At 42.5% G+C, this 72089-nt stretch overlaps 2 protein-coding genes across 2 annotated transcripts; both read left to right on the top strand.

The window, feature by feature from the left end:
- The first annotated feature begins 26414 nt into the window (after nt 1-26414).
- LOC115120522 (alpha-protein kinase 3-like) lies at nt 26415-44150 on the top strand. The gene is given in 20 exon segments (XM_029649473.2): nt 26415-26696; nt 26987-27262; nt 30195-30233; nt 30716-30837; nt 30999-31116; nt 31271-32166; nt 32169-32903; nt 32906-33163; nt 33166-33368; nt 37058-38879; nt 38882-39358; nt 39856-40003; nt 40229-40356; nt 41139-41174; nt 41409-41686; nt 41870-41958; nt 42076-42293; nt 42394-42442; nt 42610-42798; nt 43305-44150. Coding segments are annotated over 19 exon segments (6066 nt in total). The 5' UTR covers nt 26415-26696; nt 26987-27125; the 3' UTR covers nt 43429-44150.
- A 17903-nt stretch (nt 44151-62053) lies between these two features.
- On the top strand, nt 62054-68835 carry LOC115113789 (signal peptidase complex catalytic subunit SEC11A-like). The gene is made up of 6 exons (XM_029641780.2): nt 62054-62236; nt 62836-62945; nt 63140-63289; nt 63579-63698; nt 68119-68176; nt 68405-68835. The coding sequence occupies exons 1-6, from the start codon at nt 62186-62188 to the stop codon at nt 68453-68455; spliced, it is 540 nt and encodes a 179-aa protein (XP_029497640.1). The 5' UTR covers nt 62054-62185; the 3' UTR covers nt 68456-68835.
- Nucleotides 68836-72089: the final 3254 nt, after the last annotated feature.

The raw sequence follows: 72089 nt of genomic DNA, 5'->3' as shown, positions 1-72089 counted from the left end.
GGCCCTTCTTTGGACACTGTGTAACAACCCTCCAGGCAAGCTTCGATGCCATACAACTCTCCTTCCGTGGCCTCCAATTGCTCTTAAATACAAGTAAAACTAAATGCACGCTCTTCAACCGATCGCTGCCTGCACCTGCCCGCCTGTCTAACATCACTACTCTGGACGGCTCTGACTTAGAATACGTGGACAACTACAAATACCTAGGTGTCTGGTTAGACTGTAAACTCTCCTTCCAGACCCACATCAAACATCTCCAATCCAAAGTTAAATCTAGAATTGGCTTCCTATTTCGCAGCAAAGCATCCTTCACTCATGCTGCCAAACATACCCTTGTAAAACTGACCATCCTACCAATCCTCGACTTCGGCGATGTCATTTACAAAATAGCCTCCAATACACTACTCAAAAAATTGGATGTAGTCTATCACAGTATACTACCCACCATTGCGACCTGTACGCTCTCGTTGGCTGGCCCTCGCTTCATACTCGTCGCCAAACCCACTGGCTCCATGTCATCTACAAGACCCTGCTAGGTAAAGTCCCCCCTTATCTCAGCTCGCTGATCACCATAGCAGCACCCACCTGTAGCACGCGCTCCAGCAGGTATATCTCTCTAGTCACCCCCAAAACCAATTCTTTCTTTGGCCGCCTCTCCTTCCAGTTCTCTGCTGCCAATGACTGGAACTAACTACAAAAATCTCTGAAACTGGAAAAACTTATCTCCCTCACTAGCTTTAAGCACCAGCTGTCAGAGCAGCTCACAGATTACTGCACCTGTACATAGCTCACCTATAATTTAGCCCAAACAACTACCTCTTTCCCTACTGTATTTATTTATTTTGTTCCTTTGCACCCCATTATTGTTATTTATAATTTGCACATTCTTCCACTGCAAATCTACCATTCCAGTGTTTTACTTGCTATATTGTATTTACTTTGCCACCATGGCCCATTTATTGCCTTTACCTCCCTTATCTCACCTCATTTGCTCACATCGTATATAGACTCTACTGTATTATTGACTGTATGTTTGTTTTACTCCATGTGTAACTCTGTGTCGTTGTATCTGTCGAACTGCTTTGCTTTATCTTGGCCAGGTCGCAGTTGCAAATGAGAACTTGTTCTCAACTAGCCTACCTGGTTAAATAAAGGTGAAATAAAAAATAAAAAATAGTGATTTTAATGAATGGAGCGGCAGTTTTTTTCCTATGAGTGCAGAGCGTTTTTTATCGGAGCTGTGGGAAAGGATGATGAGCCCTGGATGCTCCATGAGCAATGAGGGGGATTACCAACCGCTCAACTCCGCTCACAGGCTCTGGGCTGCGCCTCAAATGGCACCATATTCCCTTTATAGTGCACTACCATAGGGTTCTGGTTAAAAGTTATACACTATATAGGGAATATGGTGCCTCTATCATATTCAGAAAACTTGTTTAGGTTCCCCAATGCATAGACAAGCAGCTAGCCTGCACAACGAAAGCATCTTCTCCTCCAGCTATAAACCCATCTTGAGAGGCTGTACTGATGTATTCTCTAGAGGTGCACTGCTACACACGGTGGATTAACACTTGTGGAATTCTGTCTGGTTTGATCTGTCTCTTCAATGCCTTGATCACATGGTGTAGGTTTATAGTCAGTGGTTGCTCTTTCTTCATACAAAAAACTATGACTCAGGCAGTCATCTCTTTGGATTATGGGAAATTCTGACAAAATAACTGATTTAGAAACAGCAGGAAATGCTAATTTGTAGTGTATTCAAGGTTAAAAATGGAATCTAAAGTTTGTAATTTCCACTTAAAATGTCAGACTTAATGAAAAATGTATCAACTCCTACAAAAAATCTCCATTCATTCTAATCCACATAATAATTCACATGTCCTGTTGCTGCAGGATTATTTTCCGGCTGTAGCAAACTGGCTCAAATGAAGATCCTACATCTGTCTAGGTAGATGATCTGTCCAGACAAATCAATGAAGAGCTGCCTAGCTATTGCTCATTGCCAAATGAAGACGAGAAGGGACAGATGAAAGTGATAATGTCTGAAGGAGGGAGAGAGACAGAGAGAAGAAATTCATAACACCATTCGGCCACATTCATTTCGCAGTTTCCCAGTTTCGCAAACAGACTTCGCATTGGTTCTGTAATCCAGGAGACGAAACAGACTTCATAATCTCCTGCTTGATTCCCAGTATGACAAAGGCTGAGAATTACTTTTCAGCAATAACATTTAAAACGGGTTAATGTAATGTGCAGGGAGCAGGATACACACGAGGCGGTGCATAAAAGCTGGGATATTGGATCATTAAACTGTTTTGATTACACTGATAGACCTCCGCTCAACTCAGCATGCACTCCTCAGCCAGATTCATTACTACTGCTCAGTTCAGTTTGCTTTGGTTCACGTGTGAACGTTTTGGCTTGGCACGACTCACCACCTATGTGTGGTGTGTATGTGTGTGTGTGTGTGTGTGTGTGTGTGTGTGTGTGTGTGTGTGTGTGTGTGTGTGTGTGTGTGTGTGTGTGTGTGTGTGTGTGTGTGTGTGTGTGTGTGTGTGTGTGTGCATGAATCTGTGCTTGAGTGTGTGTACTCTACTCTGAGTCAGCTCATTAGGCCTCTATGGCACACAGTGTTAGTAATGGATTAGTACAATGGGCAAGTGTCAGTGATGAGAATGGCTAGGAACAGTACAGGGACAAACACAGGCCATCTGTTTGGTCCTGGCCAGGCCTGAGACACCGCAATCATAGAGGGAGGCCAGGTCTTCTGGGTCACTGCTCCACAGTGGTCTGAGGAGAGGAGAGACAGGAACTACTGCACCCATAGCAGCACACAGCACAGAGACAGTCCACGCTGGATGTGCTCGGCGCAAACGCGAACCCCATAGGGAATGGCCTGCAGAGACGTATTAGATATATACACACATCTATACAGAGATACCGCACGGTATGTACACACAATCAGCTTCCTCTTCTCCACACCAGCTACACTACTGCCTGCGCTTTAGTCATACAGTGATACAGTGCATGTTCTGCTGCATCATGTACAGTCAGTGATAGTTTATTAGGTACAACCATCTAGTACCGGATCGGACCCCCAGCCTGTCTTCCGGAGTGGACTTCGAAAGGTGTTGGAAACATTCCACAGGGATGTTGGTCCATGCTGACCCGATGGCATCACGCAGTTGCTGCAGATTAGAATGTGGTACATTCATGCATGCATTTATGCATCTATGTTTAGTAAGTGACTGAGTGTGTCGGGAAACAGCCTTTTCCATCTCATGCCAAAGATGCTCTACTGGGTTTGGTCAGCAACAATGTTCAATCGGTTCTCAATTGGTATCAAGGGACCCAACGTGTGCCAGGAAAACATTCCCCACACCAGTACACCATCGCCACCAGCCTGTACTGTTGACACCAGGCAGGATGGGTCCAAATCCTGACTGCCATCAGCATGACGCAACAGGACACGGATTCGTCAGGACCAGGCAATGTTTTCCACTCCTCAGTTGTCCAGTGTTGGTAATGGCCTGCCCTCTGGAGCCACTTCTTCTTGTTTGTACCTGTTAGGAGTGGAACCCAGTGTGGTCGTCTGCTGCAATAACCATCCATGACAAGGATTGACGAATTGTGGATTTTGAGATGTCGTTCTGCACACCACTGTTGTACTGCGCCGTTATTTGTCTGTTTGTGGCACGCCTGTTAGCTTGCACGATTCTTGCCATTCTCCTTCGACCTCTCTCATAAATGAGCTGTTTTCTCCCACATGGCGGCCGCTGACTGGATGTTTTATGTTTGTTCCACCATTCTTGGTAAACCCTAGACACTGTTGTGAGTAAAATGCCCCAGGAGGGCGGCCCTTTCAGAGATACTGGATCCGGCCCGCCTGGCACCGACGATCATACCACACGAAAAGTCACTTAGTCACTTGTTTTGCCCATTCTAACTTTCAATCAAACAGTAATTGAATGCCTCAATGCCTATCTGCCTGCGTTATATAGCTAGCCAAGGCCATGTGAACGTGTACCTAATAAACTGGCCCGTAACTATATATCTCCGCCTTATCTCAGTTCACTGGTCACGATGGCAACACCCATCCGTAGCACACGCTCCAGCAGGTGTATCTCACTGATCATCCCTAAAGCCAACACCTCATTTGGCCGCCTTTCGTTCCAGTACTCTGCTGCCTGTGACTGGAACGAACTGCAAAAATCGCTGAAGTTGGAGACTTTTATCTCCCTCACCAACTTCAAACATCAGCTATCCGAGCAGCTAACCGATCGCTGCAGCTGTACATAGTCTATTGGTAAATAGCCCACCCATTTTCACCTACCTCATTCCCATACTGTTTTTATACTGTTTTTTTATTTTTTTTATTTATTTACTTTTCTGCTCTTTTGCACACCAATATCTCTACCTGTACATGACCATCTGATCATTTATCACTCCAGTGTTAATCTGCAAAATTGTATTATTCGCCTACCTCCTCATGCCTTTTGCACACATTGTATATAGACTGCCCATTTTTTTTCTACTGTACTATTGACTTGTTAATTGTTTATTCCATGTGTAACTCTGTGTCGTTGTATGTGTCGAACTGCTCTTCACTGCTCTGACATGTATATACTGTACAGTACAGAGCCTTCACTGCTGCGTCATGTATATACTGTACAGTACAGAGCCTTCACTGCTCTGACATGTATATACTGTACAGTACAGATCCTTCACTGCTGTGTCATGTATATACTGTACAGTACAGAGCCTTTACTGCTGTGTACAGTACAGAGCCTTTACTGCTGTGTCATGTATATATGTACAGAGCCTTTACTGCTGTGCTCGCAGAGCATGTGTATATACTGTATAGTACAGAGCCTTCACTGCTGTGTCATGTATATACTGTACAGTACAGAGCCTTTACTGCTGTGTCATGTATATACTGTACAGTACAGAGCCTTCACTGCTGCGTCATGTATATACTGTACAGAGCCTTCACTGCTGTGCCATGTATATACTGTACAGTACAGAGCCTTCACTGCTGTGCCATGTATATACTGTACAGTACAGAGCCTTCACTGCTGTGTCATGTATATACTGTACAGTACAGAGCCTTCACTGCTGCGTCATGTATATACTGTACAGAGCCTTCACTGCTGTGCCATGTATATACTGTACAGTACAGAGCCTTCACTGCTGTGTCATGTATATACTGTACAGAGCCTTCACTGCTGCGTCATGTATATACTGTACAGTACAGAGCCTTTACTGCTGTGTCATGTATATACTGTACAGTACAGAGCCTTCACTGCTGTGTCATGTATATACTGTACAGTACAGAGCCTTCACTGCTGTGTCATGTATATACTGTACAGTACAGAGCCTTTACTGCTGTGCCATGTATATACTGTACAGTACAGAGCCTTCACTGCTGTGTCATGTATATACTGTACAGAGCCTTCACTGCTGCATCATGTATATACTGTACAGTACAGAGCCTTTACTGCTGTGTCATGTATATACTGTACAGAGCCTTCACTGCTGTGTCATGTATATACTGTACAGTACAGAGCCTTCACTGCTGCATCATGTATATACTGTACAGTACAGAGCCTTTACTGCTGTGTCATGTATATACTGTACAGTACAGAGCCTTCACTGCTGCATCATGTATATACTGTACAGTACAGAGCCTTTACTGCTGTGTCATGTATATACTGTACAGAGCCTTCACTGCTGCGTCATGTATATACTGTACAGTACAGAGCCTTCACTGCTGCTGCATCATGTATATATGTCATGTATATACTGTACAGTACAGAGCCTTCAGCTGTGTCATGTATATACCTTCACTGCTGTGTCATGTATATACTGTACAGTACAGAGCCTTTACTGCTGTGTCATGTATATACTGTACAGTACAGAGCCTTTACTGCTGTGTCATGTATATACTGTACAGTACAGAGCCTTCACTGCTGTGTCATCATGTCATGTATATACTATATACTGTACAGTACAGAGCCTTCACTGCTGTGTCATGTATATACTGTACAGTACAGAGCCTTCACTGCTGTGTCATGTATATACTGTACAGTACAGAGCCTTCACTGCTGTGTCATGTATATACTGTACAGTACAGAGCCTTCACTGCTGTGTCATGTATATACTGTACAGTACAGAGCCTTCACTGCTGTGTCATGTATATACTGTACAGAGCCTTCACTGCTGTGTCATGTATATACTGTACAGTACAGAGCCTTCACTGCTGTGTCATGTATATACTGTACAGTACAGAGCCTTCACTGCTGCATCATGTATATACTGTACAGTACAGAGCCTTCACTGCTGTGTCATGTATATACTGTACAGTACAGAGCCTTCACTGCTGTGTCATGTATATACTGTACAGTACAGAGCCTTCACTGCTGTGTCATGTATATACTGTACAGTACAGAGCCTTCACTGCTGTGTCATGTATATACTGTACAGTACAGAGCCTTTACTGCTGTGTCATGTATATACTGTACAGTACAGAGCCTTCACTGCTGTGTCATGTATATACTGTACAGTACAGAGCCTTCACTGCTGCATCATGTATATACTGTACAGTACAGAGCCTTTACTGCTGTGTCATGTATATACTGTACAGAGCCTTCACTGCTGTGTCATGTATATACTGTACAGTACAGAGCCTTCACTGCTGCATCATGTATATACTGTACAGTACAGAGCCTTTACTGCTGTGTCATGTATATACTGTACAGTACAGAGCCTTCACTGCTGTGTCATGTATATACTGTACAGTACAGAGCCTTCACTGCTGCATCATGTATATACTGTACAGTACAGAGCCTTTACTGCTGTGTCATGTATATACTGTACAGTACAGAGCCTTCACTGCTGTGTCATGTATATACTGTACAGTACAGAGCCTTCACTGCTGTGTCATGTATATACTGTACAGAGCCTTCACTGCTGTGTCATGTATATACTGTACAGTACAGAGCCTTTACTGCTGTGTCATGTATATACTGTACAGTACAGAGCCTATGTATATACTGTACAGAGCCTTCACTGCTGTGTCATGTATATACTGTACAGTACAGAGCCTTCACTGCTGTGTCATGTATATACTGTACAGTACAGAGCCTTTACTGCTGTGTCATGTATATACTGTACAGAGCCTTTACTGCTGTATGTATATACTGTACAGAGCCTTTACTGCTGTGTCATGTATATACTGTATGTATATACTGTACAGTACAGATCCTTCACTGCTGCATCATGTATATACTGTACAGTACAGAGCCTTCACTGCTGCGTCATGTATATACTGTACAGTACAGAGCCTTCACTGCTGCGTCATGTATATACTGTACTGTACAGAGCCTTCACTGCTGCCTTCACTGTGCATGTATATACTGTACAGTACAGAGCCTTCACTGCTGTGTCATGTATATACTGTACAGTACAGAGCCTTCACTGCTGTGTCATGTATATACTGTACAGAGCCTTCACTGCTGTGCCATGTATCATGTATATACTGTACAGTAGAGCCTACTGTGTGTCAGTACAGAGCCTTCACTGCTGCATCATGTATATACTGTACAGTACAGAGCCTTCACTGCTGCTGTCATGTATATACTGTACAGAGCCTTCACTGCTGCATCATGTATATACTGTACAGTAGAGCCTTCACTGCTGCATCATGTATATACTGTACAGTACAGAGCCTTCACTGCTGTGTCATGTATATACTGTACAGAGCCTTCACTGCTGCATCATGTATATACTGTACAGTAGAGCCTTCACTGCTGTGTCATGTATATACTGTACAGAGCCTTCACTGCTGTGTCATGTATATACTGTACAGTACAGAGCCTTCACTGCTGCATCATGTATATACTGTACAGTACAGAGCCTTCACTGCTGCGTCATGTATATACTGTACAGAGCCTTTACTGCTGTGTCATGTATATACTGTACAGTACAGAGCCTTCACTGCTGTGTCATGTATATACTGTACAGAGCCTTCACTGCTGCATCATGTATATACTGTACAGTACAGAGCCTTCACTGCTGACATGTATATACTGTACAGTACAGAGCTGTCATGTATATACTGCTGTCATGTATATACTGTACAGAGAGCCTTCACTGCTGCATCATGTATATACTGTACAGAGCCTTCACTGCTGTGTCATGTATATACTGTACAGTACAGAGCCTTCACTGCATGTATATACTGTCATGTATATATATACTGTACAGAGCCTTCACTGCTGTGCATGTATATACTGTACAGTACAGAGCCTTCACTGCTGCATCATGTATATGTACAGTATACTGTACAGAGCCTTCACTGCTGCATCATGTATATACTGTACAGTACAGAGCCTTCACTGCTGTGCCATGTATATACTGTACAGAGCCTTCACTGCTGTGCCATGTATATACTGTACAGTACAGAGCCTTCACTGCTGCGTCATGTATATACTGTAGGCTATACTGTACAGTGGTGTCAGGTTCTCTCTGGGCTGCTGTCTCATCAATCTAGAGAGAGAACCGCAGTGCTGAAGGGAGAGAGGAGAGAGAAAGAAAGAGAGAAAGGGGTGAGAGAGAGAGCGAGAGAGCGAGGGGAACAAAGAATGGATTCTGTGGAGCTCAGAGGTTCAGATACCAGCTAGGAACCTAAAGGAAGGAGACTGGAGCAGAAGAAGGAGGGTAAAGATCTCTAGGGTGACATGGGTAAAAATATGACACTGCTACCTGGGAATAAATACCTGGGAAACAATATGAAATTCTTAACAATATGATGCACCACCCAAACGTTACAGCTCCCAGGCTAAAGACTCGTCTGAGTGGACTCAGTGGACACTTCCATGCACCTCTATTGGGATTGTTTTGTCTTTCTATTTTCTCTTTGCCTCTGTATTTCCCGACACTCAGTCACTCACTGAATCCTGTTGAACTTGATTGTGTTACAAGATCTGCCACTCAGGTAGATTACAAGCTTAAAGGCATTAGAAATGTCAGATCAAGAGTTGCAGACTGTAGCTAAGTAAGTACTGAATCCCAAAGAGGTAGCAAACCACAAAGCACTATGGGAAGAAATTTTGGTCAGAAAAGACTAGGTAGAAGGAAAGGAGTAGGAGTAAGATACAGTACTATTATAACTGGGTGGTTCGAGCCCTGAATGGCTGAAAGCCGTGGTATATCAGACCATATACCATGGGTATGACAAAACATGTATTTTCTCTGCTCTAATTAAGTTGGTAACCAGTTTATAATAGCAATAAGTCACCTTGGGGGTTTGTGATATATGGCCAATGTACCACGGCTAAGGGCTGTGTCCTAGCACTCCACATTGCGTTGTGCATAAGAACAGTCCTTAGCCGTGGTATATTGGACATATACCACACCCTCTCGTGCCTTATTGCTTAATTATACTATGCCAAGATATTACATTTGACTTATCTTGTTTACATTATTCTCTATCTTTCTTGAAGGAAGTTATGAATTTAAAGTAATTCATGATAAATCCCTCAGTATCTCTTAATTTCTCTGGACAGATTGGGGCATCCTAATACTTTTTTATTTTTTATTTCACCTTTATTTAACCAGGTAGGCTAGTTGAGAACAAGTTCTCATTTGCAACTGCGACCTGGCCAAGATAAAGCATAGCAGTGTGAACAGACAACACAGAGTTACACATGGAGTAAACAATTAACAAGTCAATAATACAGTAGAAAAAAGGAGAGTCTATATACATTGTGTGCAAAAGGCATGAGGAGGTAGGCGAATAATTACAATTTTGCAGATTAACACTGGAGTGATAAATGATCAGATGGTCATGTACAGGTAGAGATATTGGTGTGCAATACTGCTCCATATAGGATGAATATGTACACTGAGAGAATATACTCTATACTGAGAGTGACTCCAGCGGGAATCTTCATTGCTCCTGTGCTGACTGTGGATCCTACAGGCACTGCTGCAGAGTCCTGAGCTATCCCAGTGACATCATCATGCTGCAGAGTCCTGAGCTATCCCAGTGACATCATCATGCTGCAGAGTCCTGAGCTATCCCAGTGACATCATCATCCTGCTGAGCTATCCCAGTGACATCATCATGCTGCAGAGTCCTGAGCTATCCCAGTGACATCATCATGCTGCAGAGTCCTGAGCTATCCCAGTGACATCATCATGCTGCAGAGTCCTGAGCTATCCCAGTGACATCATCATGCTGCAGAGTCCTGAGCTATCCCAGTGACATCATCATGCTGCAGAGTCCTGAGCCATTTACATTTACCATTTAAGTCATTTAGTGACATCCCAGTGACATCATCATGCAGAGAGTCCTGAGCTATCCCAGTGACATCATCATGCTGCAGAGTCCTGAGCTATCCCAGTGACATCATCATGCTGCAGAGTCCTGAGCTATCCCAGTGACATCATCATGCTGCAGAGTCCTGAGCTATCCCAGTGACATCATCACTGGGTGAGGAGAGAGGGAGCATGCAGCGGTTGCAAAGTGAGCTTCCTGCCTGCACCACAATGAAATGAAAAATCCCTACTAGCAGCAACATGTCTGTTGCTATCGTGGTGTGTGCGTGTGCATATGCGCACATGTCTGTGTGTGCGTCTGTGTGTGTTTGTGTATAAACAGCCCCAAAAACATGTGTGCTGTGATGCCTGCAATCGTAGCAGTCTGAGGTAGAGGTGAAACGCTCCATGAAATATTCACTCCTGGCACACATTTGTATTATTTATTGTCGTGGGTCGGCACAGCAACAGTAGAGCCGCTTGAACCCTAAACAGACAGTCAGAGACAGGTTGTGGCACGCTGTGGCATGACTGCCTCACTGCTGACGGAAGCAGCCTGTCAGTCCCCTCTGCAGGCAGACACGCTGTGGCTCGAATGTCTGTCTGACAGCGACTAGGTTCATATTCACTAAGCTACAGAGAAAGGTGTTTATCTATCAAGGTTTGTAAGCAACAGAACTGTGCTTATGTTCCAGTAAGGCTGAGCATTCTACTTTAGAACCAGTAATGTGTGCTCTGGTATGTTCCTGATATTTAATAGGACATGGCATGGTATTAATGTGTATTGTCTGGTAATGACTTAGTATAATTCAAAACAACTAGTAACTAATTAATGACCCAAATACATGCATAGGCTATTAGTGTGTAACTGCAATTCTACCATGGACGTAAATACCATATCAAAATATTTCTGTGCTTCTTATCCGACACTCTACAGGTCACCTGGGACTGGTGTGGTTAAAGATCCACTTCTGGTGCTGCTGGCTAAATATGGAGGTGTAAGGTTTCATGCAACGCCTGCCTGAAGTTGGCACTCAACCAGAGTTGTTTTGTTCTTCCAAACTGCTATGGAGTATACCGTATCTTACCAGCTGTACAGCACTGCCTCCAGGAATGGGTTAGGGCACAGCAGCTCACATGCATGCAGCTTAACCAAGTATTAGAGAGATGCATGTTGGGTTTATCAGTTGTCATGGTGAGTAGTTAGTCAAAGTAAAGGAGAAAACTCACCAGACCAATTGTCGGTCTGCACAATACAGGGCTGCTCCTCCACCGTTCGCTTGCTGTCAGAGCGGTGGGATATAGGGACCACCCACTGTTGGCGACTGACCATAATGACCATCATTTTCACCCGTTTCTACATGTAGAATCGCTTTGCACTTGGTTTGCAAATTACATCCACCACTCTGTTCAGAGGTGGTAAGTAGTCTCGCCGGGAGACGCTCGACAATCCTACCGGTCTGTCCACGTCGTAGTAGTAAAAAACAGCACCATTTCAAGCTGTCAGTGACTAGGATGCAAATGATTAAATTCTGAAATTTGTCATCAGAGATTTTTTAAACATTACTGGAAGAGCAGCAATCAAAGGGACAAGCTAAAGCAGTCAGTGTCTGCATCCTAAATGGCACCCTATTCCTGTGAAGTGCACTGCTTTTGACCATTGCCCCATAGAGCCCTGATCAAAAGTAGGGCACTAAATAGGAATAGGATGACATTTGGGATGTATCCAGTGACATCATTAGAATCATGGTTATTACTGTCATGACCGCAAATCATCCTAATCTGAGAGAGCACCAAAGCCTTGGAGGATTTATCTCACTATTCCTCTACATTATGGATTAACCATGTTGTTGCAGGGTGCCTTCGAATCAAAGTGACATGCGTTGTGTAGATTCAGCTCTGTGGCGTCAGGACTGGTTCAAATAGTATTTGTGAGCGTTTGCTTGAGTCTGTTTGCCTTTACTGTATGATTCCATTAGTTCTACTGCAGCAGGCTTATTCAACTAAGCACAGCTGAAGTATTTGAAAGACAACAAATACTATTTGAACTCAGGCCTGGTGGCGTAGAGTAAGCCTGTAGCTAGAGGGACTGATAAGCAGAGCTGTGGCTGTCTAAATCACATCTTCCTGCTATTCTAGGTTCTATTAAACCTGAGCCAGCAGTTAGAAATACATATAAATAGGGGAACAGCAGTCCCAGTCTCAGGATTATAATGGGGTGAAATGATCCCACTTGGAACCCTCTCTCTCTCCTGTAATGTTCACTCTAGGTGGAATTTCAGTTTCAGGATTTATTTGGTATTGCATCTAGGAGAGATTATTTTGACTGGGAATGATTGGGGATTAACCCACATGCAGTTTTAAGAAGTTATTTTGGTAATAACATGTTCATGTACAGTAACAAATGCACATATGACAGTCCAACTTTAACCAAAGTACAATTAATAAAGGCTTTATATAGTATACTTCATAAGCACAACATAAATGCTTCACAAATGCCTCCAATACCCTACTCAACAAATTGGATGCAGTCTATCACAGTGCAATCCGTTTTGTCACCAAAGCCCCATATACTACCCACCATTGCGACCTGTACGCTCTCGTTGGCTGGCCCTCGCTTCATACTCGTCGCCAAACCCACTGGCTCCATGTCATCTACAAGACCCTGCTAGGTAAAGTCCCCCCTTATCTCAGCTCGCTGGTCACCATAGCATCTCCCACCTGTAGCACACGCTCCAGCAGGTATATCTCTCTAGTCACCCCCAAAACCAATTCTTTCTTTGGCCGCCTCTCCTTCCAGTTCTCTGCTGCCAATGACTGGAACGAACTACAAAAATCTCTTAAATTGGAAACACTTATCTCCCTCACTAGCTTTAAGCACCAACTGTCAGAGCATCTTACAGATTACTGCACCTGTACATAGCCCACCTATAATTTAGCCCAAACAACTACCTCTTTCCCAACTGTATTTAATTAATTTATTTATTTTGCTCCTTTGCACCCCATTATTTTTATTTCTACTTTGCACATTCTTCCATTGCAAAACTACCATTCCAGTGTTTTACTTGCTATATTGTATTTACTTTGCCACCATGGCCTTTTTTGCCTTTACCTCCCTTCTCACCTAATTTGCTCACAATGTATATAGACTTGTTTTTTTACTGTATTATTGACTGTATGTTTGTTTTACTCCATGTGTAACTCTGTGTCGTTGTATGTGTCGAACTGCTTTGCTTTATCTTGGCCAGGTCGCAATTGTAAATGAGAACTTGTTCTCAACTTGCCTACCTGGTTAAATAAAGGTGAAATAAATAAAATAAATAAATAAATAAAGCATGATATACGCTTATAGATTATTTGTGAAGCATTTTTTGCAGTGCAGTGGTATAGGCATGAGAAGAAGAGAAGAAAGAAAAGCGAACTTGACATCTACAATAGGCTTTTCTATCTGAATGTAGGCTCCAAAAACAAAAACAAAGCTGCCAAGCCCTTTCCTGCAGTCTATGACCAAAAGCACCCTCTTTGGCCTCATGGGTGAAATGTTATTCATATTTTTCCTAATTTAATCAGATTTAAAGATTATTTTTTTAAAACCTGACTGAAATCCAGTGTTTCTATGTCAAACTGTTATGTTATATTTCAATCTCCTGTAATGTATATAAAGTGTAATATTGGGATGCAAATTCAAAATGTAATACATTTCAACTCTATATCGGACATGGTACAGGTGTCTTGTTTTTTTAAGCCCATAACCATGTGTGTGAAGTGTATACTTTTGTATCAAAGTAGATGTGTTTAAGACTTACCTAGAATCACTCTGTGTGAGCCTGATTTAGCCCACTGCAGTAAAAGTTGAACAAACCCCAACATTACCAGGCAACACGCCAGGCAGTAAACAACATAACTTAACAACGCCCACTTAGACGAAAGCAGCGGAAGTCTACTTCAATCATGCATTTACAAGACAAAATCACAACTCCATCCAAGTCCTGCATTAGACTTCCAGGGAACGGTGGTGATTTCATTAGTGCACCACAGAATGCAGCATCTTGACTGAGGCCTGTAGACTGTGGATGTCCCAAATGGCACGCTACTTTTGACCAGACTCCTATGCACCCTGGTCCAATATAGTGCACTACATAGGGTGCCATTTGGGACACCACCACTGACTCTGTGCCAGTGCCTCAGTCACCCATACTGATGAGGAGGAGAGGACTTCTCTGCTCTTCTGGATCAATAACGTTCTATGAAAGACAGAGACATATTTCATTCAAGCTCCTGTCTAAAGTCATTAATAAATGTACTTGTTTCTGTTTTAAACTTGTATGAATTCCAGGTGAATTGAAGAGGGTAAAAGTAAGGAATACCAATGTGCCATTAAGACTAGAAGGGCTTTGGGGAAAATACAGTACACTTCAAGACTTGGCTAGGAGTGATTCCAGTTTCCTTCAGGGTGAGGAAGACCAAACACCATCAGAAGTTAAAATGCTCATCTTGCCACAAAGTCAGTGCATTTCAAAATCTTGAGTTCCATCCTTTTTTTAAAATATTTATTTAATTACTCCAGTGGGCTAAATCAGGGGCACACAGAGTGTTTCTTGGTAGTATAAAACAAATCTACTTTGAAACACACATGGGGTTATAGGCTTACAAAAAAGAAGATACCTGTACCATTTCAGATCATTTTGAGTTTGCATCCCAATGTTACACATTATATACATCACAGAAGAACTATAACAAAACCGTTTGACATATAAAACAGGATTTTAAGATTTTTTTTAACAATGTTGATTAATGAAATTATGACAAATATGAATAACATTCCACCCATGAGGCCACTAGATGGCACTTTGGCCATTTGACTGTAATCAGTATCATAAAGGGTTTGAATATGTCCTGTTCCAAACCACCCTGTAACAATAGAGAGCAGAAGATCCAGAGATGCATTCAGATGCATTCAGAATAGAACCAGAGAGCACATTATAAGCTGAGTACGGCTGTGAGCAGTGCAGCCCTAAAGCGTTGAGGTACACAGACTAATAATGCCCAAATGCAGTATATACACTCTCTCACATGTTCTCTTCCAATGCACCTGTCTGTCTGTCTGTCTGTCTGTCTGTCTGTCTGTCTGTCTGTCTGTCTGTCTGTCTGTCTGTCTATCTATCTATCTATCCATCTATCTATCCATCTACCTCCCCTTCCCTCTCTCTGTGAGAGAATTGCAGATCAGCAACAACGGTCTGAGAGTGATTCAAATGTGACTTGTGACAAGCTTTAAAATGTGTGTCCTGGAGATGTGTCTTATGTTTCAATGCAAGGGCCTGATCAGGCATGGATCAGCAAAAGGAAGGCCAGGGTCATTACAATACTCAGAAAGTCAGAGGTTCTGATACAAAGAACGAAAAAAATGGTCATGTTGATTGATTGCAGATTGATTGCAGATGGCTGATTGATTGACTGACCTCTTCTTATACTCTAGATTCTCTGATAAGGTATCAGCATTTGTTTACAGACTTTACATGGTTGGTGTTAAATCCTACCATTTCCTTTCAATTCAGTGTTTCAGTCACATTGGAAAGTAGGCTATAGTTTTCCTTTGTTGTCAGATCCCAGAAATGTTGTGGATGGTGAAGGTCTCTACATATTGTCATTACTAATATGATGGTGAGGAGAACTGTCACATCTCTATGCGTCCAGGTTAGGAGACACACTCACAAACTGTTATTGATGCTGATTATCACTCTTTACCTAGGCCAAGGCCAGTCTAAAACCCAGACAAACATAGAAAATATGAAAAGTGTCATAGATCAATAGATGATCCATAGATGATCAATATTGTAAGATGAACGATTCAGGACAGTTGCAGTGCACTGAAGCCATGCTTCCAAAATTCAGCCAGCAGAATGGCATTAAATACCCGATGAGATACATTAGATCGTTACACATTTAATACGCAATGCAGATTACGGTTTTCTATATTTTCATCAAGCTGTCATGTGATGCGCACAAGTAGCAGATACTCAGACGAAAGAGACATGACCCACAGTGGGGCAACCAACGGTGACAGCAACGGCATCAATATAATAGGTTCCCTGCTTGCTAAACAGGAACTGACCTGGATCGTGCAGGTGTACTCCGAGTCATCCAGCAGCCTCACCGTACAGTTGTATTCTCGTTCCAGATTCCTGATGCTGCCACTCATGAAACGGCTCAGCATCTTCTTGCTCTGTGTCTGTGTATGGGACCACAAAAAACTGCACACAGCATAGATGTAATGTCACATCAACAACGTCCCTCCTCTTTGGTCCAACACCTGGATAGCAGCAATGTCAACCTACAGCGGTGGTTGAGCATCGTATTTCCGGTAGCCCAGATGTGATATCGCACTGAATGCTCAACGGCTGGGCAACCAAAGAACGTATACTGTATCACTCAATGTGATCAAATGTTAGCCTGCTACTGAGGTCCAGTTAAACTGTTATCATAACTCCACACTCTTCATTGCTCTCTTCAGTCAAATGCTGCTGGGCGGGCCACGGACTAGTCTCTGAATGACGTGTCTGCGCGACAGTCAAAAGCCGAGGAAATTGGCTACATTTCTGTGTGTTAACCACAGGTTGGTTCTCCGCGGGAGCAATGTGACGAATAGTCATTTCGAATCTCCCACGTTTCCATCAGAATACAGGGCCATGCCCATCAGCTGAAATAATGCCAGTCAGCCTACACCACCAAGGATACGAATAGCCAGCAAGGACTGCTCGACCTGTTTCGATGAGCTGCTCAGTTCAAGAGCTGTTTACATTGTATTTCAAATCGCACCGTATGCAAATGAGTGCATGACGCGCTCGAGGAGAGCCGCTGGAAAGGAGGTTGGCGAGCGAGAGGTGTTAATCGTAGACTGTTTCATAATACAGAGAATGCAATAGTCATATGTTTCTAGATTCAACCTTTGAAATATCATAGGGAATATGCAATGTCCATAATTGCCAACAGTAACCACTGAGGTAAGGTAAAACAATGATCATGTAACTTATTATAGCCTAATGTACCTATAATTGATCTCATCCGGGGAGTCTATAATTTATTGCATAGACTAGGCCTACTATTATGATTGTCTGGTTATGCAATAGGCTGTTGGCTCCCTCAGGTGGTGTGTAATTTCTAGTGCAGTCTGCTCTTGGTAGTCTTGAGCAGGTGGGCCACTAGACCACTAGGAGAAGCCGCTGGAAATGGTTGGCATAACAGTATGTACCTGCCCTACCTGCTTTACCTGCCCTACCTACTTTACCTGCTTTACCTGCCCTACCTACTTTACCGTTATCTCAGTGTGCGCTTATAATAAGTAGAGGGGTGGATGGGATCGCACATTTTTTTAATCGATTGATTATTGGGATTAAGACAGAATAGGCTATCAACACATGTGGAATGCATGTAGCTGTAGGAGATGAATATATTAGGCTAAACAACAGCCCTGTGAGTATCGGAAAGCTGTCAATTATATCACATCAATTAGGCTTATCATTAATGAAAGACTCATGTTTCAACCAAGTTTTGTTTAACCCGTAAGAGTCTAAACCTTGTCTATGTTCTACTAAGCTATATGGAATTGTTTTAAGAAGGTGATACCAAGGATCATTTTGCTATTTGGTTTTGAATTTTAAGACCCATTGAAGTATAAAAAAAATATATATACACAAATTATTTGATGAAACATTTTATTTGGCCTTACTGCTATTAGCCCATACAAACGCAATGAATAATAGATTCACGACATGGAGGGGGGTTTACTAAGCTATATGGAATTGTTTTAAGAAGGTCATACCATGGATCATTTTGCTATTTGATTTTTAATATTAAGACCCCTTGAAGTATAAAAAAATATATATAAAAAAATGTGTAGAGGGTAAGCTAATCCTAGGTCTTTGCTAAGGCTAACTTCTGGAATGGGCCTATGGTGCTGTTATTCTGATACTGAATGTGTTCAACATTACATGAGTGGGCAAATACTTTTTAACAACAGGAAGTAAACACATTTACCAATCATCATTCATGGACATGACAGCATGGTAGTAACACCTGTCTGTGATGGCATGTGGCAGTGGATTGGTTCATGGCACTGCAGAATGGGTGTGGTCACAAGCATAAATGTGACCCTGAGTGAGGAGGGGTGTCTGGGTGTTGTTCAGCTGTCCTTCCACGGGGTCACGTCTTCTTCCTGTTTCTCCTTCTGTCCTTGGGAGTCAACACTGGGTGTGAATAACCAAGAGATGATGTCATAGATTCAGCAGCCCAGGACAGTCTTACAAATCCAAGCCCAGTTTCCACAGTGACCAGACCCCAGGCTGTCAAACACCAAAACAACCCTACCGGCTGGCTGGGGGGTAAGGAGCGAGAACAGGACTTGGCATCATGCTACCTGAGAGGGGTACACAGCACTCCAATATAGCCTATATATAGTGCACTACATTTGACCAGAGGTCAGAAGTGGTGCATTACATAGGGAATAGAGTACTATTTAGGACATACCACAGTTCAGCCAGCCAATCACTCTGGCACAAGACGTCATGTCAACACCTAGCCGCTCCAATTAACTTGGATCTTAACCCTCATGAGTCCAATCGAAACGGAACACCATGTTCCAATGTTCCATAGTTCCGATACCCTAAATGTGATATGTTGTATTTTAATCTTAGCCAATATGTATCCCGGTGGAAGCCATTTGAAGCTGGACGCACTACTGTATATCTTACATAGCTTTGTGATCTCAATCACACACACAATGTTTATGAAAGCAGTCTGAAAAGTCAGTGGAGTTTAATGTTCTGCTTTCACCAAACAGTAATACACTGTTGGCCCACCTGGGTGCATGTGAAGATGTCTATAGGAGTGATAACACAGAAGTTTCATAGTAGTGGCCACACGCAGTCTACTTCCTGCTCGTTTGCTAGGGGACCACTAGAGGGAAGTAGTGAAGTGTTCAGTACTGCTTAAACTCAGGCACCTGGGTGCATGTGAAGATGTCTATAGGAGTGATAACACAGAAGTTTCATAGTAGTGGCCACACACAGTCTACTTCCTGTTCGTTTGCTAGGGGACCACTAGAGGGAAGTAGTGAAGTGTTCAGTACTGCAAACTCAGGCACCTGGGTGCATGTGAAGATGTCTCAGGCATAGTAGTGGCAGGTCTAAGGGGACCACTAGAGGGAAGTAGTGAAGTGTTCAGTACTGCTTAAACTCAGGCACCTGGGTATTTGTACTCTGCAGACAAGAGCACCTGTTTGAATTGAAATTATTAAATTGCTAAACTGTACAGAGAAGTGTATTTTTATCCAATGAGATATTGACTTGAGTGACTTTACACATGTCTAGCACTGAGGCATATTGTAGTAGGCCTACATCTGAAGGGGCTCTGGTTGTGTTTAGCTGCTGTTGAAACTGCTGAGGCCTAGAAACGACATAGATGTATTCATTTGATCATAATTAGGGGATCAGTTATCCTGTATCCTGTATAGCTGACAGGCAGATAAGCATTACAACTTCTCCCATTTATAAATACTGTAGAAATCAACATGTTGTCTCATATCAGAACCAACATGATATCTTGTATCACAGCTGTAGAGTAAATCAAGTTACCTGGTTCTACATGACCTTGTAACAGAGTGGGAGGGAGCTGAGTGAAAAGGTCAGGGCCATGAGGCGTTAAAGGTCACTATTTACGATGTCAATGAAGTGGATTATGACCCCACCGGCCATGGTGGAATCAAGATGAAGTTACAGTGGCTCAGCCCCTTATCTACTACCACACCAGAACTATATCCCAACAAGGTGCCATAAAGCAGTCCTCCTTCCTCTTTAACAGCCACTCACCTGCTTTTTGGTTTCACTTATAGCAGCACAGTTTACTCATTATTTTGGGCAAGCACATGGCTCTATGCTGTCTTGCATTGAATGAAGAAGGCTTGTATAACCATTTTACACTCATTCAGAATTGGATATTAGCATTGTAGAGTGTGTAAATTAATATAGAAACATTTCTTTTGAAGGTGCTGTCCAAAATTAGCAAGAGATTGCCTTGTAAAAGGGTCAAAATGGGATGAACTCCAGAAAATGTTAATAAAAATATGTCAGTTTAATCAACAGAAACAGAAGCCAGTGAACCTACATTTCGTCTGTTTTGTATAACTATTTTGCCATGGGATTATGTTTTTGTAAAGGCAGTGCCTCTGGTGTTCCTCAACATCATTCACAGACATCTAGACATCTGTCCAACAAGGCTACAGGACATTAGAAACTGCTATAGATAGCCGGTATGACGCTACACAATACAAAACATGCTTTTCAAACCCACCATCTGATCCAGACCATGAGGTCAACACAAATAATAACGTAACGTCTGAGAATCAGGTTTCCTCATTTATGCAATGGGATAATGATCATAAATCAGCTGTAAATTCAATTACAATAATGTGCTCTTCTATTTCCATAATCAGTAGGCAAAACATATGGTGTAACAAAAGCTACTATCAGGTATGAAGGTAAAACCCAGATGCAGACAACGTCAAATGAACAATTGTTTAATAATCCAACAGGGGCAGGCAATAGACAGGTCAAGGCAGGCAGGGGTCAGATAACCAGAGGTGGAGCAACGGTACCGGACGGCAGGCAGCAGTCAATACTCCAGAGGTGGGGCAAAGGTACAGGTCGGCAGGCAGGCTCAGGCGGGCAGGCAGACTCAGAGACAGGACAGGCAAGGCAAGGCAAGGCAAGGCAAGGCAAGGCAAGGCAAGGCAAGGCAAGGCAAGGCAAGGCAAGGCAAGGCAAGGCAAGGCAAGGCAAGGCAAGGCAAGGCAAGGGTCAAAACCAGGAGGGCACGAAAAAGAGAGACTGGAAAAAGCAGGCGCTGAGCCACAAAACCACTGGTTGACTTGACAAACTGGCAACAGACAAACAGAGAACATCGGTATAAATACACAGGTAATAATGGGAAGATGGGTGACACCTGGAGGGGGGTGGAGACAATCACAAAGACAGGTGAAACAGATCCGGGTGTGACAGCTACTTTAGACGTCAACTATACCAAAGATGTATCCAAGGCAGCCTCTGTGAGGTCAAAGAGGATATCAACCACATTTGACATAATCTGAGACCCTTGTACAATCTGTCATTCTCTCTTTCCACACATCTTGTAGAAAATCCCTTCCATTACGTCATAGGCCATTTGTTTCAGGGTCATGTGACATGGCCTTGTGGTCTATTGGTCTATGTAGTGGTCTGTGTTGTGCTTTGATCCCAGCAGCATAGCAGCATACACACCCCTCTAAGAATGTACAGCCAGGCAGAGGCTAACCGAGGGCCTCCCTCTTTGTCCCTACCATGGCTTCTGATTGAGGGCTCTGAGCCAGCTGCTGCTGTGTGTGTGTGTTTGTGCGTGTGCGTGTGTGTCCAGTCCAGTTCATGTACGTCCGTCATCACAGTGTGGTTGGTGGTGGTGGGAGCCAGCAAAAGAGTGGAATAATTCAGCTTGATAATAAGCAGAGACACACTGCATCAGCTTTCCATGTAAAAGACTTACTGAGACATCAACTTGCTATGTAAAAGACAGGGCCTGGAACTTACTGAGACATCAACCAGCTATGTAAAAGACAGGGCCTGGAACTTACTGAGACATCAAATCAAATCAAAATCAAATCAAATTTATTTATATAGCCCTTCGTACATCAGCTGATATCTCAAAGTGCTGTACAGAAACCCAGCCTAAAACCCCAAACAGCAAGCAATGCAGGTGTAAAAGCACGGTGGCTAGGAAAAACTCCCTAGAAAGGCCAAAACCTAGGAAGAAACCTAGAGAGGAACCAGGCTATGTGGGGTGGCCAGTCCTCTTCTGGCTGTGCCGGGTAGAGATTATAACAGAACATGGCCAAGATGTTCAAATGTTCATAATTGACCAGCATGGTCGAATAATAATAAGGCAGAACAGTTGAAACTGGAGCAGCAGCACAGTCAGGTGGAAGTTGAAACTGGAGCAGCAGCATGGCCAGGTGGACTGGGGACAGCAAGGAGTCATCATGTCAGGTAGTCCTGGGACATGGTCCTAGGGCTCAGGTCAGTTGAAACTGGAGCAGCAGCATGGCCAGGTGGACTGGGGACAGCAAGGAGTCATCATGTCAGGTAGTCCTGGGGCATGGTCCTAGGGCTCAGGTCCTCCGAGAGAGAGAAAGAAAGAGAGAAGGAGAGAATTAGAGAACGCACACTTAGATTCACACAGGACACCGAATAGGACAGGAGAAGTACTCCAGATATAACAAACTGACCCTAGCCCCCCGACACATAAACTACTGCAGCATGAATACTGGAGGCTGAAACAGGAGGGGTCAGGAGACACTGTGGCCCCATCCGAGGACACCCCCGGACAGGGCCAAACAGGAAGGATATAACCCCACCCACTTTGCCAAAGCACATTCCCCACACCACTAGAGGGATATCTTCAACCACCAAGTTACCATCCTGAGACAAGGCTGAGTATAGCCCACAAAGATCTCTGCCACGACACAACCCAAGGGGGGGCGCCAACCCAGACAGGATGACCACAACAGTGAATCAACCCACTCAGGTGACGCACCCCCTCCAGGGACGGCATGAGAGAGCCCCAGTAAGCCAGTGACTCAGCCCCTGTAATAGGGTTAGAGGCAGAGAATCCCAGTGGAAAGAGGGGAACCGGCCAGGCAGAGACAGCAAGGGCGGTTCGTTGCTCCAGAGCCTTTCCGTTCACCTTCCCACTCCTGGGCCAGACTACACTCAATCATATGACCCACTGAAGAGATGAGTCTTCAGTAAAGACTTAAAGGTTGAGACCGAGTTTGCGTCTCTGACATGGGTAGGCAGACCGTTCCATAAAAATGGAGCTCTATAGGAGAAAGCCCTGCCTCCAGCTGTTTGCTTAGAAATTCTAGGGACAATTAGGAGGCCTGCGTCTTGTGACCGTAGCGTACGTGTAGGTATGTACGGCAGGACCAAATCAGAGAGATAGGTAGGAGCAAGCCCATGTAATGCTTGGTAGGTTAGCAGTAAAACCTTGAAATCAGCCCTTGCTTTGACAGGAAGCCAGTGTAGAGAGGCTAGCACTGGAGTAATATGATCAAATTTTTTGGTTCTAGTCAGGATTCTAGCAGCCGCATTTAGCACTAACTGAAGTTTATTTAGTGCTTTATCCGGGTAGCCGGAAAGTAGAGCATTGCAGTAGTCTAACCTAGAAGTGACAAAAGCATGGATTAATTTTTCTGCATCATTTTTGGACAGAAAGTTTCTGATTTTTGCAATGTTACGTAGATGGAAAAAAGCTGTCCTTGAAATGGTCTTGATATGTTCTTCAAAAGAGAGATCAGGGTCCAGAGTAACGCCGAGGTCCTTCACAGTTTTATTTGAGACGACTGTACAACCATTAAGATTAATTGTCAGATTCAACAGAAGATCTCTTTATTTCTTGGGACCTAGAACAAGCATCTCTGTTTTGTCCGAGTTTAATAGTAGAAAGTTTGCAGCCATCCACTTCCTTATGTCTGAAACACATGCTTCTAGCGAGGGCAATTTTGGGGCTTCACCATGTTTCATTGAAATGTACAGCTGTGTGTCATCCGCATAGCAGTGAAAGTTAACATTATGTTTTCGAATAACATCCCCAAGAGGTAAAATATATAGTGAAAACAATAGTGGTCCTAAAACGGAACCTTGAGGAACACCGAAATTTACAGTTGATTTGTCAGAGGACAAACCATTCACAGAGACAAACTGATATCTTTCCGACAGATAAGATCTAAACCAGGCCAGAACATGTCCGTGTAGACCAATTTGGGTTTCCAATCTCTCCAAAAGAATGTGGTGATCGATGGTATCAAAAGCAGCACTAAGGTCTAGGAGCACGAGGACAGATGCAGAGCCTCGGTCCGATGCCATTAAAATGTAATTTACCACCTTCACAAGTGCCGTCTCAGTGCTATGATGGGGTCTAAAACCAGACTGAAGCATTTCGTATACATTGTTTGTCTTCAGGAAGGCAGTGAGTTGCTGCGCAACAGCCTTCTCTAAAATCTTTGAGAGGAATGGAAGATTCGATATAGGCCGATAGTTTTTTATATTTTCTGGGTCAAGGTTTGGCTTTTTCAAGAGAGGCTTTATTACTGCCACTTTTAGTGAGTTTGGTACACATCCGGTGGATAGAGAGCCGTTTATTATGTTCCACATAGGAGGGCCAAGCACAGGAAGCAGCTCTTTCAGTAGTTTAGTTGGAATAGGGTCCAGTATGCAGCTTGAAGGTTTAGAGGCCATGATTATTTTCATCATTGTGTCAAGAGATATAGTACTAAAACACTTGAGTGACTCTCTTGATCCTAGGTCCTGGCAGAGTTGTGCAGACTCAGGACAACTGAGGTTTGGAGGAATACGCAGGTTTAAAGAGGAGTCCGTAATTTGCTTTCTAATGATCAAAGAAGTTCATGAATTTATCACTGCTAAAGTGAAAGTCATCCTCTCTTGGGGAATGCTGCTTTTTAGTTAGCTTTGCGACAGTATCAAAAAGGAATTTCGGATTGTTCTTATTTTCCTCAATTAAGTTAGAAAAATAGGATGATCGAGCAGCAGTAAGGGCTCTTCGGTACTGTACGGTACCGTCTTTCCAAGCTAGTCGGAAGACTTCCAGTTTGGTGTGGCGCCATTTCCGTTCCAATTTTCTGGAAGCTTGCTTCAGAGCTCGGATATTTTCTGTGTACCAGGGAGCTAGTTTCTTATGAGAAATGTTTTTAGTTTTTAGGGGTGCAACTGCATCTAGGGTATTGCGCAAGGTTAAATTGAGATCCTCAGTTAGGTGGTTAACTGATTTTTGTCCTATGGCGTCCTTGGGTAGACAGAGGGAATCTGGAAGGACATCAAGGAATCTTTGTGTTGTCTGTGAATTTATAGCACGACTTTTGATGTTCCTTGGTTGGGGTCTGAGCAGATTATTTGTTGCAATTGCAAACGTAATAAAATGGTGGTCCGATAGTCCAGGATTATGAGGAAAAACATTAAGATCCACAACATTTATTCCATGGGACAAAACTAGGTCCAGCGTATGACTGTGACAGTGAGTGGGTCCAGAGACATGTTGGACAAAACCCACTGAGTTGATGATGGCTCCGAAAGCCTTTTGGAGTGGGTCTGTGGACTTTTCCATGTGAATATTAAACTCACCAAAGATTAGAATATTATCTGCTTTGACTACAAGGTCCGATAGGAATTCAGGGAACTCAGTGAGAAACGCTGTATATGGCCCAGGAGGCCTGTAAACAGTAGCTATAAAAAGTGATTGACATCAACCTGCTATGTAAAAGACAGGGCCTGGAACTTACTGAGACACGGCAATGGAAATGTTTAAAAGTTTAATTTAAAATAGCAGCGCAGGAGGAACGTATGCATGTGTAATCTGTGTAATCTGTAATCTGATGACAGGGTGGTCGAACAGTGTCATCACAGCTTAACCAAACAGCAGCCCAACAGATGATGAAACTGACATCCACAACTTGCACGGCAATTCTGTGAAAAACTCACTGAGAACAGCACTTGTTTACATGTTATATCACGAGCATAAAAATATCACAGAGAAGTAACCATAGCAAAATGTTCTATTGCATTTAGACTCACATTTGTCCCAGTATATTTGTCATATGCAGGATCAACAAGCTTGTTGCTGTGGAAGGTCAGTCATTGTAACCAAACACTTTTATGTTTGGAAAGTGGGAGCGATGGGACTGGATGCCTGAATTTACAGCTCTTTTAAATGGACTTTTAAGGCTGGTGTCATCATTCTGATTGACAGGGTCATATGATACTTTAGCACCACGGGCTGTATCAAACACTAAGCATGCACGCTGTTTAAGAGAAGAAAAAGTGCAGTCACACATTGGGCCACATGACAGACCCTCTGCTGTTTTAGAGCGCACGTTTTCCATTGGTAACCAAGTCACACCTCGTGGTGGCCTAACTTGCTTAACCCAAGTTGTAACATTTGGAGGACAACCAACTCTTAGATGGCCTTGTGGCTTCTGACTAAGCATTGTTCCCTATGGATTTATCTCCTCCACAATGCTGGAACAGATATCATCAAAACTCTTTTCTACGGATTCTTTCCCAAAGGCAGTTTTCCTTGTGGTTGTGGGGTATTGTACTTAAAATGGTTCGAAGGCTAGTTTTGGAAAATGTGATGTGCTCTTGTGCCTATTTGTAGGCCTGTTATAAATAGGTTTGGCAGGGTACGCATGCTCATGTTTGATTGGAAATTGCACAGTGCCTTGAGCCGGAGAGAGTGGTGGATCCTTATACAAAGAGACAAAAGGAAAGCTATGAATGGTGAGTTTACCTCAGAGATCTGATGGAAGATAGCTTGTCGATGAATGATTATATAATGGATGTGTTACCAACTGAACATAACAACATTACTTTGAACAAACATCTCTGTTGCTGATATCAGTCTCTATAGTATAAGGCATTACACTACAATTGATGAAGACAATAGAAGTGTTTGCTTTTTTTTTAAACATGTTTTCAAGCTCATAAATATTTACCAAAAAAGGGCATAATCTTGATTTTGTATCTTGTTATTAAAAATAACTTTAGTGTTATTTTTATCTCTCTTTCAGCTGCTATCTCCCAGATTTAGAGCCACAGAAGAAAACCTAATTTGTTTTGGTGGATGTACATCATCATCTGTTGCTTGTTTCTCTGAGGAAGTTTCTCCTGGGGATTTAAGTTTGAAAGAGAAACGTTATTTGTTGGAGAATGAGTTCCAGGAGGCAGATGACCCGCTCCTACTCTGCGGGGGACGGGAGGTCCAGCTCCCACAATGGAGATGATGTCATAGGGAGTAGCAGAGCCAGCAGCCGCAGCTACCTCTCTGATGTCAGGCCTGAAAACAGGTAGACAACCCCTCAGCTCAACACAGGAAATATTACTGTACCTCAACAAGCAACAAGAAAGTTAGAATATGTTTATTACCACATCCCTCTCCTTTGAAGTGAAGTTTAACCATTGATTCGGCATCATTGCATTATGAGGTCTTAATAATAAAACAATAATCATTTAATTTATAATGCCCTTTCAAATTAAAATGATTGGATGGCTTGGATTGAAATGATTTCTCAGTGTGTTAGTTAGTTATAGATAGCGGTGTTAGCTATATTTACATAACATTTACATTTGAGTCATTTAGCAGACACACTCATCCAGAGCCAGTTATAATGCATTCATCTTAAGGCAACTGGATGAGTCAACCACATATCAAAGGCATTGTTGGTTTCCATGGTGTCGTTTACTGCATTTAGGACTGTTTGAATGGCCAGCTGATAGGCAACACTCACTACCGGCTCATAAAAAGCTATGACCATGAAGGTCAGCTCTCAGCTCTTTATAAATAAACTGCATCTCACTGCATGAGCCTGTGTAAAGGCAAACCGTCTTCCAAAATGCATCCTACAAATATAAAAAAGGTTTATGAAAATCCAATCTTCCTACTACTGGGTATGTCTACTTATGGCCAAGTGTGTGCTGCAAAACTATCAAGTCAAGTGAAAACATGTATTCTTAATTATAATAAAATAAAATATTAATGGTACAGATAGTATCGTCATGTAATACTTGCTGACGTCACTTAGTGTTTTTCCACTGTCAGTGGTTTGATTTTGTTTCACTGTAGACACTAGGCAATAGTCAGTCAAAATACAATCTCAAATAAACCCTGGCCTTAGCAGCAGCCGATCTTAATGATCTGGCCGAGAGACTGAAATAGAAGACAACACCAGACAGAGTGACTAGACCTACACTTAAACACTCTGTTTGTGGCCATGATTACAGGCATGACATAGCCACCAATTAAGATGTTGCACTCTATGGTGTATGGAGTGATATTAGTTCCAACAGAAATGGAATCTGAATTCAATCATTTTCAATTCAAAATACATTTCTGAATAGAAATGCAGTTTTTGTTGGTATTAATGTCACTCAATAATGAGCCTGCAATACCTGCATTCTGTATTGAAAGCATTATATTTATATAGAGTCATGTACAGTTGAAGTCAGAAGTTTTACATACACCTTAGCCAAATACATTTAAACTCAGTTTTTCACAATTCCTGACATTTAATCCTAGTAAAAATTCCATGTCTTAGGTCAGTTAGGATCACCACTTTACTTTAAGAATGTGAAATGTCAGAATAATAATAGAGAGAAGGATTTATTTCAGCTTTTATTTTTTTCATCACATTCCCAGTGGGTCAGAAATGTACATACACTCAATTAGTATTTGGTAACGTTGCCTTTAAATTTTTTAACTTGGGTCAAATGTTTCGGGTAGCCTTCCACAAGCTTCCCACAATAAGTTGGGTGATTTTTGGCCCATTCCTCCTGACAGAGCTGGTGTAACTGAGTCAGGTTTGTTGGCCTCCTTGCTTGCACACACTTTTTCAGTTCTGCCCACAAACTGTCTATAGGATTGAGGTTAGGGCTTTGAGATGGCCACTCCAACACCTTGACTTTGTTGTCCTTAAACCCATTTTGCCACAACTTTGGAAGTATGCTTGGGGTCATTGTCCATTTGGAAGACACATTTGCGACCAAGCTTTAACTTCCTGACTGATGACGTGAGATGTTGTTTCAATATATCCACATCATTTCCGCCTTCATGATGCCATCTATTTTGTGAAGTGCACCATTTTTCCTCCAAACATAACGATGGTCATTATGACCAAACAGTTCTATTTTTCTTTTATCAGACCAGAGCACATTTCTCCAAAAAGTACGATCTTTGTCCCCATGTGCAGTTGCAAACGGTAGTCTTTTTTATGGCAGTTTTGGAGCAGCGGCTTCTTCCTTGCTGAGTGGCCTTTCAGGTTATGTTGATATAGGACTCGTTTTACTGTGGATATAGATACTTTTGTACCTATTTCCTCCAGCATCTTCACAAGGTCCTTTGCTGTTGTTTTTCAATTGATTTGCACTTTTCGCACCAAAGTACATGAATCTCTTGGAGACAGAATGTGTCTCCTTTCTGAGCAGTATGACAGCTGCGTGGTCCCATGGTGTTTATACTTGCGTACTATTGTTTGTACAGATGAACGTGGTACCTTCAGGCGTTTGGAAATTGCTCCCAAGGATGAACCAGACTTGTGGAGGTCTACAATTTTTTTTCTGAGGTCTTGGCTGATTTCTTTAGATTTTCCCATGATGTCAAGCAAAGAGGCACTGAGTTTGAAGGTAGACCTTGAAATACATCCACAGGTACACCTCAATTGACTAAAATGATGTCAATTAGCCTATCAGAAGCTTCTAAAGCCATGACATAATTTTCTGGAATTCTCCAAGCTGTTTAAAGGCACAGTCAACCTAGTGTGTATAAACTTCTGACCCACTGGAATTGTGATACAGTGAATTAGAGATGAAATAATCTGTCTGTAAACAATTGTTGGAAAAATTACTTGTGCCATGCACAAAGTAGATGTCCTAACCGACTTGCCAAAACTATAGTTTGTTAGCAAGATATTTGTGGAGTGGTTGAAAAATTAGTTTCAATGACTCCAACCTAAGTGTATGTAAACTTCCGACTTCAACTGTATGTCTCATTACTGTAAAATTAATTTCATATGGACTAAAAGATGGGATTTTGATGTGAATTTGATAACCAATTTCATAACCAATTAAATGTAATAACCAATTAAGGGCATTTGATAACCAATTAAAAGCATGACAATTGTTGATAGTTTATGTAAGAACACTTCTTATTCCATCTTCATTCATGCCAGAACACCTGTACATTGTGCCTGATAAACTGCTTCTATTTGCATCCTCTCTGCATAGCTACTCCAGTCACAGCTATTCTCAGTACAGGCCAACAAGGTACTGTCATGTATTTGTTTCATGAAATTTATTTAAACTAACACCAGCACTTGCAATCTTTAGCTTTCCTTTAGCCTGGCTTATGTTGTCTCACCGTCATGACATTGAGGATGAAAGATGGAACCATGTGTGCTTGGTGAAGTATGTTGGCTGATATTTGATTATAGTGATATTGGATTGCACCAGATATTGCATCACAAACTACATAACACCCATTTTGACCTCTGCAATTCTTATGGAAAGCAAGACAATCCATGGAAATCAAATCACTAGGATATGGAATCACATTATCTTACAGTATGTATGTTTAAATGTGTTGATAAAAATGTCTTTATATGTTTTATAAACTATGCATTTTATATTCCATATATTTTGGCTGTCTTCCATTGCCTGCATAGAAAATTACATATTTTGAAAATAGCTTTGGCCCAGGTTGGAGACATTTGTTTCCATTTGAAAATGTAACTAAGTGTGTTATGCAGGAGCACACTACATTGTGTTATGGCACATTTAACGGAGGAGACCCAGCCATCCTTTGAGACGACATTAAAGTCAAGAGCCGTATCTGAAACCTGTAGCATCAAGTTCACCTGTGAGGTGTCAGGTAAACTCTTCTCTGGTGTGTGAATGGGCGCAATACGTTGTTTGTAATAGCCTACATACTTTGTTGTTGTACTTGCTAACCACTATTATCTATCTGAAGATTTTACAGTAAGTGTGAAATGTAGTCTCTATAACTGTTTCTCTGTTTCAATTTGACTCCAGGTCACCCCGCTCCAGAAGTGACATGGTATAAAGATAATTTGCAATTGGACAGATACTGTGGACTACCTAAATACAACATTTCCCACAATGGACAAAACCATTCACTGCACATTTACAAGTATGTATCAAGATCATAATTGTCATTTGTATTGAAGATGTTAAACATTATCATATTGATGTCAGTTTGGTTTGTATTGATGCACACAAATATTATTTAAAAAATTGTGCAGCAACTGTATAATACAAGTATCTATGATTTGTTTTCTTTACAGTTGCACTATGGAGGATGCAGCCATCTACCAGGCGTCAGCCAGGAACAACAAAGGCATTGTGTCCTGCTCTGGAGTCCTTGAGGTGGGGACGATGAGCGAATACAAGATCCACCAGCAGTACTTCGCCAAGATCAAACTGAAGGCCGAAAACACACGCAGAGAGCTGGAGGAGCCCAAGCCGTGGGACAAGGAGAACCACGGGTCTCCTGGTAGTCGGCAGGAAACACTGAGGACCATCAGTCCAGATCGGTCCCAGAGGAAGCGACGGTCCCCCATGGACCCCAGCCTCAGTGCCAGCTTTATGGAGGATGAAGTGGTTGAGGAGAGCACTCAGGCTCATGCTGGGGAGGCAGAGGCCAGGCTACAGGACACACCTGTGGTGGGGGAAGAAAAACGGGAATCTAACAGGTCCAATGTCAATGGACAGGCAGCCATTACAGAAAATAGCAGCAACAAAGGCCGGACGTATGTTTACGATTCAGTGCAGAAGTCTTTTGCTCCACACACACCAAAAGCATTACTGGCCAAGAAGAAGATAAAGATCTCCAATGGAGAGGATAGTGGGATGACGGCTGATAGCCAAGCAGGGAAGAAGCCTGAGGAGAGAGGGATGAGTGAAGAAAGAGAGGTCAGTGTGACACCCTGTCTGGTTGAGTCCTCACCCTCACTGGGGTCATCAGAAGAGGCCCTGGAAGTGGAGAGTGCTGTTGAAACTTCAGCCTCAAAGACAGAGAATTTAAAATACATTAATCAGTCTGAGAGAGCCCCACTGAACAACACTGTGTCAGTAATGGAAGAAGTGAAGGTCCAAGTGAAGGAGAAAGTACCTGTACAAACCCCACCACACAATGGAGAGCCTAGCATCCTGTCTCCTTCTACTGGGCTCCTCTCTACAGGGAAACCATCTCAGGGAATAAGAGTCAGAATGCTGCAGTGGCTCAGGTGACCCAAAATGTTGTAAATAACAATATTATGGGGAGTCAGAGTACAGTTCCTCCTGTCACCTCAAGTCCTTCAGCTAAACTAAAACCACAACCAAGTCCTTCAGCTAAACTAAAACCACAACCAAGTCCTTCAGCTAAACTAAAACCACAACCAAGTCCTTCAGCTAAACTAAAACCACAACCAAGTCCTTCAGCTAAACTAAAACCACAACCAAGTCCTTCAGCTAAACTAAAACCACAACCAAGTCCTCCTTCAGCGAAATCACAATCACAACCACATCAACCAAGTCCTCCTTCTGTGACGTCACAACCACAACCAAGCCCTTCAGCAAAACCACAGCCACAACCAAATCTTCCTTCTGCAAAACTACAACCACACCCATGTCAATCAAACCCTTCAGTAAAATCACAACTAGGCCCTCATTACCACCACAACCAGATCCTCCTTCTGGGAAACTACAACCACACCAATTCAAGTCCTTCAGTAAAACTACAACCAGGTCCCTCAGTAACACCACAACCACAACCAGATCCTCCTTCTGCGAAACTACAACTACAACCACAACTACAAATACGTCAACCAAGTCCTTCAGAGAAACTCCAAGCAAGTCCTTATGCGAAACCACAACCACAATCACAACAGAGTCCTTCTGCGAAACTACAACCACAACCACTTCAAACAAGTCCTTCCCGAATTTACAACCACAACCAAGTTCCTCTGTCACACCACAACCACAAGCAAGTCCTTCAGTAACAACTCCACAGGTTTTGAGCAACACACCAGAGAACATTAAAACCCATCAAAGCAACGTAACAGACATGGAGGTAGACGATAAGCCTTCTGTCCTGGAACACCTAAACAGCACCACTACTCCACTAAAAGGTCAAACTGAATGCCCGGGGAAGGATTCAGCATCAGTGCTTGAGGTGCTAAACTCAGATAATTATTCCATCATGGAACTGGAACTGCAGTTGAAGTTGCTGGGGAATCAGTGAAGTCAGTACTAACATCACCCTGTAAGAGCAGCGAGGCTGTCTCTGCCTTGCCTCATCGTCTGTGTGAAGAGTCAGGAGATCAGCTGTCTGTGGAGGAAACAAGCACGTGCCTAAAGAATGTGTCTTTGTCTCGACTGCCTGCGCAGCTGGTTGGGGAGGTGAGTGTCTCTGCCCTGTCCCTATGAGCTCATGAAGCGCCTAACGTTTCCAAAACACACCAGCCAGATCAGATCAGTAACACAAGCATCCACAGGGCTATTATTAGACTTTACAAGTATGCCCCTCTCTGTGTGACAAGACGTATGTGTAATGATGCATGTGCTGGCACGGACAGCAGGTATATTACCACTGCTACATATCGAATGGCTGAAAACATGAGTATAGAAATCACAGAGTACCTCAAGACTTCTGTTGTGCGTATGATTTGTGCAATAAGGATTTTGGGAGGTCAACAATCTTAGCTTGTGTGACAGTGTGGGACTGTGAATGGTCTTGGTGGTGGAAAACACATAGCATGAGAGTGAAAAGCACAATGGAACAGATGGTACAGCAATGATGCCTTAAAAGGTTTTGGATTTGTCCAGACATAGAGGCAGAGAGCATGATGGGTAATATTTTTGCTATCCTTGAGAGTTGAGCTGCACTGTTATCCTCGTCTTTTAGTTACACTGTTGGTCGCAGCCATGCCAAACAGAGAGGAAGATGATGTTGTTTTCTGTCTCTCATCCAAAAGGTGTAAATCATTTTAGGCATTGATTATTTTTCTCTCTAAAGAAGACATTTATGATTTCCTACTATTTGGGCTTTTTGAAACACTGCATTTTCTACTGAAGGTATGGAAACAAAGTACTGTGAAAATACTGCTGAGACAGACTTCTGTCCACCTGTTCCATCAAGCAAACCTTTGAATGATCCAAATGACATTGTCTCCCCATGTCTGTATGTGCTAAACCTACAAATATTCAATGTTCCATGTCTGTCTGTGCTTAGTCCACTGTCATACTGTGAACACTGTGTGAGAGAGAGAGACAGGTTATAAAGCACTTTCTTGTTTCAATGAAACCAAAGTAGGCCTACAATAGATTTTTGTACAATGTGAACCTAAGAGCATACACTCCCTTCTGTACTTGTCATTGTAAATGTTCATGTACTCCCCATTTCAATATAATTTGTCAGTTGATTCTTCAAAGGGAATGCATTTTTATTTCACACAACACCATATTTTAGTTCTGTGATATTGAAATCAAAGTAGAAGCAATGTGAATGGTCCTTTCAGTAACTCTGGACTTATCTCATTCACTGATGGAGTGACACATAAGTCACACCGGAGCCAATCCCTCTGGTGCTAATTTCAGCTGACCAATTAGATCTGGTGCTTATTTCAAATGAGTTAGATATCTCTTACTGTTATGTTTATCTAAGACTAAAGGAACATGAGCTCAGACCAGGAGTTAATCTCACAACAGATCCACATTCACTCTGGTCGAAACATTAGACTACCTCGTCCTGTATTGTGGGACTGCACTGTGTTTGTGAGGGTATTGTTCATCTCTTTGGCTCATCAAAGGACATATTAAGTGAAGTAATAATCATCTCATAATCAAATGAGTGCAGTTTAACAGCACTACCCCACCAGTAGACAGTATTCAAATCTTTCTATCTGATGGGTTGAACCTGTGTGAATTATAGTGACTACAAGCCATAGCTGTCAAGTCAAGAACAGTTTGTGAGATAGTAACAGAGTTATAACTGGAAAACAGAATTGCTTCATCCATTGACCAGGTTCCAATTAGTAAATATGTCTGAGCACTCAGCACTTAACACGAGAGCGAGCTCAAAATTGAAAACAAGATTCATTCGTTAGATACATTACATGACCAAAAATATGTGGACACCTGCTATGGAGTTGGTCCACCCTTTGCTGCTATAACAGCCTCCACTCTTCTGGGAAGGCTTTCCATTAGATGTTGGAATATTGCTGCGGGGACTTGCGTCCATTAATCTACAAGAGCATTAGTGTAATCAGGCACCTGTCTTGGGCGATGAGGGCTGGCTCGCTGTCGGCGTTCCAATTCATCCCAAATGTGTTCGATTGGGTTGAGGTCAGGGCTCTGTGCAGTCCAGTCATGTTCTTCCACACTGATCTCTACAAACCATTTCTGTATGGACCTCGCTTTGTGCATGGGGTATTGTCATGCTGAAACAGGAAGAGGCCTTCCCAAAACTGTTGCCACAAAGTTGGAAGCACAGAATCTAGAATGTCAATCTATGCTGTAGCGTTAAGATTTCCATTCACTGGAACTAAGGGGCCTAGCCCAAACCATGAAAAACAGCCCCAGACCATTATTCCTCCTCCACCAAACTTTAGAGTTGGCACTAAGCATTCAGACAGGTAGCATTCTCCTGGCATCCGCCACACCTAGATTTGTCCGTCGGACTGACAGATGGTGAAGCATGATTCATGATTTCAGAGAACGCGTTTCCACTGCTCCAGTGTCCAATGGCAGCGAGCTTTACACCACTCCAGCCAACGCTTGGCATTGCGCATGGTGATCTTAGGCTTGTGTGTGGCTACTCGGCCATGGAAACCCATTTCAGAAAGTTCCCGACGAACAGTTATTGTGCTGAGCTTGCTTCCAGAGATAGTTTGGAATTCGGTCGTGAGTGTTGCAACAGAGGACAGACCATTTTTACGCGCTACATGCTTCAGCACTCGGGGGTCCCGTTCTGTGAGCTTGTGTGGCCTACCACTTCAAGGCTGAGCCGTTGTTGCTTCTAGACGTTTCCACTTCACAGTAACAGCACTTACAGTTGACCTGGGCATCTCTATCAGGGCACAAATTTGACGAACTGACTTGTTGAAAATGTGGCATCCTATGACGGTTCCATGTTGAAAGTCATTGAGCTCTTCAGTAAGGTCACTCTACTGCCAATGTTTGTCTATAGAGATCACATGGCGGTGTGCTCAAATGTATACACCTGTCAGCTACGGGTGTGGCTAAAAATAGAACACAAAGAGGACAGAGGAACTCCACTCATTTGAAGGTGTTTTGTCCAGTTGAGGACTTGTGAGGTGTCTGTTTCTCAAACTAGACACTCTAATGTACTTGTCCTCTTGCTCAGTTGTTCAAATGTTTTCTATTCTGGTTAGTGCCAGTTTGCTTGTTCTGTGAAGGAAGTAGTCACAGCGTTGGAATGCTGGTCTTCTAGGCAGAACAAGAAAGACTTAGAAAAAAAGTCTTTCTCAGACTGGCCAATAAAAATAAAAGATTAAGATGGGCAAATAATTGCAAAAGGAATGGACAATTAGACACTATAAACTTGGATTAGCTAACTCTGCCATTGGAACACAGGAGTGATGGTTGTTGATAATGGGCTCTGTATGAATACTTTTAAATACATTCTGACATCACTGTTTGCACATTGTGGATGTGGACTGGTGTTTTGGAGAAAAGGTCAAGTAGTCTTTAAACACATCTGCAGTTCATAAGATAATGCTTTTATTTTTTTATTTTTTTATTATTTTTTAGCCCTTTTTCTACCCATTGTGGATGTGGAATGTATTTCAGTTTGTCGGAGAAAAGGTCAAGCCTTTGTTGTTATTTTCAGTCTTTAACACTTACAGCAGAGTCTCTTTGGTGACTTGTTCATAAGATAACACTTTTAAGTTTTTGATGTGTATATAACAATGATGTGTGTTTATGTGTCATGGATATGACTGCAGCAAAGTATTTACAGAATGCAATACAGCACCCTTAAGCACTGCGCCACCAGGGAGGTGCAGTGTTTTTTTTATGTGATTATAACAATGAATGTAAATCTGTCTCTGCTTTTATTGTGCCTCAAGGTTACACAGAACCACAGACAGACAGAGAGAGAGTGGAAGGGAACACCTGTCGGGCAAGAACCTGTAATACTAACCATCCGGAGAAAGCTGGACGGACAATCACCTTCGCCACGACAACGTTCTCCATCGTCATCGGACAGAGAAGTCACAGCAAATGCCAACAAACGATCTCCTACTTTGCACAATCCTCCGAGCCAATCGGCCTCTGACAAAATGATGCAGGGCACACAGGATCATTCCAGGGGATCAAATGAGAGCCATACATTACCTTTTACAGAGCCACTAAAGTCACCCCTGGAAAGCCCGGGTGTTGGTGAGAAAACCTTGGGGTGTAGTGTTTCCTCAGTAGGCCAGCAAGGCCAAGTTGAGATAGCTATAAAAACCGTTGGTGAGACAGAAATACAAGTTGACGTTAAAGTACAGGGTAATAATTTGGCTGAGTTACATGCACAGGGAGGCAGTTATGAGAGAAGAGTTGACATGGAAACTGTTTATAAAGTTAGCAAAGTTCAGGAAGGTGAAATTGCACCTGAAAAGAAAACCGTTGAAAGTATAGCAGTGGCTGTATGGGATGAGAAGAGTATACCTGTGTTGAAGATGGCAGAATGCCAAGATCTTTCTCTAAATCCCCGCTTTCAGCCTATTATTCCAGACACATCACAGACGGCTGACACAACAACAAGTGTCCCAAACACAAACATCTCAGAGCAACAAGCAAAAGCCCCAACACCTGTAGCCAAAGTCATGTCTATTGCCGAGATTCTAAGGTCACAAATGGAGAAAAGTGCCCCTACAGAAGTAAGTCCAGTGTCACCCATTTCAGATGCACCCATTTCAGTGGCACTTATTTCAGTAGCTACCATTTCAATGCCCCTTATACAAAGTCTAAACACAGACCAACAACCTAAATGTCCCCCATCAACTGACATACAGGATGTGAGAATGCAAAGTCCAGAGTTGAGGATGGATGAGAGAGAGTACAGGCAGGAACCTGAGAAAGACACTTGTAAGAAGGAAACCAATATGTCTGTCAGTTCTATTTCAGCTTCAAATGTAGAATATAGATTTAATACCTCTGAACCAGAACGAGTTGAGACACCCATAGTTACTCCTGTGACTGAAGCCTCACCTAAAGCTTTTGTTATTCCTCCTATCTCTATTGTAGACATGGACGGCACTTTAGAGAACAGTAATCCTCCTGTATGTATAGTAATGGACATTGAAAGTGTCATGGATACAGAGCGGGAGCATCTTTTGGATCACAATGCTGATATTAGTCTGGCTGCGAATAAGGATGGTCAAAAAGAGTCTTCTCTTGTTACTCCTGAGCAGAAGTCCTTGGACATCACAGTTCCTCCTCCATCCATCTCATCTGTTACCTTCCCTGCAGAGAAACAACAAACACTAGAAAATACAGTCAAAGGGATGGATTCTTCACACTCACTGCCTCCAGTGTTCAGCAGTCGACATGGCAGAGACAAAACGTGTGCTTCTCCCCTTTCGGAGCGTTCCACAGAATCTAGCTCACTTCCTAGTGCCACTGAGAACCAGCGTTTTTCTACAAAAAATACAGCATTTACAAACAACATTGCAACCCCAACATTGCAACCTGTCAGTGAAAAACAGAGAGACTCTTCACCAGATACTGATATGATTTTAGATCGGAGTGAAGCATGCGAACCTGATGTTCCTCAGCCTGGTCCTCAGACTGTACGAAGGTTTGATACCAACGGTTCCCCAAGTAGTGAGACACAAGGGTCAGTACCTGTTCCCACCATTCCGTTGGGTGGCAAAAGCTCTCCATCCAAGGTGGTGAAAGTTGAGGATATTCAAAGCCAGACTCTTCAACATCTGTCTCAGTCACTGAAAGCAGTACTGGCCTGCTGAAGGGATCAGACAGTGTGTCCCCCATGCCCTCAGCCACACCAAAGGAGCTGGCCTCCGGTGCTAGACGCAAAATCTTAATCTCGAAACCCAAAGGAGAGGACCCTGGAGCTGTTGCTTCACAGATTGACACCCAGAGCCCCCAGAGAGAGGAGGTCCTCAGGATGAGCTCCAGGCTATGCCCAGAGTCCTCCTCTCCCATGTCCCCTGGGCTGTCCCGCAGGTCGCCCCTGCTGCAGCCCCCCAATGGCCAGCGCACCCCTCCAACAGAGAGACGCTCCCCACTGCTCAGTAGGAGGAAGCTGGCTCCAACTCCAGAGACCCTCAAACAGAGCCAGGAACCTGCCCTGGAGACAACCGCCACTACCAAGACTGAGGAGAAACCAGCTGAAAAGGACAAGCATAACCCATTCAAAGGTAAACTCCTTTCAAGATATATCAGCTTAGTGTAAAAAAAAAGTTTAAAAAAGGGTGAATGATGTTGGTATACTTTTAGAGAGTAGCTAGTCTTATTCAACTAAATTAACCATTGGAGTCAGTGTAGTTTCTTTGGCTAAGCTTCAGGAGGGAGTGCTATCAAGAGCCTTCATGCTTCCTCTGTTTGCTTTGACACTGTCACGAGATGGATCGTCAGTTATAGATATAGGATTAATAGAACTGGCTTACAACCTCTAAACCTGGCAATTTGACTGTGATAAGGTGGTCATTCTATTTCTATGAGGCCAGCTACTTGCCAGGTGGGATTACATGGAGGCTTAACTGAAATAGTATCCATATTACTTAAAGTTAGGAAGCTGAAACATAAGAAAGTGTTTATCTTTACCTAGTTGTGCCTGTCTGTCGGGAGTCCCTCTCTTACTGGCACTAATCTCTCTCTCTCCCCTCCTCTCTTTATCTCCCCCCTCTCTCTCCAGCTCCTCAGGTCATCAGGAAGATTAGAGGAGAGCCCTTCTCAGATGCGGCAGGACATCTGAAGCTGTGGTGCCAGTTCTTCAACGTTCTTAGTGACTCCACAATTAAGTGGATCAGGGATGAGGTGGAGATCGCTGAGGTTAAAAGAAGGTGAGTCCTCCATGCAGGCTGCCTTGACGTGAAATTCTGTAGCCAAAATGTGGAAAATATTGTTTATAAAAGGGAGTCAACAATAAAATAATCACGACAGTTTTCCTGATGGCAACAATGTAAAGGTGTTGTAGAGACACCGTGTGACTGACAAATTCTAGTTAGAGCTTTCTGAAACTCTGTTTATTTTGCTGTGCTGTCCATCCCTGATGGTGTGTTTCCCAGTGCAGGAGATGAGACTCAGGTAGCGTTGGCTATTGTCCAGACGTCCAGCAGAGACTGTGGAGTTTATGGCTGCACCATCACTAATGAATACGGGACAGACACAACAGACTTCCTACTGAGTGTTGACAGTATGTACACTAGTGTCTCAGTTCAATCTCTGAAGTTGTTTCAACACGTAATCTCCTATATCTTTATATCTCTTATCTCTCATTCTGTCGACTAGAATCTATTTTTTTGCAGTACTCTCTGGTGTATTTTATCTCCTATATCTTTATATCTCTTATCTCTCATTCTGTCGACTAGAATCTATTTTTTTCAGTACTCTCTGGCGTGTTTTATCTCCTATATCTTTCAAGTTTTATTTGTCACATGCACAAGTACAGTGAAATGCTAAACTTGCAAGCCCTTCCCAACAGTGCAGTATTCAATGTCAAAATAGTATAACAAAAAAACTGGAGAAATAAGAAATAAGAGAGGAAACAAAATAAATAGAAGAATGTAAGTTATATACAGGGTCAATGCCAGTACCACATTTACAATGTGCAGGAATACTGGAGTAGTTAAGGTTGATATGTACATGTAGGCAGGGATCAGGAGGAAGTGACTGGTAGCAGGATTAATAATAATAGTAAACAATATGGCAGCCGTATAAGTGGAGGGTGGGTATGTGTGTGGTGGTGAGTGTGTGTATCTGAGTGTGTGTGGGTGTTAGTGTGGGTGTGTGAGTGTGTGTATATGAGTGTGTGTGTGGGTGTTAGTGTGGGTGTGTGAGTGTGAGTGTGCAAGAAAGTCAGTGTAGGCGTGATAGGTGGATATACATAAACTGGGCTGAAAAGTGACTGGTAACAGGAATATATAAATACTTAGCATCTTGCAAGCTCTTATTCTTTCTACTCTGTCTTTTTTGCAGTACTCTCTGGCATGTTTCTGCGTGAGGATCAAGAAGGTAAGATTACATTTGTCTATTATTTGTTAGGATGTAATTGGTGTTCAGTACTGTCCGGTCACACCCCATCATTTGCCTTGTGAGGCACCTGATCCCCAAGCTTACATGAATGGTTCGCGCCGTTCAACTAGCCATTCATGGAAGCTTGCAGGATCAGGTGGCTCACGATGCAGCCTCATAATACCACTTCCAGTGCATTATATTTGATGATGTTACTATCTTTCCTCTCTACAGTGGGAGAGGAGATAGAGATGAGTCCACTACTGTTCACCAAGGGCCTGGCTGACTCTGGCGTCTGGGGAAGTAAGTTCTTTGGGCGTATCATGATGGAGGAGGCCCATATAGGAGAGGGCTGCTCCCACAAGGCCTGCAGAGTGAAGGTCATCTATGGGCTGGAGCCAGTGTTTGAGTCTGGGACCACATGTTACATCAAGGTGAAGAGCCCCATCGCCTACTACGGAGTCAAGGAGGAGAGCAACCTGGTCGAGAGAAACCTGGCAATCACCCAACAGGTGAAGGGTTTTACTTCTTTAACATAAAGTAAATGTTTAATGAAAATCAATGGAAATTGGGCCAATGTAATGATATTATTGATGTTATGAAAGGAATCAAAAAATCATTTAGTCAAAGCTCTGATCCCTAACCCAATTAAAGTTTTTCTGTCTGATCATGAATGCAATCTTCTTTCCATAAAGGAATGTAGACTTCAGAACATCGCTCGTGAATACTGCAAGATCTTTGCTGCGGAATGTAGGGTGATAGGAACCTTTGGAGAAGTGCTGGAGTGAGATCATCAAAATGATACAAACTTGCACATAAAAACAATGTTTTTTCATATTATTTCACTACTTTGTTTAGCCTTCTGTCATACCACAGTGTGTGTATGTTCTTGGTTACACAGAGTGATCCCAGTCCACCATATGTATCGGCCTGCCAACACCATTCCCCATGCCACGGTGGAGTCTGACCTGAAGGGGGTCTATCTGAGGTACTGTCTGATGGACGCTACGGGCCGGCTGGTCATGAGAACTGGCTCAGAGGCGGCACTGAAGTGTTGTACTCTGCAGCACTGGATTCTCCAGTGGACCAATGGAAACCTGCTGCTCACTCGGATGGAAGGTACAGTGTCCATAGTCTCGGATGACTAACTCTAGCAGGACAATGCTTTGGCTGAATAACAGAACAGGTCAAATGAACTGTAATTGTGATTGTGCTGCAGGTGTTGACTTCAAGATCACAAACGTTGGAATTTCCATCAAATCGAAAGGGTTGGTAGGCCTATAATTTATTCTGAAACATTGTGTTCTAGAGATATTCATGACTACATAGACCATTTACAATTACAATACTGTAATAACAAACTCTGGCACGAAGCTCTGTCAACAAACTGTTCCTTTACTCATCTGTAACATTGAATCTGTTGTTATTATTCCAGGTACCAAAGTCTCACGATCACAGAAAATCCCAATGTGTTTGAGCAGTTTGTCTCTCAGCACCAGTGTAACTACTACTGCGGCCTCCTCAGCCTGAGGTCCCTGAAGACACAGGACTCCCTGCAGACCCCAGCCAAACCCAAGTGCTCCAGGAGCCCCCTGCTCCACCGTAAGATGGGCGGCTCCTCCAGGTATGAACCACTGCCATTGTGCCCTTCAGCAAGGCACTTAAAGGACAACTATTATTTGGTATTTGTTTCATTAGTCTTTTGTTGATATAGTCCCAAAATGTTTTGCATGTCAGCAATCAGGTTTTCAAGATATGTAACGTTCAAAATTGAGAAATCTGGCCCGAATAATGCATTTTACATCATATGATGCAAACGCAGCATCAGAGGATGCAAAATGCATCATTCAGGCAAGATTTCTGTATTTTGAAAGTTACATATCTTGAAAACTTGATTGCTGACATGTAAAACATTTTGGGACTATATCAACAATGGACTAATGAACCAAATACCAAAAGATAGTTTTAGGATGGAGTTTTCCTTTAACCCCCAAATCCTCTCCATCCAAGGGCGCTGACCCTGTGGCGGACCCTGTAACCTCTCAACGTGTGTCTAGGGGTGTTATTAAAAGGGTAGAAGTCGAAGTTTGTGCTAGCCAAATTGATTAATAAAGTACCTATTTTATTCAGTCCCCAGCCCTCCAGGAAGGCCACAGGAAGCCCCCGGTTGATCAGAAAGCCAGCACAGCCAGAGGACAGCAAAGCCACCGCCAAGCACAAGGCCGTTGATGTTCCCAATGTTGTCCGAAGATAGAATGGGCCGTAGAAAGCAAGCAACTGCTTTTCTCAATAAAGAGAATAAATGCTGAACCAGATATGGAATTACTGCCAGACTTGTCTTCCCACCTATAGAGCTTTCGGGGAGCTGGGAGCCGGTCTGGGATGAAAGGCTGGTGACCCCTCCTCCAAGCCGTGACAGACAGACAGACAGACAGACAGACAGACAGACAGACAGACAGACAGACAGACAGACAGACAGACAGACAGACAGACGAGATCAGATCAGATCGAGAAAGAGAAGGCCAGGTGAAGGAAGAACTTGAATTTGAAATGAATGACACACTAGTATGTCCTTCAAATTATTAAATTACACATTAATTTCACTAATGAATACATTCTTAATTTATTGAGTAGATCACATAAAATTTTAGGCTAAAGCTTTCACATTATACAGGGATTCCTATTGCATATTAGTAATAATTTGGAGTAGTAATTCACAGTAGTAATTCACAAGGTTAGCACGCCAGCTCGATTCAGGTCCCAACAACATGAACATCTAGGGGAAATAAATTTAAAGGGCCTGTTATAGAGTTCAAGATTATCTTCAATGGTGCACAGTGCTCAGGATAATAGTTATGTTAAGAAAACTATGCCCTAAGAATGTAGCGTATATTGTTTTCCATGACACTGTGAATAAAAACGTGGTTCTTTTTATACTGTAAATGTGCCTACGTTTTCATGTTGTATGACATTCATGTAGAAAATGCTCACTGGATGCAATGGCTGTAAATTAAAATGAAATATATTGAAATTAAGCCTCTTATTGACCAAGGTGTGTTTTTCTCAATGAAACAGAGTGCTACCCTGGAAACCATTTGACATGTAATGTATCTCAGTCGTAAATAATGACGTGGGCTAGCCGCTATGTCACTTGCTGTAATCTGACATATAAGTATCTGACATTACAGATGTAGGATCGTAATTTGGGTCACCCTGTTGCAGGAAAACTGTACCACTTGGGTAATGATTTACCTTGATGACATATCCATAATCTATAAGCATTTCATGAACGTGTTATAACAGATCCCAACCACATTATTAAAGGTTAATTCAATATATCCATAGCCTATCTATAACTTAAGTAATGTCATGCTATACAAGAGCTCATATTTAGGTTTCTTAATAGATCCTCATTACAATGACAGTATAGGCCCATGACTTACCTTCTGCTTCTTCTTCTCACTTGGCTCAATGGTACATGAAGATCCCCAAAGGCTTGAATCATAAAGGTACATTTTACGGATCAAATTGTGTAGTTGAGGGTAAAGGTGTACCGGTTCACCAAACCCATGGTTCGATTATATTGGAGTTTTGGGGTTCAGTTTCGGGACAGCGGAAAAAATAGATAGAAACAGTTTTAATTTGTGTTTATTTGGGAAAATACGCAAAATTTAAAGCACCCTATTTGTGGCCAAAGTCCAGTTTCTGTGACGTCATTCACAATGTTTCTGGTATTGTCTGTGACAAGGATTGTTAGGTTGGGCCTCAAGTAGAGGTCTAAAAAGTTGGACACGATCCGAAATTAGACTTGGGGCTTTCCCACCCGGTGTAATATGCACAAATAAATGTTTCAATTCAGAGACCCACTCCGAATGGACCTGAGGACATGGTTGGATCCGAGTGAGGGAAGTAGCAGAAAAATATATTTGAAAGCTACTTTAAACAGGGCTGATTAAGTGCAAAGGAGAGCAGGCGGAGGAGGGGCCTTGCAGTGTGTGTACTTTGAGTGAGTGAAACAGGAGCAAGGAGGGAGGGAGAGGCAGAAACCAACCTAGGTTATTTATCTTCCAATATGATTATGTAGTACCTGTCTTGACTGCATCAATACGAGAGAAGCTAGTTAGCTAAGATAGCTAACTACCCCTTACAAAAATGAATTTGTTGCTGCAAACTTCCCACAAGTTTGTGGCAAATTTGCTGCAAACTAAATAGTGTGCAACAAAATGTTGCCAGACGTTTGTAAACGTTTGCCACTAGTGGTGAATCTGCAGCAAACATTTGGCAACAATAATATTCACTATCACTAGTGGCAAACAGTTGATGACCAATCAAAGGGATTAGAAACAGCTGTTGGAAATTGGAAACCAAGTTAGCTAGCTAGCTACAGTACCTACCAACATTGTCTGGTGAGTGTCTAACTTATTAATTCAACTTTAAAATGGTATTAGCTAAATTATGCCTAGTTAAATGTCATGTTTTATCAGATAGAGTGAAACATTTGTTGATACCAGTTTCATTCTGTCTGCGCCACGCCACTGACGTTAGCTATCATATTTGTGCACAATTCATGTGATTGGTAGCTAACTAATCATTTGGTTTTTTTTAGGTGTCGTTTAATAACAATATGCATGTCAACACAGTGCATTCGGAAAGTATTCAGACCCCTTCACTTTTTCCACATTTTGATATGTTCCAGCCTTATTCTGATTAAATAAATAAAAATACTAATTACTCTACACACAATACCCGATAATGACAAAGTGAAAACAGGTTTTTAGAATTCTTTTCAAATGTATTAAAAATAAAAAACAGAAATACCTTATTTACATAAATATTCAGACCCTTTGCTATGAGACTTGGAATTGAGCTCAGGTGCATCCTGTTTCCTTTGATCATCCTTGAGATGTTTCTACAACTTGATTGGAGTCCACCTGTGGTAAATTCAATTGATTGGACATGATTTGGAAAGGGACACACCTGTCTATATAATGTCCCACAGTTGACAGTGCAAAAACAAAGCCATGAGGTTGAAGGAATTGTCCGTAGAGCTCAGTGAAGATTGTGTCGAGGCACAGATCTGGGGAGGGGTATAGATAGCTAAGTCCGGCTGGCCAGATAGCTAGGCCTGAGATATCAGAGGGCAAAATTACATAGCGTTCTGTCATCACCATGTAATAATATACAGCACCACCGGAGCTATGGATAGTAAGGCTACATTAGAGCTGCACGCCACTGATAATAACCTATTTCATTCTTAATCATTCTAATATTTCAGATCAAAAGAGCAAACATATAATTGCTGTAAGACATTCACTTGAAGAAACATCAAATTGAGGGAAATACTGCAATTTCAGTCAAAGGGGAATATAATTCCCTTGTTCATGGATTGGATATGTCTGACAAAGAGTAGTACAATATGTAATGTATGACAGACACTGTACTACTAACTCATTTAGAAACCAATGGGTTTATAGATTCAAATAGTCAGTGCACAGCTGCTGATGTAGCTGTGAATTATGCCAGAAACCACATATGTACCCAGGACCTCAAATTAACAGCACCTCAAGTGTCCCTATTCTGTACACTAGATGTCAGCATAGCACAAACAGAGACAATTTACTAAAGTAAAACAAAAATTGAGTGGTAGTTACTTTTCTTATATTACTAAAGCACTTAAATATTGTTTTGTATAGTTTCTATAGATCAGCAGTGTTTGGGAAGAAATTGCCCAAGTTCATCAATGTTATTATTCATGATTCCCTGTGGTTTTATGAGAAAGAGAGCGAGAGAAAGACAGATGAGCGATGGCTGCACATGCAGGTGTGAAACCTCAATGTGAGACTTGTTGCGGAGCTCGGGCTGAGTGTACTACTCCCCCCCCCCCCCCCCCCCAATCCTTGCTTGGCGACTTATTGTATACGCACACTTGTGATGTCATAATTCCGTCAGTCAGTGAGAGAGAGGGTCAGGAGCTGTCAGCGTCAGTGCAGTCTCAACGTAGTGATGACAGACAAATCAGTATGATGGTGGTGGATGGCAGCGGAGATTTCAACTGGAGAGAAATCATTACTCACAGCGACAGCCTTTATTTGGGTTTAATCTGTGACAGGATCTAGAGGGGAATTTAGACAGCACAACATAAATAAATAAGGAGGAAGTGTTATTAGAGGTTCAGATCAGATACCCACCAACAGGAACAAGAGTGTTTGTGTTTCTGAATAGACCGAGGGCTCTATCAATGTCGACCACCAACATTTGAGATTCTCAAAGCACGTGTCAAATTGATTCCACGGAGGGCCGAGTGTTCGTTTTTTTTTGCTCCACCCTTGTACTTGATTTATGAATTAAGGTCACTAATTATTAGGAACTCCCTCACCTAGTTGTCTAGGTCTTAACTGACCATCTTACCGATCCTCGAGTATGGCGATGTCATTTACAAAATAGCCTCCAACACCCTACTCAACAAATTGGATGCAGTCTATCACAGTGCCATCCATTTTGTCACCAAAGCCCCATATACTACCCACCACTGCGACCTGTACGCTCTTGTTGGCTGGCCCTCGCTTCAAACTCTTCACCAAACCCACTGGCTCCAGGTCATCTACAAGACCCTGCTAGGTAAAGTCCCGCCTTATCTCTGCTCGCCGGTCACCATAGCTGCACCCACCCGTAGCACGCGTTCCAGCAGGTATATCTCACTTGTCACCCCCAAAGCCAATTCCTCCTTTGGCCGCCTCTCCTTCCAGTTCTCTGCTGCCAATGACTGGAACGAACTACAAAAATCTCAAACTGGAAACACTTATCTCCCTCACTAGCTTTAAGCACCAGCTGTCAGAGCAGCTCACAGATCACTGCACCTGTACATAGCCAATCTATAAATAGCCCAAAACAACTACCTCTTCCCCTACTGTATTTATTTATTTATTTTGCTCCTTTGCACCCCAGTATTTCTACTTTGCACACTCATCTACTGTCAAATCTACCATTCCAGTGTTGTAATTGCTATATTGTATTTACTTTGCCAACATGGCCTGTTTATTGCCTTTACCTCCCTTATCTCACATTATTTGCTCACATTGTATATAGACTTATTTTTCTACTGTATTATTGACTGTATGTTTGTTTTACTCCATGTGTAACTCTGTGTTGTTATATGTGTCGAACTGCTTTGCTTTATCTTGGCCAGGTCGCAGTTGTAAATGAGAACTTGTTCTCAACTTGCCTACCTGGTTAAATAAAGGTTAAATAAAAAAAATAAAAATAAAAAATTGAAGGGAAAAAAATTAAACCTGCAGACACTCGTACCTCCACGGAATGAGTTTGACACCCCTGCTCTACAGCACTGAAATATACATGTACACTCAGCATTACAGTCAGTTGCAATACAACACGCAAGAAACAAACGCTGACATAATGCTCACGATACAATCATGTCCTTATATTGCCTTCTCATAATATAAATCAACCACCACATTTGGGCTCTCATCACATCAAACAGACAAAGCGTCAATACAGAACTAAGATCGAATCGTACTACACCGGCTCAGACGCTCGTCGGATGTGGCAGGGCTTGCAAACCATTACAGACTACAAAGGGAAGCACAGCCAAGAGCTGCCCAGTGACACGAGCCTACCCGATGAGCTAAACCACTTCTATGCTCGCTTCGAGGCAAATAACACTGAATCATGCATGAGAACACCAGCTGTTCTAGAGTCAGTGAGTCAGTGACCGAGTCAGTGAAGACTGGGAAGTGGGTAGTGTCCCTGGGAACTGTCTCCCTGTCCGAGTCAGTAATACTAACATGTTTTAAGCAGACCACCATCGTGCCTGTGCCCAAGAACACTAAGGTAACCTGCATAAATGACGACCGACCCGTAGTACTCGTCTGTAGCCATGAAGTGCTTTGAAAGGCTGGTCATGGGTCACATTAACACCATCATCCCAGAAACCCTAGACCCCAATTCGCATACCGCCCCAACAGATCCACAGATGATGCAATCTCTATTGCTCTCCACACTGCCCTTTCCCACCTGGACAAAAGGAACACCTATGTGAGAATGCTATTCATTGACTATAGCTCAGCATTCAACACCATAGTGCCCTCAAAGCTTATCAATAAGCTAAGGACCCTGGGACTAAACACCTCCCTCTGCAACTGGATCCTGGACTTTCTGACGGGCCGCTCCCAGGTGGTAAGGGTAGGTAACAACACATCCGCCACGCTGATCCTCAACACAGGGGCCACTCGGGGGTGCATGCTCATTCCCCTCCTGTACTCCCTGTTCACTCATGACTGCATGGCCAGGCACGACTCCAACACCATCACTAAGTTTGCCGATGACGCAACAGTGGTAGGCCTGATCACCGACAACGATGAGACAGTCTATAGGGATGAGGTTAGAGACCTGGCCGTGTGATGCCAGGACAACAACCTCTCCCTCAACCTGATCAAGACTAAGGAGATGATTGTGGACTACAGGAAAAAGAGCACGCCCCCATTCTCATCAGTGGGGCTGCAGTGGAGCAGGTTGAGAGATTCAAGTTCCTTGGTGTCCACATCACCAACAAACGAGCATGGTCCAAGCACACCAAGACAGTCATGAAGAGGGCACAACAAAACCTATTCCCCATCAGGAGACTGAAAAGTTTGGGCATGGGTCCTCAGATCCTCAAAAGGTTCTACAGCTGCACCATCGAGAGTATGGTTGCATCACTACCTAGTCCTCTCATAAACCTAACCAGTTGTTCTCAATTTGTGTCATGGCAATGCTGTTTCCGAGCAATATTGAGAGCTTTAGTGGCTGGTGTTCTGGGCACTTATTCATAAAGTGTCTCAGGGTAGGAGTTCTGATCTAGGACACTTTATGAAAACTGGAGCTGATATTAAACTTCTCTATTGGCTGGATATTCCTTTGAAAGTCGCAAGAAAAGGAGGATCAACTTCAAACAGGTTCCCCTTCGCTAAACAGAAGACCCGGCTCAGGTGAATACATGACAAAGCCACAAAAAAGTCACACCACTCTATGATTGAATCACCTACAGAATATATTAATGAGCGATATGGTCATAAGACTCCTCCTCAATATGTTTTTCCTACTATATTGTCATTCTATAGGCTGATCTGCTCTGATCTGCTTTTTATTTTGTAAATAGTTCACTTAAGTTTATGCATCAAACTGGCAACCTTTATGTCTTCTTTTCAAAAGACTCCTCTCATGATGAGGCTTCCCACAACATAAAATATATATTGATATATGACTCCATCATGGCTCATTAGTGGCTCATGTCTTTCACAGTCTTGGCTTGGAAGTGTCTGCCTGATACGACAATGACTCAGGTCTGGGACCTATAGAGCCCAGAGGTGGGAGCTGAGGGAGTTGGGGGCCAAGAAGAGGGCCCTTTCAGGAGCCGTTAGAAAGTGTGACAGAGGTGATGACAGCTCAGGGAGATCCAGGGCTAACTGCACTCTCCACACAATGCCATTTAACCCAGGCAAGCAGGAAAATGAGTGCATGGGTAGTATCCCACCGTATTCCTTATAGAGAGCTCTATGGGTCCTGGTCAAAAGTAGTGCACTAAATAGGGAATAGGGTTCCATTTGGGATGCAGCCCATGCATTCATTCTCCTGCCTGCCTGGGTTAAATGGCATAGTGTGGAGAGTGCACTGACAGTAGATGGCAGACGTGTCTTGTTATTCTGCCCACATTCTATCGATCGACACCCTGGTTTAATTGACCCAACTCCCTCAGGGTCAACAGAGAGTGAAGAGTATTTGGTCGAATAGGATGCGACTTGTGAAAATGCTTTTTCCTTGCTTTTCCTCGTCACCTTTTAGGGAGCAGAGTTTCAGGAGTAGAAGTCATGCTGGGTTGAGTGCTGCTATGGTGTTTCCTCACCATTTACTGGAAAAGTCTTTAAATCTCAGTGATAGGACAAGGTTGTAACTAGAGCATGTTTTCAAACCCAGACAGTGTGCTGCCTATACAATCCTACCTAACCTTAATTTCCTTGATCCAACCTGATCGAACAGCCCCCGTGATATGCAGCTGTTCAGGGAAGCTAGAAACCGTTATACACAGGCAGTTAGAAAAGCCAAGGCTAGCTTTTTCAAGCAGAAATTTGCTTCCTGCAACACTAACTCTAAAAAGTTCTGGGACACTGTAAAGTCCATGGAGAATAAGAACACCTCCTCCCAGCTGCCCACTGCACTGAAGATAGGAAACACTGTCACCACTGATAAATCCACCATAATTGAGAATTTCAATAAGCATTTTTCTACGGCTGGCCATGCTTTCCACCTGGCAACTCCTACCCCGGTCAACAGCACTGCACCCCCAACAGCAACTCGCCCAAGCCTTCCCCATTTCTCCTTCTCCCAAATCCATTCAGCTGAAGTTCTGAAAGAGCTGAAAAATCTAGACCCCTACAAATCAGCCGGGCTAGACAATCTGGACCCTTTCTTTCTAAAATTATCTGCCGAAATTGTTGCCACCCCTATTACTAGCCTGTTCAACCTCTCTTTCGTGTCATCTGAGATTCCCAAAGATTGGAAAGCAGCTGCGGTCATCCCCCTCTTCAAAGGGGGGGACACTCTTGACCCAAACTGCTACAGACCTATATCTATCCTACCATGCCTTTCTAAGGTCTTCGAAAGCCAAGTCAACAAACAGATTACCGAACATTTCGAATCTCACCATACCTTCTCTGCTATGCAATCTGGTTTCAGAGCTGGTCATGGGTGCACCTCAGCCACGCTCAAGGTCCTAAACGATATCTTAACCGCCATCGATAAGAAACATTACTGTGCAGCCGTATTCATTGATCTGGCCAAGGCTTTCGACTCTGTCAACCACCACATCCTCATCGGCAGACTCGACAGCCTTGGTTTCTCAAATGATTGCCTCGCCTGGTTCACCAACTACTTCTCTGATAGAGTTCAGTGTGTCAAATCGGAGGGTCTGCTGTCCGGACCTCTGGCAGTCTCTATGGGGGTGCCACAGGGTTCAATTCTTGGACCGACTCTCTTCTCTGTATACATCAATGAGGTCGCTCTTGCTGCTGGTGAGTCTCTGGTCCACCTCTACGCAGACGACACCATTCTGTATACTTCCGGCCCTTCTTTGGACACTGTGTTAACAACCCTCCAGGCAAGCTTCAATGCCATACAACTCTCCTTCCGTGGCCTCCAATTGCTCTTAAATACAAGTAAAACTAAATGCATGCTCTTCAACCGATCGCTACCTGCACCTACCCGCCTGTCCAACATCACTACTCTGGACGGCTCTGACTTAGAATACGTGGACAACTACAAATACTTAGGTGTCTGGTTAGACTGTAAACTCTCCTTCCAGACCCATATCAAACATCTCCAATCCAAGGTTAAATCTAGAATTGGCTTCCTATTTCGCAACAAAGCATCCTTCACTCATGCTGCCAAACATACCCTTGTAAAATTGACCATCCTACCAATCCTCGACTTTGGCGATGTCATTTACAAAATAGCCTCCAATACCCTACTCAACAAATTGGATGTAGTCTATCACAGTGCAATCCGTTTTGTCACCAAAGCCCCATATACTACCCACCATTGCGACCTGTACGCTCTCGTTGGCTGGCCCTCGCTTCATACTCGTCGCCAAACCCACTGGCTCCATGTCATCTACAAGACCCTGCTAGGTAAAGTCCCCCCTTATCTCAGCTCGCTGGTCACCATAGCATCTCCCACCTGTAGCACACGCTCCAGCAGGTATATCTCTAGTCACCCCCAAAACCAATTCTTTCTTTGGCCGCCTCTCCTTCCAGTTCTCTGCTGCCAATGACTGGAACGAACTACAAAAATCTCTTAAATTGGAAACACTTATCTCCCTCACTAGCTTTAAGCACCAACTGTCAGAGCATCTTACAGATTACTGCACCTGTACTTTGCACATTCTTCCATTGCAAAACTACCATTCCAGTGTTTTACTTGCTATATTGTATTTACTTTGCCACCATGGCCTTTTTTGCCTTTACCTCCCTTCTCACCTAATTTGCTCACATTGTATATAGACTTGTTTTTTTTACTGTATTATTGACTGTATGTTTGTTTTACTCCATGTGTAACTCTGTGTCGTTGTATGTGTCGAACTGCTTTGCTTTATCTTGGCCAGGTCGCAATTGTAAATGAGAACTTGTTCTCAACTTGCTTACCTGGTTAAATAAAGGTGAAATAAATAAAATAAATAAATAAATAAAACCTATTCCCACAAAGTCCATCAAGTCAAACAATGTGATGGAAAAATCCCTACAAATAGCTTACATAATTATCTGACTTCCAAGAACACTACAATATTATGTGGAAGTTAGACTTTACACTCCGTCTTTCCGTATTCAGTAATAGTTCAACTGAAAGGACAAGCCTACCTTCACAGTTAAGGGTATTAGGCGTCAAGTGATTTCTATGGTAATTAAAAACCAATCATCTCTCAGGAGGCTCATTCATGCTACAGTTTGCTTAGTGCTCACATACCCTATTACATATCCCCCTCAAACGTACAACCTTGTTAAAAACACTGACGCCAGCCAAATCACATTTCTCTATCAGAACCCACTCAGAGGAACTCAAAATGAGGCATTCCTTAATCCAAGCAGATTCCAGCAGGAAATTGTTGAATAAAGACATCATACATTAAAATAGCTCCTCATATTGCACTGAGTGTGTCTGATGAGGAGAGCTAACGAGCATTGATTCTAGTCAATTAAACTAATCTTTCGATTGAGATTCAGTGCAAGGCACAGCAACTGTGGATATTGAGAGTCACTAATTATAGAAATGTCACATGTAGTACATATAAATAATTGCCCCCTCAGTTAATAAAACAGAAATTCAAGTTAATATCAGGACTTCACACTGCACAGCGACCCAGGGCTCTGTGGACTGATGGATACTCATTGACACAATTAGAGTTATGGAGAGTAATAGAAAGGACAAATCTGTCAATGACGTTTTATCCATTCAGGCAATTGTTAAATGTGATATGAGAGGCTACGTTAATTGTAGCATGTTAATCATTTATATGGAGCTAATGTTAACCATAAGGGTGAATGGACCGGAAGAGTCATGCACAATAATAAGCTATAATAAGGTCATGTTAGGCCACACAAGGCAAGCAGATATTACATTTACATTCATTCCTGTAGCAGTCTCATTCAGAAGGACTACAAAGTAAACAGCTGATTAGAGACAGAATGGTGGTCCATTGTCATTGAGATCTCATTTGATCAAATTAAAAAAGAGGACTGAGTGTGATCTCCCAGGACAAATCCTTCATAGATATGCCGCGTTCATGTGCTAGTTGGAACTCTGAAGTTTCCGACTTGCTAACTGGTTGAACGTGGCACGTGTATAACTACAACCAGTTAGCGATTAGGACATTTTAGAGGCATTAGCCTAGGCTACACCATCGGTTATTAAACTCACATTGTTGTGCGTGATGTTCATTTGTAATTGGCTGAGAGACATTGTAATTCCCGACCATTTATTCAGATTTATTTGAAAAGCATCACAGGCTGCTAAATGTCACAGTGCAGTGATGGCATTTGGAACAACTTTTATCTCTAATCCACCAAAAGTCGCAGGCGGCCATTTTGTCCCTGCCGCCACTGTTGAGGCTGTCAAGGGCGAGGTAATCTACCAAAACCCAGAATGCCTTGTGCTTAGGAAACGATGACATTCTGATACAGATCTCTCTGCTTCCACGCTGTTCCACTCTCATGAGAGCATAAAGGCTCAATGTGGCTGGAATCACATAAATACAGACTAATTAGATGATAATGTAGCCCGGGCTACTTTGAACAATTTAACGTTCTTTTGGTCATCATATTCTCCTCAGAAAATAATATCCACCACACTGCAATTTCAGGCCATATCTCATAGCCTACAGTAGTCATACGTTGGTGGTTGGTAATGATGTATTCATGACGTCTTCAGAGGATCTGTGGAAATGCTAGCAATGTATTCATGACACCTTCAGAGGATCTGTGGAAATGCTAGCAATGTATTCATGACACCTTCAGAGGATCTGTGGAAATGCTAGCAATGTATTCATGACGTCTTCTGAGGATCTGTGGAAATGCTAGCAATGTATTCATGACGTCTTCTGAGGAGCTGTGGAAATGCTAGCAATGTATTCATGACACCTTCAGAGGATCTGTGGAAATGATATGAAACAGAATGACAAAAAGCATTGTCATAATAATCGTATATGCATGTTCATATACGGTATATTGTATATACTATATAAAAGACTGGCCTGTGATATAGCCTACAATGATATAGCTTTAGGGTGGCAGGTAGCCAAGCGGTCAGAGTGTTGGTACAGAAACCAAAAGGTTGCTAGATCAAAACAAGACAAATAAGCACCCCCTATTTGAGTACATGTGAGTTATACAACAGAACATAATGAAGATTGTACTGACATTCCAGCATTCAACACTCTTTCTGTAGTAGATGCACATAACAGTGTTAGGTATTCTGATTCAATCTTTCTATGAGGTAGCAACAACTGGGAGGATTTCAGGTGAGCCAGATCAGCTTGGATTTTTTCAGTGTTATGCTATGGGAAATATCTTCAGATAAAAGAGCTATGTTGGATCTTGATGCTGTGTGGAAATACCCAGAAACAAGATGGTGGAAGGCCTGAAGATGAAGATGGAACAACAATAGAAAACTGGCACATTCACAAAGAGAGAAGTTTATAGAGCTGTCCTCTGGATGTCTTACCAAAAGTAATGTATGGTCTCTAGTTTCACAACAAAGCTCCAAACTTTCAATCGTTCAGTTGCTAGTTAATATGTCGGAGAGGAAGCATGACAACACGATCCTCTTCAAAAACAAGTTTAATTTAAGCTTTATTTAACTAGGCAAGTCAGTTAAGAACAAATTCTTATTTACAATGACAGCCTACCCTGGCCAAACCCTAACCTGGACAATGCTGGCCTAATTATGGACCGCCCTATGGCACTCCCAATCACGGACAGTTTTTATATAGCCTGGAATTGAACCAGGGTCTGTAGTGACGCCTCTACCACTGATATGCAGTGCCTTAGACTGCTGCGCCACTCAGGAGCCCCTTTGACAAAAGGGTAAAGCATTTAGAAAAATTACAATAGCAAGTGATTCACAAAATGATATGTGACATTTCAAGTATCCACCATCATTTTTGACTAAATTCCTAATTATTGAAGGACTCATTGATTAATTATGTGTTTTCAGATGTGTAATGTAATATAGGCCTAAAGTAATGTACATTATTACCATAATGCCTTATTAGTGATAAGTGTTAACAACAATGTTACTGGGCTATTTTGATCAGAGTTGATAATAGAACATGTGTATACATCAGTGGAAGCTGCTGAGGGTATTGATATTTTTGGGGTATTTTATTAAGATCCCCATTAGCTGTTGCAAAAGCAGCAGCTACTCTTCCTGGGGTCCACACAAAACATAACATAATACAGAACATTTATAGGCAACAGCACTACAGGACAGAACTACATTAAAAAATATGTTTTTACAAAAAGCACACGTAGCCTACATATCAATACATACACACAAACTATCTAGGGGAGGACGGCTCATAATAATGTCTGGAACGGAGAAATGGGATGGCATCAAACCATGTGTTTGATGGATTTGATACCATTCCACTGATTCCGCTCCAGCTATCACCACAAACCCGTCCTCCCCAATTAAGGTACCACCAACCTCCTGTGGCAAACATCTATTTCTAAGAGCTGGTGAGACATATTGAATCAGAAAGATTGAGGCTGGTCTACTGAGCTTCGGCTGAGCTTCTCTCACTCTCTGAGGAGAACAGAACTTGGTATGCTGTATTCTAAAGATGTTTATCTGCCATTATGAAGGCAGAACTGGTGGTGTGTGTGTGTGTGTGTGCGCGTGTGTGTGTTTGTGTGTATGTGTGTGCGTTTCGTCATACCCACTCACAAGCTCACACTGGCACCACCACAGTGTGGGCATTTCAAAAGAACACCTTCCCTTATCAGCACGGCCCTCTACTATTCTCATCCACAGTGGGAACAAGTGAGTGTTCTGTGAAGATCTTGAGCCACGACTCACTCTCTGCCTGGCGCTCTCTCCCTGGGCGAGTCAAACATATTGGAGAAACAAAATATGTCAAAGCTAAAACCATCAATGCTTAAACAACCAACTAATAGGGTCAGTTTCACCTTCTAAAGGAATCCTTAACCAGACCCACTGGATACTAGCTTTTTAGTGTGACGTGATTGCTGGGGCGCAACCATGACTCACAAACCTATATATGGAATTGTATGAGGGTTTTCATTATGTTGTACAAGACAGTAGATCTGTGCTTGTTGTCATGTAACCTACATTAATGATAGGCTACACAGTTGCAGTGTTGGTCAAACATTGACAGGGGCTTAAAATATCCATGAATCATAATAATTGTCAACATGAAAAGAAATCAGGCAGTTCTGACAATTGTATGACTCATCTTTTCATTCAAATGTACTTCCCCTCGGAAATTTGACTGAACACATGACAAAAACTATTTGCTCAGTGACAGTATCAATTAGCCTAATGTGCCTGGGTTTGTTTAGTGATACAATGGATTGTGATGTACAATAAGCCACCTGAAACGTGAGTAACTCCCACAGCCACACAGTTCACTGCAAATAAAGAAGAACAAACCCAATAGTTCATTCTGGGAATTGACACAACACAAGCCACCTGTACAGGCTCTTGTCAAGATGATGAGGATGGATGCTTGATGCTGATGCTTGAACAACAGACAGAATCGATATTAGAGCACAGAAGCAGCGCCTGTAGCCTTACATCTGAAACATGACATGACCCATACAGCCTAATAACACTTTCCTGGTCCTGGACGGACAACAAGGAGGTCAGACTCATTTTCAAAATCATGATTAGGCTAGAGTTTTAAAACGTTTTTTTTTTATACTCACACACACAAGACGAACAGGCTCCCTGACTTTCTATGGTTCCTAGCAAGGTAACACTGCCACTACCTCGCTCTCCAAACAAGGTGCATGGATTGAGGAGCAACCTGAACATGAAAAGTATATCAGCAACTCTCTTGGAGGGCAGTGGAAGTTGATAAAACGCTTCATTATTGGTAAAACCAAGGCTTTTTGCCACATCAGGGCCTTACCAGTCTTCATCATGGCTTACAGATGGCAAATTGAAGGAGGATTTGATCTATTTCAAAAACGTCCTCCTAGTTTTCAGAGACCAATCACAATGGGAATACAAAACAAAAGATGAAGATGTTTAAGATTACTTTATTCGTCAATTGTATTCAAGGTCCAACTGACCTTGAGTACAATTTTATCCCAACCCCCCCAAAAGACACACATACCGGTACATATACAGATTGGACCAGAGGGCTGCCACACTAGGAGCCCGTAAAACAGTTGTTGTGGAGGGTTATGTGCCTTGCTCAAGGGCACAACAGAAGGCAATGGCATCTAAAATTCAATACCAGCAACCCTCCGGTTGCCGGCTCACTTCCCACCAGATTTTGTCCCGTCAGACCAGGAATTCTAACTGGCAACCCTTCAGTTGCTGGGTTGCTTCTCTAACTGCTAGGCTACCTAACGTGATTGGTGAATGTGTTGCAAAAATCTGACCAATGGCATTTAGATATAACCAGGTTTGATTGTGTCCTGCTGTTGTGATATTGATGGTTTCTCGAAAATGACAGCTTCTACATTTGTGGCTAGATGGAGTACAGATACAGACAGTAGTGTCTTGACATAGGAGGTTAGGAGAACTAACGCAGCCGGTTAGGAGAACTAACGCAGCAGGTTAGGAGAACTAACGCAGCAGGTTAGGAGAACTAACGCAGCAGGTTAGGAGAATTAACGCAACAGGTTAGGAGAACTAACGCAGCAGGTTAGGAGAACTAACACAGCAGGTTAGGAGAACTAACACAGCAGGTTAGGAGAACTAACGCAGCAGGTTAGGAGAACTAACGCAGCAGGTTAGGAGAATTAACACAGCAGGTTAGGATAATTAACGCAGCAGGTTAGGAGAACTAATGCAGCAGGTTAGGAGAATTAACACAGCAGGTTAGGAGAACTAACACAGCAGGTTAGGAGAACTAACACAGCAGGTTAGGAGAATTAACACAGCAGGTTAGCAGAACTAACGCAGCCGGTTAGGAGAACTAACCCGGAAGGTTAGGAGAACTAACGCAGCAGTTTATTAGAATTAACGCAGCAGGTTAGGAAAATTAATGCAGCAGGTTAGGAGAAATAACGCAGCAGGTTAGGAGAACTAATGCAGCAGGTTAGGAGAATTAACGCATCAGGTTATTAGAATTAACGCAGCAGGTTAAGCGAATTAGGTTAAGGTTAGGAAAAGGGTTAGGCTTCGCTAAAATGCTACAGTTATCCACGATGCGACAACTAGATGGAGATGTACTTTAGTACGTTTAGAGATGTACGTTTGAAAAGTGTTGAAATCTTACATTATCAACTTTCCGGTGTGTTAAAGGCTTTTTTTTACCTTCAGTTACCTTCTACCTTCAGACACATGGAATGGTTCAAAATGGGAACACTTTGCCTTCCCAGAGCTAGGGCTGCCGAATCAAGTGCACCTACCGCAGACAGTCCGAAACAAATAAAAGACGTTGGAATGCAAGGCTTTATCGTAGGGCTTTTTACAGAAATGTTTGGTGATCGACTAGGAATCCCTTGGAGATCAACAAAACGATCACGAATGACTGGCTGGTGATCACTGCGCTAGGCTATTATCCCCCTGTGTGTTCCCTCTGTAGAGAAGATGTGTGCCCTGTTCTGTTCCCCCATCATTAACCCCCTGTGTGTTCCCTCTGTAGAGAAGCTGTGTGCCCTGTTCTGTTCCCCCATCATTAACCCCCTGTGTGTTCCCTCTGTAGAGAAGCTGTGTGCCCTGTTCTGTTCCCCATCATTAACCCCCTGTGTGTTCCCTCTGTAGAGAAGCTGTGTGCCCTGTTCTGTTCTCCCATCATTAACCCCCTGTGTGTTCCCTCTGTAGAGAAGCTGTGTGCCCTGTTCTGTTCTCCCATCATTAACCCCCTGTGTGTTCCCTCTGTAGAGAAGCCGTGTGCCCTGTTCGGTTCCCCTGTGGGGAGAGATTCCCCGCAAAGAGAGTGATGGATGGAACACCATGTGGACCCTACGAGTCAGACCTGTGTGTCAACTGCAGGTGTCAGGTACACACACACACACACACACACACACACACATGCAAACTCAATGCACGCAGATGCACACTCTCACACACACAAGGCAGACTTGTGTGTCGATGAAGAAAAATAATGTGTTATGCACATTCCACACATGAGAATCCTGTTGCTGGGTTAAAATAAAACGAAGATAAAGAAATTATAAGAAATTCCTGTAGCTATTAAGCACTGGGGACCCGCAATATTCTGTGTCCACGTCTCTCATTTCCTTAGAGTTGTGTGTCAATGTCAATGAACTGCTCAAATCAGAAGTGCTGATGGCAATTATACTGAACAAAGATATAAATACATGTAAACCCAACAAGATCCCCAAAATGTTGTGAACAAATTTGTTTACATCCTTTTTAGTGAGTATTTATCCTCTGTCAAGATAATCCATCCACCTGACAGGTGTGTCATATCAAGAAGCTGATTAAACAGCATGATCATTACACAGATGCACCTTGTGCTGGGGACAATAAAAGGCCACTCTAAAATGTGCAGTTTTGTCACACAATACAATGCCACAGATGTCTCAATTTTGAGGGAGCGTGCAATTGGCATGCTGACTGCAGGAATGTCCACCAGAGCTTTTGCCAGAGAATTTAATGTTAATTTCTCTACCATAAGCTGCCTCCAACATCATTTTTGAGAATTTGGCAGTACATCCAACCGTCCTCACAACCACAGACAACGTGTAATCATGCCAGCCCAGGACCTCCACATCTGGCTTCTTCACCAGTGGGATCGTCTGAGACCAGCCACGCAGACAGCTGATGAAACTGAGGAGTTTTTCTGTCTGTAATGAAGCCCTAGTATGGGGAAAAACTCATTCTGATTGGCTGGGCCTGGCTCCTCAGTGGGTGGGTCTATGCCCAGTCATGTGAAATCAATAGATTAAGTCCTAATGAATTGATTTCAATTGACTGATTTCCTTATATCAACTGTAACTCAGTAAAATCGTTGAAATTGTCACATGTTGTGTTTATATTTTTCTTCAGTATAGCTATAAGTGGTGCAATGTTTCTGGCTGTTCCTCCTACCCTTGGCCTTCCTCTACTACCCTGCCTCACTCCCTCTGTCCTGTGACAGAAACCCTGCTCAGTCAGAGAGAGAGATGATGGGACCTGTCAGTAGTTCACTGGATAAGGGTATTCTCTCTGTAGGTCACTGGATAAGGGTATTCTCTCTTTAGGTCACAGGTGAAGAATTTTATCTCTGTGCTGGTGGATTTAATTGTCTCTTACAATATGGCAGGCTGGTGGCTTCAAAGCCTCTCATTGGCCAATACATAGCAATCTTCCTAGTGATTGTCTCTCTGGTGAATATTATAATAACGTGTGCCAGCCTGTAGAAAGTTCTCTCTTGTTTTGTTATATTTCAGACATCATAGTTTTTTTATGGTTTTAGAGTTTTCATACATTCATTGCAGTCGGCGCCCCACTGTCTGATTCATATCGCTTGATTTCTAATGATAGTTGTCGATAAGATCGACTGATTTCATTTGAATCGGGTGTTCACTACGTAAGTGAACGAAAGCTCTTAACATTTGCATATCCAAACCTTCTGTCTGCCAGCCCCCGTATCGCGAAGCGACACCTCGACAAAATATTTTGAATGTGGGCGGAACTTCCGGCTGAGTGTACCCGGAAGATTTGGATGCAAGTTTCTCGGACGTTCACCCATATGTTCGATTTTTATGTATCGATCAATGGTTTTTATTTAATTTAGGTAATTTTATAAACTCAATACTGGGACGATGTTGTCTTTAGATTTCCTTGATGATGTGCGGCGGATGAATAAGCGCCAGGTATGTACGATAATATTGTTTTTGATGTTGTGTGAATGTGACTGATTCTTCCAAGGCTAGTTAGCTAGCTATCTAGTTATGCTAGCAACATTAGCCGGCTGGTTAATAGCACGTTGCCTAAAATGTCAAGTCGTCTACGCTAACTAGCTACCCAGCTTTCCGTGTGGTCTTAATCATGTATAAAGAACATTGCCCTGCTAGTTATATACGTTACATCGCCTATTAAACATGCATGATAAACTGGGTTGTCAAAATAAATCGCTAACAACCTTGCAAAATCAATGTAGCTTTAGCCAGTACAATTTCCTCTCTGCATAAATATGGTGTTACTTCAGTATTCTTCAAACCTGGTGCTGAGGACCTACAAAGTGTGCAGACTTTTATTCCAGCCTAAGTTACTAGTGTCTACTAGATTCTGCTGATCACCAAACCCTTTATTAACTGAAACATATGTATTAGTACTGGGTTGGGACAAAAGCCTGCACACCTTGTTAGTCCCCAGGACCAGCTGTTGGTAGATATAGTTATTATGACGTTGTTATAAGCGAACACTAGCTTATCCTCGTCTCAACCTGACAACCTGTCTTATTTGTTTTCAGCTCTACTACCAGGTGTTGAATTTTGGTATGATAGTGTCCTCAGCCCTGATGATCTGGAAAGGACTGATGGTATTGACAGGCAGCGAGAGCCCTATTGTTGTCGTCCTCAGGTAAAGCATTGGTGTTGGATTTATGTAGATGGGGTGCTTTTCAATACACTCAAAGCGCTTTACATAGTAAGGGGAAATTTGCCACTTTCACAAGACTAAAGTGTAGCACCAACATACCTGCTGTTTGTCTGAAGCGCATCTGCTAATTTTCAGTAACCTGTCTATCCTTGACTGTAACATGTCCTTGGTTTCAGTGGAAGTATGGAGCCTGCTTTCCATCGAGGAGACCTTCTGTTCCTGACAAACCGGGTCGAGGACCCCATCAGAGTCGGAGAGATTGTGGTCTTCAGGATAGAGGGCAGAGAGATCCCCATAGTACACAGAGTACTAAAGATTCATGAAAAGTTGGTCTATGATGTTTCTGTAGTTATTGAAATGCGCTAGTTCTCTCTCGGGATAGTTCTTTGTTTGTTACAAGTTTTAGAAGGCCTACTTCCCCCAAAAAGTTTGTATTGCTGCATAACACTCAAACTAGGCTCTAAATATTCTGTAATATTTCTTACCTCATATATGTTTTTTTAATATATGTTGGGTAACTGAATAAATGTCATTGTCAGAGCAACTTCATAAGCTGCTCTGGGGCCAGGAAATCAATGTATGACATCCAAACTAAATCTAAATGTTTATCTCCAGGGAAAATGGCGAAATCAAGTTCCTGACCAAAGGTGACAACAACTCTGTAGATGACAGAGGGCTATACAAGCCGGGACAGCACTGGCTAGAGAAGAAAGACGTGGTGGGACGAGCCAGAGGGTGAGCATTTATCTCATTCCACCAGAGTGATACTAGGCTTAGTCTGCTGTATGACTTCAGTCTCATCCTTCACTTCACTGGATCTATATGATACCATTTCACTTGAGATATTATTTAGTGCAAAATTAAATTGAACTTGAGTCTGCGCTCATCTAGCCTGTAAAGTGGAAGGGCTCAAGCATGGTTTAAAGTTCTCCATAAAAATCTCGGGGAAAGGTGGGGGGGGGGCTGATCTGGAGATCACATATCCTAATATGAAGTAATATTTTCCCAAATAAATGTATTATCAAATATATTATTTTCTCTGTTACGCTGTGTGAACTGAACTGACATGCTGTAGCTGACACTCGGATGTTCAGATGAAAATGGCAGTTTAAAAGTTAAGAAAATGTTTTCCATTTGTCACATCCCTACACTCGAGGTGCATTCAAGGTGTGAGAGCAGTTTTGGCAAATGTATTTTGAAAGTGGGTTTGGCCTTTTTTATTAATTTTTTATTTAAGAGGAGGATCCCAGTTTTCCATTGCTATCACGTTTATTTCTCTACTCCTTCAATTATGCGAGTGGCATCATTTTAGAAATGCTCTGGTTACAACAGAGCATGGTTTAGGCACTTCTGCGCAAAGTAGTGATGTGTAGTTTGCGAACAAACTGCTTTAGGGCAATTTTTTCCCCCCAGTTTATTGGACTCCCTGATGTGCATACTGCTGCTTTTTGATCTCCAGACATCAACTGTCTGCAGATAAATTATAAAAAATATTCTCTGAAGATGGTAATTCCTCAGTGCAGGAACCATACTGTGAGAAGAGACACTCATTCTGCACTACCCAATTTTTTTCAGTGCTTTACATTTTTTTGTCCTTTTATTTTTTGCAAGCCATCTAATAATTTGGTCAGGTAAAAATGTATTTGAATTCAAATTTCACGAACTGACATAATGGTAGGTAACATTTTAGGCTTTAAATTAAGGGTTGACCATTTTTCATGGTTTTATGTAAATTTCTAAGCACTACTGAAGAGGAGCCACTTGGGAGCCAAATGAGAAGCTCTTTTAGGTGAAAGGAGCCAAATGATCCGGCTGACCGAAAAGACTCTGAATCAATATGCAACAGCTCTAAAAGGGGCAACTGTGTCTTAAATGGACAATGTCCGTTTGTAATAGAAACCTGGCAGCAGAGAACTGGAAGGAAAGGCGGCCAAAGGAGGTGTTGGCTTTGGGGATGACCAGTGAGATATACCTGCTGAAGCGAGTGCTATGGGTGGATGTTGTTATTGTGACCAGTGAGCTGAGATAAGGCAGTGCTTTACCTAGCATAGACTTGTAGATGACCTGGAGCCAGTTGGTCTGGCGACGAATATGTAGCGAGGGCCAGCCGACTAGAGCATACAGGTCGCAGTGGTGGGTGGTATAAGGCGCTTTGGTAACAAAACTGATGGCACTGTGATAGATTACATCCAATTTGCTGAGTAGAATATTGGAAGCTATTTTGTAGATGATATCGCTGAAGTCGAGGATCGGTAGGATAGTCCGTTTTACTAGGGTAAGTTTGGCGGCGTGAGTGACGGAAGCTTTGTTGCGAAATAGAAAGCCGATTCTAGATTCGATTTTGTATTGGAGATGTTTAATATGAGTCTGGAAGGAGAGTTTAGTCTAGCCAGACGCTTAGGTATTTGTAGTTGTCCACACATTCTAGGTCTAACCGTCCAGGGTAGTGATGCTAGTCGGGCGGGCGGGTGCGGGCAGCGTACGGTTGAAAAGCATGCATTTGGTGTTACTAGCGTTTAAGAGCATTTGGAAGCCACGGAAGGAGTGTTGTATGGCATTGAAGCTCGTTTGGAGGTTAGTTAACACAGTGTCCAAAGAAGGGCCAGATGTATACAGAATGGTGTCGTCTGCGTAGAGGTGGATCAGGGAATCGCCCGCAGCAAGAGCGACATCATTGATATATACCGAGAAAAGAGTCGGCCCGAGAATTGAACCCTGTGGTACCCCCATAGAGACTGCCAGAGGTCCGGATAACAGGCCCTCAGATTTGACACACTGAACTCTGTCTGCGAAGTAGTTGGTGAACCAGGCGAGGTAGTCATTTGAGAAACCAAGGCTATTGAGTCTGCCGATAAGAATACGGTGATTGACAGAGTTCGAAAGCCTTGGCCAGGTCGATGAAGACGGCTGCACAATACTGTCTTTTATCGATGGCAGTTATGATATCGTTTAGTACCTTGAGCGTGGCTGAGGTGCACCTGTGACCAGCTCGGAAACCGGATTGCACAGCGGAGAAGGTACGGTGGGATTCGAAATGATCAATGATCTGTTTATTGACTTGGCTTTCGAAGACTTTAGAGAGGCAGGGCAGGATGGATATAGGTCTATAACAGTTTGGGTCTAGAGTGTCACCCCCTTTGAAGAGGAGGATGACCGCGGCAGCTTTCCAATCTTTAGGGATCTCGGACGATACGAAAGAGGTTGAACAGACTAGTAATAGGGGTTGCAACAATGGCGGCAGTTCATTTTAGAAATAGAGGGTCCAGATTGTCTACCCCAGCTGATTTGTCCAGGTTTTTCAGCTCTTTCAGAACATCTGCAATCTGGATTTGAGTGAAGGAGAAGCTGGGGAGGCTTGGGCAAGTAGCTGCGGGGGGGGGGGGGGGGGGGGCCAGGAGGAAAGCATGGCCAGCCGAAGAGAGGTTCTTATTGAAATTTTCGATTATCATGGATTTATCGGTGGTGACCGTGTTACCTAGACTCAGAGCAGTGGGCAGCTGGGAGGAGGTGCTCTTGTTCTCCATGGACTTTAGTGTCCCAAATCTTTTTGGAGTTTGAGCTACAGGATGCAAATTTCTGTTTTGAAAAAGCTAGCTTTGCTTTCCTGACTGACTCCGTGTATTGGTTCCTGACTTCCCTGAACAGTTGCATATCGCGGGGACTATTCAATGCTACTGCAGTCCGCCACAGGATGTTTTTGTGCTGGTCAAGGGCAGTCAGGTCTGGAGTGAACCAAGGGCTATATCTGTTCTTAGTTCTACATTTTTTTGAAAGGGGCATGCTTATTTAAGATGGTGAGGAAATTACTTTTTAAGAACGACAAGACATTCTCGACTGACGGGATGAGGTCAATATCCTTCCAGGATACCCGGGCCAAGTCAATTAGAATGGCCTGCTCGCAGAAGTGTTTTAGGGAGCGTTTGACAGTGCTGAGGGGTGGTCGTTTGACTGCGGACCCATAGAGGATGCAGGCAGTGATTGCTGAGATCCTGATTGAAAACAGCAGAGGTGTATTTGGAGGGCAAGTTGGTCAGGATAATATCTATGAGGGTGCCCATGTTTACAGATTTAGGGTTGTACCTGGTGGGTTCCTTGATGATTTGTGTGAGATTGAGGGAATCAAGCTTAGCTTGTGGGACTGCCGGGGTGTTGAGCATATCCCAGTTTAGGTCACCTAACAGAACGAACTCTGAAGATAGATGAGGGGCAATCAATTCACATATGGTGTCCTGGGCACAGCTGGGAGCTGAGGGGGGTCTATAACAGGCGGCACCGGTAAGAGACTTATTTCTGGAGAGATGAATTTTTCAAATTAGAAGCTTGAACTGTTTGGGCATAGACCTGAAAAGTATGACAGAACTATGTAAGCTATCTCTGCAGTATATTGCAACTCCTCCCCCTTTGGCAGTTCTATCTTGACGGTAAATGTTGTAGTTGGATATGGACATCTCAGAATTTTTGGTGGCCTTCCTAAGCCAGGATTCAGACACGGCAAGGACATCAGGGTTGGCGGAGTGTGCTAAAGCAGTGAGTAAAACAAACTTAGGGAGGAGGCTTCTGATGTTAACATGCATGAAACCAAGGCTTTTTCGATTACAGAAGTCATCAAATGAGAGTGCCTGGCAGGGCCTGGGACATTCCTAAAGAAAATAATGTACTTTTTACTCCATACATTTTCCCTGACACCCAAACATTTTTTAATTCACACACTTATCAAGAGAACATCCCAGGTCATCACTACTGCCACTGATCACAAATGCTTCATTTGTAAATTATGTCTGAGTGTTGGCGTGTGCCCCTGGCTCTCCGTATATCGAAAATGTTGTCGTCTGATTTGCTTAATATAAGGAATTTGAAAGGATTTATGCTTTGACTTTTGATTCTTTAGTACGTTTTAGCAATTCCATTTACTTTTGATACTTAAATATATTTAAAACCAAATACTTTTAGACTTTTACTCAAGTAGTATTTTACTGGGTGACTAAGGTATCTTTACTTTTACTCAAGTACCACAATTGAGTACTTTTTCCACCACTGTATTTAACTATTGAAGATGTAATGTTATGTAATAATTTACTTGAATTGTACATCATAACAGCGACATGACATTGTCATGAACATGTCATCTGATGTTGAATGTCAATTTTGTCTCCAGGTTTGTGCCATACATCGGAATCGTTACCATTCTGATGAACGACTATCCCAAATTCAAGGTAAGATATTTTACATCGTCATCACTAAAAGGAAAATCACTTAAGGTTTTATGAATTGTTTACTAAATTCAGCCTTATTAGGGGCATTCTGCACGTACTCTAAAGGTTAGAGAGCCTGACCAGCAGCCAGACACTAAACAGTGGGAGAGCAACTGGCAGACGGAAAGCAGCTGGTTTCAGATCCTCGGAACAGGGATACTAATATTTAGTTGTTCTTCCCCTTCCCAGTACGCTGTTCTCTTCCTGCTGGGTCTGTTCGTCCTGGTCCATCGGGAGTGAGGAAGAGACTACCTAACTATCTACCACGGAGGAAGAATTGGAAATCCCCACCCCACCATGCCTTTCAAGACAGAATTATGTTGATTATGTCAAATTAAGTTGCTTTTTCTCTACCATGTGTTTTGAATTGTGTCTAGAAATGTGGATAGTGTTTACATTATATAAAAACAAGCATTCATTATTTTTGAGAGGGAAATTAGATATAAGTTAAGTGGAATAAAGAGCTGTATTTCTTTTATTTTTTTCAGAACATGAATCCAACATTTTAGATGGTTAATTGTGTATTTTGTTTTCACATTTAATTAGGTTTTGCTTTGCTTGATATATTGAATGACAAGTGATATGTTTGTGACATTAAATATGACATCTGTTACCCTCTATCCTGCAATCTGGTAACTTATGCATCTAGTGTTTTTTTCTTATAATCAAGCATAACTTCACTAACACATTTGTGCATTTTCAAAGTGACATTATTTTACATGCAGGCTAAATATGACATTTACATTTGAGTCATTTAGCAGACTCTCTTATCCAGAGCGACTTACAGTCAGGGAGTGTGCAATTGGCATGCTGACTGCAGGAATGTACACCAGAGCTGTTGCCAGATAATTGAATGTTAATATCTCTACCATAAGTCGCCTCCAACGTTGTTTAAGAGAATCTTGCAGTACATCCAACCGGCCTCACAACCACATGCCAAGTGTATGGCGTTAACTGATGTCAACGTGAACAGAGTGCCCCATGGTGGTTATGGGCAGACAAGCTACAGACAAAAACAATTGCATTTTATAGATGCCAATTTGAATGCACAGAGATACTGTGACGAGATCCTGAGGCCTATTGTGCAATTAATCCGCCACCGTGACCTCATGTTTCAGCATGATCATTCATGGCCCCATGTACACAATTCCTGGAAGCTGAAAATGTCCTAGTTTTTCTGTGGCTTGCGTACTCACCAGACAGGTCACCCGTTGAGCATGTTTAGGATGATCTGGATGGACATGTACGACAGTGTGTTCTAATTCAAGCCAATATCCAGCAACTTTGCACAGCCATTGAATCTGAGTGGGACAACATTCCACGGGCCACAATCAACTTTCTGATCAGCTCTTTGCGAAGGAGATGTGTCACGCTGCATGAGGCAAACGGTGATCATACCAGATATTGGTTTTCTGATCCACGCCCCTACCTTTTTTTTAAGGTATCTGTGACCAACAGATGCAGCTTTGTATTCCCAGTTGTGAAATCCATAGATTAGGGCTCTAATGAATTTATTTCAATTGACTGATTTCTTTATATGATCTGGAACTTTGAAATTGTTTCATGTTGTGTTTATATTTTGGTTCACTATAAATGTGCAGTCAAAAGTTTGGACACACCTACTCATTCAAGAGATTTTATTTTCTTGGTTTGAGGTTGTAAATTGTGGAGGCAGCACTCCATCACTCTCCTTCTTGGTCAAATAGCCCTTACACAGCCCGGAGGTGTGTTGGGTCATTGTCCTGTTGAAAAACAAATGATAGTCCCACTAAGCGTAAACCAGATGGGATGGCGTATCACTGCAGAATGCTGTGGTAGCCATGCTAGTTAAGTGTGCCTTGAATTCTAAATAAATCACTGACCGTGTCACCAGCAAACCACCATCACACCTCTTCCATGCTTCACAGTGGGAACCAAACATGCAGAGATCATCCAGTCACCTACTCTGCTTCTCACAAAGACACGGCGGTTAGAACCAAAAATCTCAGATTTGAACTCATCAGACCAAAGGCCAGTTTTCCACCGGTCTAATGTCCTCTGCTGGTGTTTCTTGGCCCAAGAAAGTCTCTTCTTATTATTAGTGTCCTTTAGTAATGGTTTCTTTGCAGCAATTTGACCATGAAGGCCTGATTCACGCAGTCATCTCTAAAGAGTTGATGTTGAGATGTGTCTGTTACTTGAACTAAAGCATTTATTTGGGCTGCAATTTCTGAGTCTGGTAACTCTAATGAACTTATCATCTGCAGCAGGGGTAACTCTTGGTCTTCCTTTCCTGTGGCGGTCCTCATGAGAGCCAGTTTCATCATAGTGCTTGATGGTTTTTGTGACTGCACTTGAAGAAAGTGTTGTTGAAATGTTCTGGATTGGCTGACTTTCATGTCTTAAAGTAATGATGGACGGTCATTTCTCTTTGCTTATTTGAGCTGTTCTTTCCATAATATGGACTTGGTATTTTACCAAATAGGGTGTCATTTCATAGTTTTGATGTCTTCACTATTATTCTAAAATGTAGAAAATAGTTCAAAATAAGAAAAACCCTTGAATGAGTAGGTGTGTCCAAACTTTTGACTGGTACTGTATAAATATATAGATATATATATATATATATATATATATATTTACAATATTCTGAACCGATGTTTGCCCTTTTGACATACAGTGCCTTACGAAAGTTTTCATACCCATTGACTTCTTCCACATTTTGTTGTGTTACAACCTGAACACACAATAGCCCATAATGACAAAGAGAAAACATGTTTTAAAAATGTTTGCATATTTATTGAAAATACAAATTGGAAATTTTTCATTTACATATTTGTTCACACCCCTGAGTCCATATATGTTAGTCACCTTTGGCAGCGATTACAGCTGTTAGTCTTTCTGGGAAAGTCTCTAAGAGCTTTGCACACTTGGATTGTACAATATTTGCACTTTTTTTATTTTTTTATTATTCAAGCTCTGTCTAGTTGTTGTTGATCATAGCTAGACAGAAATATTCAAGTCTTGCCATAGTTTTCAAGACGATTTAAGTAAAAACTCAGGAACCTTCAATGGCATCTTGGTAAGAAACTTTAATTCAATGGCCTTGTGTTTTACGTTATTGTCCCGCTGAAAGGTGAATTTGTCTCCTGGTATCTGTTGGAAAGCAGAGTGAACCAGGTTTTCCTCTAGGATTTTGCCTGTGCTTAGCTCCATTCTATTTATTTTTATGCTAAACAAACTCCCCAGTCCTTGCCGATAACAAGCATACCCATAACATGATGCAGCCACCAGCATGCTTGAAAATATGAAGAGTGGTGCTCAGTGATGTGTTGTGTTGGATTTGCCCTTAAAACATAACACTTTGTATTCAGGACATACAATTAAATGATTTGCCACATATGCTGTTATTTGCTGTTTTACTTTAGGATGAATGTTTTGGGCTATTTTATTTAATTCTGTGGAGACTGCATTATTTTCACTCTGTCATTTAGGTTAGTATTGTGGAGTAACTACAATGTTGTTGATTCGTCCTCAGTTTTCTCCTTTCACAGCCATTAAACTTTGTAACTGTTTTAAAGTCACCATTGGCCTTATGGTGAAATCGCTGAGTGGTTTCCTCCCTCTCCAGCAACTGAGTTAGGAAGTACGCCTGTATCTTTGTAGTGACTGGGTGTATTGATACACCATCCAAAGTGCAATTAATAACTTGACCATGCTCAAAGGTATTTTCAATGTCTGCTTTTGTTATTTTTACCCATCTACCAATAGGTGCCTTTCTTTGCAAGGCATTGGAAAACCTCCCTTGTCTTTGTGGTTGAATCTGTGTTTGAAATTCACTGCTCGACTGAGGGGCCTTACAGATAATTATATATGAGGTACAGATATGAGGTAG

This window comes from Oncorhynchus nerka, unplaced genomic scaffold (genome assembly GCF_034236695.1).
Source record: "Oncorhynchus nerka isolate Pitt River unplaced genomic scaffold, Oner_Uvic_2.0 unplaced_scaffold_1500, whole genome shotgun sequence".
NCBI lineage: Eukaryota > Metazoa > Chordata > Actinopteri > Salmoniformes > Salmonidae > Oncorhynchus > Oncorhynchus nerka.
The sequence above is the reverse complement of the archived record's forward strand: the minus strand, read 5'-3'. Positions and strand labels throughout refer to the sequence as shown.

Coding starts and splice junctions, on each gene's coding strand:
- LOC115113789 (XM_029641780.2), top strand. CDS start 62,186: ATGTTGTCTTTAGATTTCCTTGATGATGTGCGGCGGATGAATAAGCGC. Junction 63,290..63,578: donor GTACTAAAGATTCATGAAAA/GTTGGTCTATGA, acceptor GTTTATCTCCAG/GGAAAATGGCGAAATCAAGT. Junction 63,699..68,118: donor GTGGTGGGACGAGCCAGAGG/GTGAGCATTTAT, acceptor TTTTGTCTCCAG/GTTTGTGCCATACATCGGAA.